General features: G+C 39.2%; 1 protein-coding gene across 4 annotated transcripts; it reads right to left on the bottom strand.

The window, feature by feature from the left end:
- Positions 1-44095: 44095 nt before the first annotated feature.
- Igsf1 (immunoglobulin superfamily member 1) lies at positions 44096-57045 on the bottom strand. Of its 4 annotated transcripts, none has more exons than XM_070039720.1 (19): positions 56934-57045; positions 56760-56786; positions 56102-56383; positions 55494-55781; positions 53417-53701; positions 52893-53186; positions 52157-52435; positions 51696-51816; positions 49763-49833; positions 49635-49667; positions 48912-49202; positions 48404-48682; positions 47534-47821; positions 46277-46564; positions 45791-46078; positions 45316-45603; positions 44915-45193; positions 44634-44757; positions 44096-44483 (listed from the first exon to the last, which is right to left on the bottom strand). In XM_070039720.1, exons 1-19 carry the CDS (start codon positions 56968-56970, stop codon positions 44348-44350), a joined length of 3978 nt encoding a protein of 1325 aa, XP_069895821.1. In that variant the 5' UTR covers positions 56971-57045; the 3' UTR covers positions 44096-44347. The 4 variants fall into 4 exon arrangements, with proteins under 4 accessions (XP_069895821.1, XP_069895824.1, XP_069895823.1 ...); XM_070039723.1 differs by having other exon boundaries at positions 56102-56386; positions 56934-56953; XM_070039722.1 differs by lacking the exon at positions 56760-56786 and having other exon boundaries at positions 56102-56386.
- Between the last annotated feature and the right edge of the window lie 15044 nt (positions 57046-72089).

Below are 72089 nucleotides of genomic sequence, written 5' to 3'. Positions count from 1 at the left end.
GCTATACCCTTATAAACTCTTTTAAAAAATGCATTAGAATACCATGCTTCCTTTTTTCCAGAATGATAAGCCTGCATCTGAGCCAGGAAGTAGGAGCAAAAGCTAGTTTCATTCTTTGTACTATGTACCCCTGGGGAACAAATGGGTGCATATTAGAGACTTTCCTATATATTTATTTCTTGGGGTAAAGGGAGGCAAATCAATGAGGAATCACACAGTAGAAAATATAGACCATCAAGTTCCCAGAGGTATTGACCACACAGAAGATTCAATTCACAAGAGACTGGGAAGGTGGAGAATGCATTCTGACTTTTTCTGGTGATGGAGAATTGCAAGATGAGGGTGGCAATGTGGACATCTGATAAGAAGTGTCTCACATCTCCTGTTCAAGTACAATGAGAAAGGAATTTCTCTGGAGTACAAGTATTGTTTTACAATAGTGTGCTTTGAAGTCAGAAGAACCCATCAGATCCCAACTTGGCCTCTAGTTAGATGTCCTTCTGCAAATTGAGTTCAAAGGATTTCAACTACCGCATCTGTGAAATTGGGACAATACTTAACCTCTGTAGGTTGTTTTATTATTTAAACACAAATGCTTTGGATGTAAAGTACATGCTAAAATATTCAATAAAAATTCTCTCTCCTGTCTTCTTCCATTTCTTTGGTGAGAAAAGTGGATAAGCACGGTAAGCTTCATTCATTGCACAGACAAGTAACTGGAATGCCAGAGCTATGCTGTGATTATGATTCAGCAACTTGTGAGAATGAAGGGTTTTTGGTCAAATGATGTGTAAAATTCAGAATTCATAGAAGTTTTATTAACCAGGCTATACATTTCTTGGGGACAAATAGCTGACCATAATTCACATGATTTGCTAAGTTGTTGAAAGATCAAAGTACACTAATCAAACTGAAGAGGATTTCACATATCCTGCTCTTAGCAGACTTATTTAATCAGTGCCAAGAAAAGAAAGTTTGAGAATTGTATGACTAGATCTCAGAATTTACTTGTATACTAAAAGAAATATTTAGGCTAGGCAATTATCAAGAACTGAAGAATGTTATTGGTATAGAGCTGTGATTGGTGTCTGGGTAGGCTAGTGTCATTATTTAAAGTAGTCTAATTTCCTGTTTGGTATTTTTTTATCACAGTTTATAGATAGAGTCTTGGATCACCAGTTTAATGAACCCACTTGTAGGAATATGAAGTAGACAGGAGGGTGGTTTTCATCAAAGTTTAAGTGGTAAGGACAAAGGAACAAGATCTGAGGTTGTCATAGGAACCTTTCCCCTTAAGGGCCATCAGCAGGATTAAATGATGCCCATAGTGCACACTGGAAAGACTAAAGCTGATACAGTAAGGTGAAGCATGGAAAAGAAAATATAGGCGAATAGGAGATGAGGAGAAAAAGAAAATGCAGGGGCGTGAATACCACCACTAGCACATTTTTTTCATACTTATGATTGATCAATCTTAGAATCTTCTGTATTTTCTTGTATCATTTGAGCATATTTTCTTCAGCCATGGTCCATTTGGGTGCTGGCATTTTCTAAGATGATGTCTGTACTCTGAAGAGTATTGTAGGTTATTACAAATAAGGGAAACCATGCAGCCCATGTTTCCTTAGGTCTGGCTTTTTTTAGTATAATTTTACCAAGTCTTTTCATTTCCTTACAAATGGGACAATGTCATTCATTCTGATGGAAGCATAGAATTCCATTGTGTATATACCACATTTTCTTGATCCATTCATACACTGAGGGGTATCTGGGTTGATTCCACATCTTAGTTATGGTCACCAATTCTGCAATGAAGATCGTCATGTTGGTGGCTTAAGTGTAGCCTTATGTGTAGTCATTTGGGTAAATGCCCAGATGTAGGATTGCTGGGTCATTGCAGAGTTCTATGTTTGTTTGTTTTTCCTTTTGTATTGTGAAAATACCGTATAGAGGGGTTACAAATACATGAGCAAGGTAATGAGTACATTTCTTATCAAGCATTGTTGCTTCCTCCTTTGTTTCCCCTTACCATCCCTGCCCTCCCATCTCCCCACCGCCCCTGCTTTCCAGAATGGTTGAACAAATTTGCATTCCCACCAACGGTGGAGTACTATTTCTTTTGATAGCAAAAGACAAATAATTACATCTGTATATGATCAATTAAACAGCAGTCTAAACATTCACACAGTAAGAACAATGGATGATATTTTTAGGAGAGGATCACAAGGGTTCAATCGCTATGTACATAAGATCATATAATAAACTTATGTTTATCAAAATGAATTCCAAGAAATGGAAGTAAGAGATTTATTATATTTTTTGCAGTTCTTTTTCTTTTCCTTTTTCTCTTTTCCTTTGATTTATTCCCTTCTGTCACTGTTTTTGATCTCTGTACTCTTTGTCTTGTATATAAGTTTATCTGATTTGGGGAGAGAAAGGGGAAACACAGAAATTGTAGGACAAAGGGTGAACCAATTCAACAGTGAAACCCAATAGACACAATGTTGGAAATTTACTATACAACTTTGGGGGGGGAAGGAATTTGGGAGGGGAAAACCTGAGAGAGAATGAGGGAGGGGTAACACTGTTCAAAATGAAATGTACTCAATACCTGACTCATGTAACTGTAACCCCTCTGTACATCATTTGCAGTAATTTTTTTTAAAGAAATGTTACGGTAGGTGATATAGATAGGATTAAAACATGGTTACAGTATAAAAGAGCATGGAGTCTGGCATGGGAATTAGTGATGTTATGTGAAGGTGGGATGAACAATTGGAACAGGAGGGTTTAAACAACGTAATAGAATTGGCAGCAAAAGTTTCCTGGGGGAAGATAGCATTTTAGATGTTCCTTGAAGGAAGGGGTCAAAGGATTTCAGTAGTTGTGAATGGGAGAGGACTTCAAGGAAGGGTGATGGATTGAGAAACTCAGAAGGGAAGGGTCAATATGGGTACATGATAGCAAACTTTTACTTATTTTAATCTTTAAGTGCTTATACAAAGGAGTTGCTATTTAACAAAGTAGTGTATGAATACAATGAATCTTGATCGATGTTGCCCATTTCATCTTCTTCTCCATCCCTCCATACCTTACCTCTTCTCCCAATTTTTGCAATTTGTAGAATATGGATTGAATTTTATAACTACATTTCTCTCCACCTGTTTTCATTTGTCTACTCCCCTCCCCTGGATCCCACCCTCACTTTTGAGTACCAGATTCCTAATTGCCTACAAAATGGGAGACGATCTTTGCCAGCTATACTTTAGACAGAGGTTTCATATCTAGAATATAGGGAGAGCTTAAGAAAGTAAACCTCAAAGAATCAACAGCCTGATTATAGGCAAAAAAACTAAATAGAGACTTCTCAGAGGGAGAAAAAAGTAAAAGTGGCCAACAGATATATGAAGAAATGCTCAACACCTCTGGCCATAAAGGAACCACAAATTAAAACACTGAGATTCCATGTCACCTTGGTTAGAATGTTCATCATCAAAGATACAACAATAACAGATAGGGGAAGATGAACACTAGTATACTGTTGGTGTTGTGGGTAAACTAGTAAAATCATTCTGGAAAGTATTATGGAGGTTCCTCAAAAACGTAAACATAGAACTATCCCATGACCCATGACCCTGCAATCCCACTCCTGGGCATTCCTCCGAAAGATTACAAAGAAGGATACAAGAAAGCCACCATCACAACCATGTTCATTGAAGCACTATTCACCATAGCCAAATTAGGAAATCAGGCCAGCCACCTTCAATGGATGATTGGATCAAGAAAATGTGTTGACTCATTCATTAGAAAGAATGATATAGTATCATTTGCAAAGAAATGGAAGGACCTTGAAAAGAATCATGTTAAGTGAAGTGAAGCTCAGAGGGACAAAGGACATATATTTCTCATATATAGAAACTAGAATTAATCTATATGCATATACATATACACTTCTGAGTGGCACCCAAGTGCATCCAAGTGTATTAACCAAAATACGGTAGATTCAGAAATAATGATGTAATTTCTTAGCAAAATTAACTCACAGTCCAATAAACTTATTTTCTGTTTTCTATGCACCAGATGTCATGTGATGCATTAAATTCTTATTATAGTTAGAGGCAAGATTCCACTTTTATGTCTATTTTATGCATGGGGAAACTGAGGCCATAAAGCTTATCTCAATTGTCCAATGACTAGGAAATACCAGAGTCCAGTTTCTAACTTGAGCATGAATCTGGAGTGCATGCATACAATTAAACAATCAATACATCATTTGCAAGTTATACTGTAGAATGAGTAAAAGCATTGCGTGGCATGAGAATGAGGCACAAGAGAAAGTGAACTGAGGGAGGGGATAAGAAAGGCAGCTGCAATCAAACTGTGAAGCATCTTTTCTGGCAGTCCAAAGGAGGAAAAACTGGGTCTAGTAAATAGTGGGAAACCATGGAAAGTTTTAAGTAGTGGACTGTCAGTCCAAGTGGTGCTTTAGGAAGATTAATCTGTCAGCAGTGCAGAGGATGGATGGGAGAGGGGAGCAACTGGAGGCAATTAAGAGGCTCTTTCAATACAATAGTCTGGGTATAGATAGTGTATTAAGCACTTGAAGTAAGAAAACCAAAGTAAAGAAGAGACATTGTGAAAGGAAAATGAAAAGAAAAAGAAGTTCCTGACTAGCTGTGGGGGTGGAGGTGATGAGGGATTTGGAGATGCAGGAATTAAATAAGGACACAAGAAGAATGATGATGCCAGTCATAACAATGAAGATCTGCTACCCTAGTCAGAAACTTAGTCTCAAGATTGAAACTGAGAGAAATCTCCAGAAAACAAAACTTGCAACTGTGACAATGCGTGAGACCAACTTGAAGAGACAGAATGGTTGAGCATAAAGGCTAGAAAGATATCTTCATTGAATTCACACCATGAGGGGTTATATAATTCATATAGGAATAGGGAAACAATAGTGAAAGAGAAAAGAGGAATAAATGGAAAATTATGCAAAAAAAGATTTCTAGAAAGTTGAATGATCAACATTAGAGGTCAGAGGTAAGAGAGAAAAGCAAATGAGAAAATAATACTGATTTTGGTAATTGGAAGCTCTTTAATGAGTACTTCCAAGACAAAAGCAATTTGAAGGGGATGAAGATGGAAGAGGGAGAGAGTAGGGATGACAAATGGGAGAAAGTGAAATGTAGTTCACGCCTAGGACAATTTTAATGATGAAGTTTTATGAAGGTGGGGTGACATCAGGGATAATAGTGGCTGGAACAAGATCTTGAGGAGAGAGAGAAGGGTTAAGGACCAAATTCTTGGTTCAGTGTTCATGTTGGCAGATGAATAGGTTGTATATTCCTTGGAAAATGAGGAGAGAGAAAAGATGTCAATTGAAGATATAGAAATATTGGTAAATGGATAGAAATTGTTAAACTAGGAACATTCTGAATTTGAAAAGAAGTCTTTGTTGGCTGGTCTTTGTGTTAGCATTAGATTTTCTGCAGGAGGGAGGGCAAATAGACAGGGATGGAAAACTTTGGGCGTATACCTTCCTAGCAAGTTGCATAGTATCTGGCATACAGAACAGACTCAACAAATATTTTTGGAATAAGTAAGTGAACAAGTGGACAAAACTGAAAACAGCCACAGTGAGCCATGAACTGTGATGTCACAGAAAGCCAAGGAAAGGACAATAGAACAGTGTCTACCACAATGGTGAGAAAGACATGAATCCAGAGTTGGGAAAGAACGTGGAACAACTGGACTGAACACATTGCTAGAAGGATAAGAAACTGGTAGAACTTGGAAAAACTTAGCAAGTCATGTGTACTAAAGCTGAACATATGTATGTTCCATGCTTCAGTACTTGTACCCCGATATAGATACTCAAGATAAATGAACATTACATCACCAAAAGACATAAACAAGAATTTACATAGCTGGGCTAGGATCAGAATTCAGGACTTTCTTGCTAGAAAGATTTGTTTCATTTGCTTGTAAATCAAGTGTCCAAAGGCTACTGAATTCTGTTTATGTGTCAAGCACTTTACATCTATTTTTTCTAATGCTTATAAGCTTGTAAAATATGTCACCACTTTTGTTTTACAGATTAATAAATTTAGGGCAGAAATTGTTTGCCTAAGGTTACTTGCCCTAAATGGTGGACATATTTTTTTTTCTTGAGAGCTGAGATATTAATCGAGTTTTATATGGCTCCCACATCTTTCTTTTGTATTAAAGAGTGGAGGCTTTTCTCAAATTTTGACAATTTTAAAATAGGAGGTGTTGTTGGATGATGTAGTTGGAAATACAAGAAGGGTTCAGTGAAAAGTGCTAACTTATCTGGCCTTCATTTTTCAAAAGCCAAAGACCAACGTCACCTCCAAGTAATATTCTCCCCTACTTTTCATCCATGAACCATTCACTTTATAATAAGGGCTTGGAAGCGAATCATAGCTCTAGGAATATTGGTGAAATCCTATTTTCCTTTCCCAAACCCCAAACGCACTGTGGGCACAAATATATACTATATGCATGCATGCATGTGTACGTACCTGTACATTCACAGATATCCTTAGCAATCTCAATTCATTAGGAAAGACCTGGAAGCCTGATTTTTGGTGAGGTGAAGCTAAATATGGGGCACATGATTCTTGACCAATTACTTTCATGCTGTCACTTTAAAGAGAGATGAAAAGGAAGGTGTGAATTGGAGGTGAAGGAGGCTTAGAATCCTCTATAGATGAAGTCCATTATCCTCCTCCACCTCCATATTCAATCTTCTCTTTTCCACCCTTACCACTACAGGGCCCTCCAGTTTGTTGGGAATTATTGAAAACAGTGAAATAATGTCCAAGGTAATGAATAGAGACTGGAGAAAAGGAAGAGGTTTCTTTAGGAAGTACTCTTGTCAGCCCACTGCAGACCAGAGGAAAAATTTCCTCATCAGGTAATCATAGGGAGGTGTGGTATTTGAGATAGCTTCTAAGCAGAGTGGCCACAAATTACCCTTGGTAACCATTCCATTTCCTCCTTGGCACTTAATATTGCTCTCTAAATGTTGGAAACCCTCACAAGCCACTTTCTAAGAGGTCCAATGCTTACTTTGAGGAACATATTTATTCACACCTGAAAGGTCTGAGATAATGCTACGTGAAGAGATTAGCGAATGGGAATTGGGGAAACCAAGATTCTAAAAATGATGGAAGAAAAACGACTTCAAAATGGGAGTGTGGAGTATGTCTGGTCCCAGACTAAATTTCCATGAAGTGTCAGCAGCCGTATCACAAGCTCAGTGAGGTTTTGATTTATGAACACCAGATGCAGAGTTGTGAACTTATCTTTTATTTTAGAGATAACAGCTGGCTCCCCATATTTTGTTCCTCTTCTAGGACATCATCTATTGTAGTGCTCAATGCTCCTCCTCATATCAAAACTCATGACAGATTCTTCTCCAAGATCAGGGCCAGGAAAAAGTTTATCTTTGTGAATGTGTTCATCCTCTTCTGCCAGACAACAAGAGTAATGAAAAGGCACACCCTTCCCCACCTCAGCCAGAGGTTGACATTAACTCTCCAGTTGTGTAACTGTGAATCTGCTTAGAGGAGTATTAGAAGTGATAGAAAGCCAAGTGGAGTTCTCAGAAGTTCCTGGAAATTGAGAGAGAAGGACAAGCTACAACTTCTGAAGGGAAGGACTACATCTGTATACTAAGACTCAATGGGAAATCTTGAGAATTCCCACGCAATGACAATAGCACTGACAAATTACAAACTGTGTTGAGGGGTTTTTCTAGTAGAAAATATGAGTTAAGCCTGGCTGCCAACATCAGAAAAGAGCCAGAATTATGTAAGAAACACATGTCAGACAGTTCTTCCTCTTGAATATTACTGATTAGAAGATCAAAACGCTCTAGGAACTGACTGGTGAGAATTGGGCAGAAAAAAGACATAATTATCCAGTGGACTGTCCAGAAGGACCTATGGGTCTGATAGTTCCACAGAAGTATGCTACAGGGTGTAGGAAATATTTTATTTTCTAAAGTCTGTAAATTCCTTGCTCTGTTCAATTGCATTTTCCTGCAACCCTTTTTAATTAACCATGAAGCAAATAGGTCACATCTGTCAGAAATTAGCATGAAAACCTGCACAAATGGTATTATCACCAGACAAATGTAAACATCATGTTTTGATTTTCACCCTGGTTGCTAGGAAACTCAGTTCTACATCATAGGCTTGCTAATACTGTAGAAGTAAAATAGGGTAAGGAAAGGTTCAGTATTTTATTTGTTGCTATTTTTCTTTTTCATTGCTTTTTGGGGCCAGTAGTGGGGTTTGAACTCAGAGGCTTGAGCTGTCACTTGGTTTATTATCTCAAGGCTGGTGCTCTAGCACTTAAGCCATACCTCCATTTTCTAGATTTGGTGGTTAAAATTGAAAGTAAACGAGAATGCCATGGACTTTTCTGCCAAGATAGGATTTAAACCTGGATCCTCAGATCTCAGACTCTTGAATAGCTAGGTTTACACATATAAGCTACCAGAGGCCAGCTGCTTTTATTTGTTAACAAATTTTACTCAAATTGTACCCCTTGGAAACCACTTTCATATCTCTATGTGAAAACAGGCAGTGAATATATAAGCATCTAGATGCATGATATTTTCTTTGTAAGTTTATCAAATTCCTCCCGTGCTCTTCATTGTGTCTAATCTGGTAAGGTGATTGATCTTGACTCAAGCTGGATTCACCTTTGTCCTTCAGATTTGTAGCTATTGGCCATAAGGGGATCTGGGCCAATGTATGTCCTGCTGGCAGTCACTGGAGTTTTTGCTACAAAGGAGAGAAAGTATGTCATTGTGTTTAGAGGCTTTTATTATCCCTGGAATTGCAATAACACTTTCCTCAGATTTCTTGCCTTGGGAACACCTAATGGCAAGATGCTTTTGATACTTCAGTAACTAAAGCTCCTTTAATGGGGTCCATGATGGACCTGCCTGTTTTATTCTATAGTGAAAAATGTTATAAGGAAAGTTGTAGTATATATTTTGTTGGTAACGATGCTTTAAGCTATTAAGGCCATTTGTTATTTTCTGAAAGCAAGGGAAGATAATGCTCACTAATAAAATTCACTGCACTGCGGGCCGCTCTAAGTTTCTTTCTTACAAAGTACTCCATAGCTCTCTTGAAATCTATGTTCCCCCCTTCATTTTTCCTATATATATATTTTTTTTGGACGGTCATGGGGTTTGAATTCTGGGCTTGGGTGCTGTCCCTGCACTCTTCATCTCAAGGCGAGCACTCTACCATTTGAGTCACAGAGCCACTTCCGGTTTTCGAGTGGTTTATTGGAGATAAGAGTCTCACAGACTTTCCTGCCTGGGCTGGTTTTGAACCCTGATCCTCAAATCTCAGCTCCTGATTAACTAGGATTACATGCGTGAGCCACTGGCGCCCGGCTCCTATATTCTTATAAATTGAGTAAGGGCTCTCTTCTTGCATGGCTGAAGAATTGAATTCTGAATCACTAATGTGTCATAAATAAGAGCTGGATTATTATCTCCTATTCTGTCCCTGGTTTCTTGTTTGCCTCTCCTGTCTTGAGAGTCAAGCATTCTTGGTTCTGGCACTTTGCTGAAGACCCTGCCCTTGACTCTATTCCTATTCCTTGCCCATGATTCAGACATTGAAGTTCTCTTAACCTAATTTCACCCTGAATTGAAAATGCAAATGTGCCTGCTTTATTGTCTGTATTAAGCTTCTACAAGAGGTTTTGTACTAGGCACAATGGTCTGTACAATGAAGCACCAAAAATTAGGGGTGATGGGAGCAGAATGGCCTCAGAACTGCCACTGCCAACAGTCAGAAGTTAGTGTTTCACACTATGCAGCTTGTGATTGGCATTAGGAAGGCAGAAGGGCTGGCTGGGGACACAGAAAGACTGTGGGTTTTCCATCATGAAATGAGTTGACAGTCATCTCAGGGGCAAGAAGCTGGGCTTTATAGATTGTCATGTCTAGGCCCTTCAGATTTACTTTCATAAGGACTGTACTTCTAGTGATGGTAGAAGAGTAAAGGAGGAGGTGGAAAACAAGAAAAGCTGTGGATTTCTCATTTCTTAGAATAAACCCAAGACATCAGAAAAAAAATATATTTCTTCACATACAATGCCATGTGATGTGATGTGCAGGGTCTTAAGATTAGTTCTATATGGCTAGGACTCTCTGGTAACTTTATGTGCTAATAATTTACCTACAATATTTATTTTTCTATTTTTCCTTTAAAAAACTCACTGAAAAGTTTCACAATGCAGGAGTTTCAACTTTGAGATCTAATGGATTAAGCCTACTTTAGAGGGCTAAATTTCTATAATCACCATCTGACTAGACGCAAGTGCATTAAAAACGGATTTTCATAGTAGCAGGCAAGAGATGGTGGTAGTATGCAATCTGTGGATCAACAACTGGCTTCTTTTAACAAAACATAAAAGCTATTTCCAGCTGAAATTCTCAGAAACACTATAGGAAAATTAGTATAACTGATTGATGTGATCTCATCTAGTAGAAATGGGAGTTGAAGCTTTATCCCTCCAGAACAGGTGATTAGAAGCAAATGAGGGGCAGGTTCCCATGGTAACCATTTGGATATCTCAGACCCAAAAGAGGCCTCTGAAAGAGAAGCTCTGAGAAAGAATATGAACTTCTAAAGAGACCACATGTCAGACCTTGCCTTCTAGGGACATGATGGAGTGCTAAAGGTTATGTGGGTGTATGCCTGGAATTGTTCTATCTTCGGATACATTATTCCAGATCCTTGAAACCAAGGGTTATTCCTCCACTTGGTTATTCCTCTCTCTCCAACCTTCCATTAATGGTGGGTGTGGCAGCCAGTTGGATCCAGTATTCCCAGACCTTTTCTTTCTTCTCATTTATATGCATTTTTTTCTCCTTGAACCTATAGCCAATCATTGTAGACTACAATGAGTGTGAGAATCTTTGGGTGGTAGTACTTATGCTCAGCAGATAGAAGAGAATGGAAGCCTCCTTGGGTAATGGTGGCATAAGGTGAAAGGATTCTGTGTACTCCCTTTTAGATGATTAAGGTTCTACTTCATGGCAACACACCAGGATATGAGGAAAAATCATGACACACTAATTTTTCAGAGGACATTGTCACCTTCCTCTGATTATTGTTGAACTACGATTTCTGATTGGCCAAGCTGTCTCTGCTCTTTTGTCTCTCTCTTCTCATAAGCCTCTCAAGGCCTCCAGTTCTTTTCTTCCTCCAGCTAGTTTTACTTTTCTGTGGCTCCAGTGCCTGTTCTCCTGTGCTCCCCCTCCTCCTGCGACCCATGCTCTGGAGCCTTGGGTGACATCAGAGATGTTAAATATAATAAAAATGTCTCCTTTTTCTGTCTCTGGAATCTCAGAGACCCTGAGGGATCCTTAATCTAGGCCAACAATACCAATGAAGGACAAGAATATGGGATAGGTTGTACATTTTCTAAATTCTTATTGTCTATTTTCACTTAATGTTGACCCATTAAATCTGCAAAATAATCCACTGCAGTAGACTTTCAATCATTCTCATTGTAAAAATGATGAGATTCACAAGATTCAAGTGACTTGCCCAAGAAGATTAAAACAAGCTGCACAATCAGGATTAGGATCTCACTCTCCTGGCTCTTAAACTGATGTTTCTTCCACTTCATTAGGAGACGGTGGTAACCTGAAGACTGCAAGTTTTCAAGATATTATTGTTGGATACTCCAGGCTGCTGAGGAGTGGGAGGAAATCTTTGAAGATTCATTCCATTTCACTTTTATAATTCCCATATTCTTGTTATATTTACCTTTGGGCATCTAATCAGTTTTTACTCAAGGTAATAGCAAGTAATTCTTTGTTTTGTATTAGAGAATGTCCCATTCCACCATAGGCCTTGGAGAACCCAAAGCAGTCTCTCTTCTTTCTATTTCTATTCATTGCTTCACTCCATCCATTTACTGATTCATTCATTCGTTCTTCATTTATTCAACCTAATTGAGCTTCTCTTACATATCAAGCACTATGCAAAGAGTTGAAGATCCATCGATAACAAAGCTATAGCCTCTACTTTGTAATGGCTAGTAGTCTTCCAAAGATTTAGAGACTTCAGAATGTCCATGGAATATGGTAAGCATATGCTAGAAGAATTGACTGATTTGCACTGTGGAAAGTATGGCCAGAGTAGACAATGAGGCCAATTGTTAGGGTTTGTATTTGTAGGAATCAACATTTTCTGACTTTCATTTGTGCCTCTCTCTAACCCCACTGTATCCTTCTATCCTTCCGCAGCTTCCTGAGTAACAATCATGCACTCGCTATTGATTTTAAAAATAGAGTTGTTGTTTAGGGTGGGAGATGGGAAGGTATATTCATCATATGAATCATCAATTGGACTCTTTGAAGAAAAATATAATGCTCAGATGCACTTTTCCATTGAAATTCTGGGAAATATTCTGTGAAATTAGCCTACTACTGACTAATCTGATTCCCTCTAAAAGAAAGTCTTATACAAACATGTTGAACGGATCTAGAGGACTGCCTTGAAACATAAAGGAGGTGGGATGTATTTTTTTCCTGATTAATCTGCTTTGTAAATAAATATCCCTGAATCAGAACACAATCTGTAAGTGATGTCCCCTACAAAGCTTTCTTCCTGTGTCCTTCTCTCTAGGGATAGGCACTCATGTGCATTACAGTGACCTTTCCTTCTCTTTAATCTCCCTCTTTGAAAGCTTGTTTTCTCTGGTTGTTTTTCTTGGAACAGACCTGATATAGAAATCGCTGTGTTGTGAATGGATGAAAACAACTAAGTGTGGTACCCTTTGCAAGGTATTTGCATTTTAATGGAGACCAGCAATGCAATTTGAAGTTCTTTTGAAATTTCTGTATCTACAATCAATTTTTCAGAAATTTGTACACAAACTTCCAAATACTGCATCTTGTAGACCTGACATTATGTGGGGGAAATTTCAGTCCAAAGTAAATTTTATCTCGAGAGGAACATTTTACAGTAGAAAATGCTCTTTTGACTTTCCTAACAAGTCCTAACTCTGCCATGGGTGCTTGAGGTGACACGTATAGTTTCTCTCTACTTCCAGAAGTACACTAACTCTTATTCCTTTTGAAATTAGACATTAAACACGTATAGTTCATGAAGAGTGGAGCTGAGAGCTGAAGAGATAGCATTATCATCTTTGGGAGTATGAAAATAGGTAACATATTATTATGATGCTTTGAGTGACAATGACTGGGCTCTGATTAATATTGTTCAGAAAACCATTGCATGTCTTCCTATGAATGAGCCCTGTGGACAGGCAAGTTCAAATATCAGCTCACATATGTGTGTGATGACATGCATTTGGAAGGTAAAGAGTTTTGGGGAAATTGCTGAAAGATGAATAATAACACAGGCTTAATCATGTTTCACACAGTGTGCTGAAAGAATTAGCCATCCTCAAACCTGCTATATCTATAAATATGTATATATAAATATATAAAATATATTATCATTATTCATAATGATAAAGAAACTGGAATCCCTTAAATAAGTGGCTTAAAGTGACACAGAAAATCTAAGGGGAATTTGAACCTGAGTTGATACAGAACCTGTGCTTTTGTTTTAACCTCAATACAGTACTTCGTTTGGGAATAGGTGGATGGATGGAGGACGGTACTCCAGCTAGAGACAAAAAGAAACAGGATTGAACAATGTCCTAAGGGTAAGACTGTACACAATATTCTGCAGGGTCACTAAACATCCCAGTCCAAGCAGAGGAAACATTTCCTGAAATACTGGTCTGGAATTATACTATTAAGAATCCAAATGTTGATCACCAAAATGTATCATTTATCCTTTATGTAAATTTTAACATATTAAAGAGCAACTTTGTAGAGCTAAGGAAGTTTGCAGAATGTAAAAGTAAAGATATTTTCAGAATCATGCAGAGGACTTTGGAGATAAATAAAACACAGAAGTCCGAACAGAAAGCTGTTTAATAAAAGCAATCATTCAGCACCATGAGACAATAGATAAGGTCTGTTGTGAATTGTTTTCTCCATACACATCACAGAGACAATATCCAATATTATGATTACCAAGGTAATTTGTCTTAAGGTTAATAGGTGGTTGGAGAAAATGATGTTTTGTTGTGTTCCATTCGACAGGGGCCAAAAAGGTTCTGTTTGTCCTATATAACATTTATAAAGGTGGTACTGATCTAATAATCCCCAACTGATGATCCCTGTAACATCAGAAAATGATTTCTATTGTCGGATGGAACCAGTAGTATTCTAGGTAATAGTGGAGGTGACTACCTATGTGTTACTCCCTGGCATGAAGGGACCAGGAACCTAGATTCCAATTCTAGTTCTGCCACTAATTAACTATGTGATCTTGAGACAGGCGCCCAGTTTTTCTTTTCCTTTTTTTTGCTGTTTTTAAATATTTTTATTTAATTTTATTTTTCATTGTGAAAATACCATACAGAGAAGGGTCACAATTACATGAGCAAGGTAATGAGTACATTACTTATCAAGCATTGTTGCCTCCTCCTTTGTTTCCCCTTACCATCCCTTCCCCTTCCCCCCACCACCACTCTCCCCCCCCACCCGCCCCCACCACGCCAAAGTTGTAAAGTTCGTTTTAGACATAACATCTTGTACATCTCATTGTTGCAGTGGGTCCACCTGTATCCTTATTTAAACAATTTGTTTTTTCCCTTCCCCTCCACAAATTATACCAACATCAAATACAGTGAAAACAGGGGTTATACTGTGGGGGAGGGACATATAAAGCAACAAAGAAATCATCTTATAAATACGTTAGAAACAATAGCAAGGATTGGGAGAAAATCTTCACTAGCCATACAACGGACAAGGGTCTCATATCTAAAATATACCTGAACTCAAAAAATTAAATCCCCCAACAACAAATCCTCAAAGAAACACCTGCCCGATAAATAAGTGGGCTAAAGACTTAAAGAGAAACTTCTCTGAAGAGGAAAGAAGGATGGCCAATAGACACATGAAGAAATGCTCAACTCCCTATACAGAAAAGAAATGCAAATCAAAACAAGATTGAGATACCACCTCACCCCAGTTAGAATGGCTATAATCAAGAATTCTAATCACCTGGTTTTTCTTGAGCTTATTTTTCTTACTTATAAAATGTCAGAGCCACAGTAGAGTCCCAGCCTGTCCTTCATGTCCCTTTTACCTTTTTATTCTGGAATTTTTTTCAATAAATTTAAAATTTTCTCAACTACATCTGGATCTTTTCCTACTGTAACACTGTTGAACAATATCAAAATCTCTTTTCAACTGTCTACTTCACAGCTCTTCCAAGGCAGAAATTATGTTTGCTGTGTAATTTTCCAGATGATTGTGATGTGTCTATAAACAAAGATGTGTATAATTTTGTGGATGGTTATTTTGAAAATAAATTATATAAACTGTATGCATTTTTCTGCAAGCTGAGTTTTCATTCAACAGTATGTCTTGGGGATGTTTTATTTTGACACATATAAATACATCTGATTCGTTTTAACTGTTCTGGTTAGTTAATTGAACTTGTTAACAAATCTGTTACAATTCTGCATGAACAACCTTGGGGTCTCCTTGTAGGCATGCACAAGTGTTTCTTTTATTTGGAATTGCTGAGTTTTAAGTTTTATAACATACTGTAAAATTGCTCTTTAAACTGCTAAGGCAGTTTTATTTCAACTTTATCAATACTTGATGATGTGGTCAGAGTTTTTCATGGTCATTCCTTAGGAGAAAAAGATCTCTGGCTACTTCTAAGTTTGAATATTTATTGCTATGCTTATTGTCCATTTGTTTTTCCTTTTTGTTGGTAAGTGCCTTGCTCATGTGCCCTGCCCATTGATTTTAATACCTTCTTGGTTCTGGTATGAAACATCACCTTTTGTATTCATATGTGTGTATGTATGTCTATAAATGTAAAATGATACCTAAACTGCAATTCTTATTGTAGAATGCAAATTTATTTGTTATCTTTGCTTACAGTGAATATTGTACGAAGAGAAAAAATTTTAAGTGTATATTTTTGTTGTAAGATATTGTACAGAGGGGTTATAGTTACATGAACAAGGTAATGAGTACATTTACAGTGACAACAGAAGTTATACTATGGGGGAAGGACATACAAAAAAAAAACAAAAAAAGTGACTAGTACATTATAAGTACATTAAAAAGAACAACAAGAAAGATAAAATCTCTTGTGTCCCTATCTTGGAGTTCATTTCGCTTAGCATCAGGTTATATGGTCATATGTACATAGCTTTTGACCTCTTCTGCTGGTCCTAGACATATACAAATTGTTGCAGACAAGGGAAACCATGGGACCTATGTTTCTTTGGGCCTGGCTTACTTCACTTACTATTTTTTCCATGTCTTTCATTTCCTAACAAATGAGGCAGAGTCATTCTTTTTGATTGAGGCATAGAATTCCATTGTATGTACATGTGAAAAATTCTTGATCCTATCAAGTTTTTATGGTTTTTATTGTAAAAAATAGTGTACAGAGATGTTACAGTTACATAAATAAGGTAATGAGTACCAAGCATTGTTATCTCCACCTTTGTTTTTCCCCTTCCCTCTCCACCTCTCCATCCTGCCAAGTTGTAAAGTTCATTTTCTACATAGTGTCTTGTACATCTCATTGTTACAATGGGTCATCTTGTATCCTTGTTTCAGCATTTTGTTATTTCCCTTTCACTCCCCAAATTATAAAAATGTATATGGAAGATGCAGAGCACCGACATCAAATACAGCGAAAACAGGGGTTATACCATGGGGGAAGAACACGCATGAGAAACAAAAATATCACATAGTACATTTTAGATACATTAAAAACAATATCAAGAAAGAAAAAAAACAAGTTGTGTCCCTATCTTGGGGTTCATTTCATTTAACATCATCTTATCTGGTCATACATTCATTGCTTTTGACCTTTTCTGCTTGTCCCAGACATATACTAGTCATTGCAAATAAGGGAAACCGTGGGACCTATGTTTCTTTGGGCCTGGCTTACTTTACTTAATATAATTTTTTCCAAGTGTTTCCATTTCCTAACAAATAGGGCAATGTCATTCTTTCTGATGGACGCATAGAGTTCCATGATCCTATCAAATTTATTCTATTTTGTCTTTTGAGTATTCCTTCAAAACCTTTCTCTACCCTTACACTTTTCCCACTTTATCTTCTAAGAAATAGTTTTGCTTTTTCTAAAACTGTTTAATCCATCAGAAATTTAGTTTTGTTTATATTGTGAGGTATGATATATGTGTCAGTCTCTGTGCATCTCTTTTTCTCTGTATGTTTTCATATTCATGTATATGTATGTGTATGTACATATGCATCTACACACACTTTTTTTCTAGCTGGCAAGTGCTCTAACAACATTGAGTAACAGTTCATCCTCTACCTGTTGATTTGAGATGCTCCATATACTGAACTCATATATTGAATTTCCTTTTTTTTAGATGAATCTAGTTTAGGACCTTATGTTCTGTTTCATTGACCTCTTTATTTTTGTTGCAATACTGTACACTAAATAACTGTAGGTTTTGAGCATGTTTTGATATCTTTATTCTTTACCTCAGAAGTGTCTTGGTTATTTCCATAGTTTCATTTTTGAAAGAATTTCAGAATCAGCTTCCAAATCTTACAAAAATCCAACTATAGTTTGATTGTAATTACCTTTACTTTATAGAATAATTTGAGCAGAAATGACATTTCTGTAATTGTAATTAATTCCATCAATATATACCACAAGTGTCTTGATTTATTCATCCTTCTTTAATAACTTCAGTAAAGTTTAGAATATCTTTGGATGAATCTTTAAATATGTCATAGAATTTTGAATATGTTTTATAATATTTCTTCCTAAGTATTTCATTATTTTTCCTATTGTGAGCGAAATCTCTCCCTTGTTACATTTTCTAGTGTGTTTCTTCATTTTACTAATTAAACAAATATTATTTGAGTTTTCACAATGTTCTAGATATTGTGTTTGATCCTCTGGATGAAATGGAATGAAGGGTTTTGCTCAATGAAAAAGTTTGTAGCATTTTTTCATGTTCCTAATATTTATATTGCTTATTTATTTTCTTTGTATCACAAGTTGTATTGGACTTCCAGTACACTGTTGAATAAAACCAAATGTAATGGTTATCCTTTTATGGAAATTTGTGTTCATCATTAAATGTGATGTTTGTGCCATATTTATGATTGATCACGAATTAAAGGATATTTCATTCCCTTTCACTTTTACTTAAATCTTTCATTACTAAAAGGAGTGTCAAATAGATGAATGAAAAAGGGTAAAAATCCTTACAATTGACACCAGATTCAAGTAGTCAATGGGGTAAAAACAACAAGAAGAGCATAACTTGAGAAATAATGCATTTCAACCCTGAGCTCAATCTATTAAGTGAAAAAGTAATCTTTTATTAAATCTAGGATAAGATCTGCTAGAATGGTGTGTGTCAAGTTGAGAATACCAAGTTTCACAAAGTAATTTGAGGGCTTTTATTGAGGTAATTATAAAATTTTTATTTTTTAATCTCTTAATGTATTGATATTAAGCCATATTTATTTCATGAGAAAAGCCTTATTGGTCATAATTTATAGTTTATTTTTCTTTTGATACATTGCTGGATTTGAATTGCTAATATTCTATTTAGTATTCTGTATCTATCTTGATAAGTAAGATTGGCTCTATAGTTTTCTTTTTTCTGCTGTATTATTCATTCAATTTCTGACATAGAAATTATGCAAAACCTATAAAATGAGTTGAGGATATTTTCTTCTTTCTCTATGCCTCAAAATATTTCATAGAGCATGAGAGTGATTTGTTCTTTGGTGATACGGTATAACTTCCTGTCTAAATTAGGCCTTGTGCCTTTGGGAAGGGGGTAGATCTATGACTACTTTCCTGATTTTTGGTAAGTTCAGGTGTTCTATCTCTGTCCTTGAGTCAATTTTAGCAATTAATTTCTTTCTGCAGAAGAATTCATCACTGATTTTCAAAATTGTATAATAAAAGTATGCATAACTACATTTCATACAACCTTAAACATTCATATATAGAGATATTTTAACCATTGATAGAAACACTATTTATACATTGTACTCACAACTTTGCCCTTGTCAGGCAAATGCTTTAATGTTTGAGCCATACCTCTAGTCCTGGTAATAATACTTTCTGATTTTCTTGCTCTAATTTCCACAAAGCTTTATTTTAGTACCTTTGCAAATAAATCATTCTAGGTTTTCTGGACAATGATTTAACCTTGCTAGTTCCCTAATGTTTTTGAGTTTTCTAATAAATTTATTTAGGTTATATTTTCTTTGCCATTTTGGCCATGTTCTATTTTGCTGTACAATGCGCTCACCCTTGCTTATTTCTAAATATTTTTCACTTTTTTTGCTTTTTCATATATTTAATTTTTCTTATATTTAAGTAGTTGTACAAAGGGGTTTCTAATAATTCAACATGAGTACAAGGCATCTTGATTAGTATCACCCCTTCCATCATTCTCCACATCTATCCCAATCCCATGCATCTGCTTCAGTTAACTGATAGCATTTTCACAGTTAAGTAATGACTGTATTTACTCACCATTTATCTCTCCATTTGCCCACCCCCAGTTTCAATTTTAGTGTGGATGTTTTCTTTGATCTAGATGTTGAGAACAAACTTTGAAAACAATTATGTTAAAATCCATTAACTATTTTTGGTTAATTATTATTGCTAATCTATAATTATAGTGATGTGTTCAGGTACATGGCCTTAAAGTTGCATGCTTTTCAGAATTTGCTGAGATTTTGTTGTTGTTCTGTAACCTTATAAACAATTACAGTCAAATTCTGGCCTCAGCTTATATGCCTGTTTATTGGATGGGCTCATGATTACACATCAAACTATTAAATCAAACTCATAATTGTGTTCTTTACATTCTCTTCCCCTTTATTCCTACTTTCTACTTGATGTGCTACTGAATTTTTGTGGTAAATTACCAAATTCTTCTTGTTTCATTTATTTCAAAGTGCTTTTTTGTTTTTTAACACAATTTTTGTATTATCAAGGTGATGTGCAGAGGGGTTACAGTTACATAAGGACATAACTACAGTTCTTGTCAAACTTGTTACCCCTTTACTCATTTTTTTCCTACTTAGATGTGTTGTTCTGAATAGCAAATGAATTACATACATTTCTACTGGATTATGATTATCCCAAGATGAAATATCCCTCTATTAAATTTTAATATTGTTATATTTTGTGATATTAATAGTTCTATATTTACATTCTTTTTATACATGCATTGCTCATATATTTTTCTCATTTCATTTAATTTCATGTGTGCCTCTTTTAAGTAGATTAAATTTTGTCTAATCTCAGATGACCTGTATTTAATTTAGGAAATTCAGTCCATCCTGAATTTATGTTTCTTAATTTTTGTGATGAACTCTGCTGTCTATTCTACCTTTTTGATTACCATGAGTCTCATCCTTTTTATCCTCCCAGAAATACCTGAGCATGGTTATGTTCTTTATTAATCAATTAATTAATTTATTAATACAGTATGGATTCAAAGTCATGAGCTTGCTATGCAAGCACTTTACCCCTTGAGATACATTACAACCTAAACTTTTTTATCTCCAGTAGTTTTTTAGAAGTTTTATAACCTTATAATCTAGTAGTTACCTAGATTTCTGAAATATATTTTAAAAATAATACATTTTCAGAAGTTATGATTACCTACTGTCATCCTCAGGAAAACCACAATCATAATATCTTGCCTTTCTCTTCTTTTTTTCTCCTACTTCCTTGGGATTTAGTTCCATTTTGTTATTTTTGCACTTATTCAGATTTAACTATAACGTTTACTTTTTTTGTCTGCTGCTATTTCTTTCACTCCAAATCCTGTTTTATTTTGTTATTTTTTAAGAAATAATACAAGACCAAAAAGGAATTTAAACTAAAACTAGTAATGAAAACGTAGTGTAAAATCTGAAGATATTTGATCAAAAATTTTTATTGTTATTAAGGTGATGTACATAGGGGTTACCATTTTATAAGTTAGGCAATAAGTACAATTCTTTTGGGGCAATGTCACCCCTTTTGCTCTCCCTTACCATTTTTTTTTTAAATCTTACTACAATACGATCCTCAATAATTCACTCAAAAATAAATTTCAGTTGGTGAAATTATTGTCTTTGCATGGCTGAAATATAGCCCCTGTTTACAACATTCCTCATCCCTCCAAATTAAATTTTAGTCATGTTCTTACCTCTATTATACTTTTCTCATAAATCCGAAGCAAATCTATTACCTCTTAACACAGTATTATCAATGAGCAGTGTAGGATTTGCATTCTTGGTAGGCAGCCTGCTTGTTGCTTTAGACATGTTCATAAAATGCGCTTTTTGTTTTAGTCATTTTTGGTGTAGTCTCACTTTTTTAAAGTGCCAACTAGAATACATAAATAATATGAGATATCATTGTGTTGATTCCATACATGAATAAAGTGTACTTTGAGGAGCTCGAATTCATAATCCCCATACCTATGCTTCTCATGTAGCTGAGATTACAGGCATGTACCATCATACCCAGAATGTTTATTGAGATGAAAGCTCTGAAGTTTTGCTGTAGTTAGCCTCAAACTGGGTTCTTTCCAAGCTCCACTTCATTACTAGCCGTGATTACAGGTATAAGCCACTATGCCTGGTCTTCTTTTTCTTCCTTTAAACTCATATTACTGTTTCTTTGGGCATTACTTGTGATTATTAAGTTTGGTGATTCCATTTAATGGTACTGGTTTTCTCTAAAGATTTGTACATTCGTAGTTATTGTTTACTTTGGATTCTCTGCTTGTTGGTGACATTTTAAATATGTTTATTGTAAAGATATTGTACAGAGGGGTTACAGTTACATGAGTAAAGTAATGAGTACATTTCCTATCGAGCATTGTTAACCCCTCCTTTGTTTCCCCCATGCCATCCTGGTGATATGTTTGTATCACTGCCTGCATACATTCCTCAAAAGTTTGAGAAAAACTAAGGCATGTGTCTCAGTGGAGTGTGAAGGTAGTTGTGTTATGGGTATTGAGGCTTCCTCTTCCTTTTGGAAGTGGCCAAACCACTGGGAGTCTGTGTCTTGCTTCTCTCACCAAAATATTTATAGTAATTGTTCTAGAATGGAGAAAAACACTTATGCTACCTACTACCTGACAGAGGTAGGTAAAAAGAATAATGGGATAAGGATATTCAACTGCTAAAGATAGAGTATTTCACACACAATTATTTTCCCCCATAGCTTCCAAGTTTGGAAATCATCCAGAGTCATGACTACCTTATTCAACCATCTTGACTACATATGCTTAGTTTTCTCCCTTGATCCTTTTTAGAGGTACTGAGGTTTGAAATCAGGGCCTCACTACTTTTAGGTCGGCACTCTACCACTTGGGCCACATCTCCAGCCTTTCATTGCTTCAGTAACTTTTTAAGATAAAGTCTCATGCTTTTTGCCTGAGCCAGCCTAGACTACGATTTCCTTTTTTATACTTTCTGTAATACGTGAAATAACAGGCATGTATTATCATGCCCAGCGTTTTCTGTTGAGATGAGAGTCTTGCAAGCTTTTTGCCTGGGTTGGCCTAGAGCATCCTAATTTCTGCCTCACAAGTAGCTGGGATTACGGCATGGGCCATAGGTACCTGACTTCTCAATTAATCTTATTCTCTGTCTAATTGTGAATAAACAGGATTCCTCAAAATGTATATCTAAATATATATCTTGTTTTCAATTTCTGGGTTGGAGTTATTAATCTCAAGTATATTTGCTGCCATTTAGGGGAATTTTTTGGCTGGAGGAGAAACCATGTATATGAACCTAAAGGCCCCTTTTTTTTTTTAAATTGTGAAATACCGTACAGAAGGGTTACAATTACACAAGCAAGGTAATGAGTACATTTCTTATCAAGTATTGTTGCCTCCTCCTTTGTTTCCCCTTACCATCCCTTCCCATCTCCCCCACCCAACCCCCCTCACTCCCCTCTTCCCCACCACCACCCCCTTCCCTGCCAAAGTTGTAAAGTTCGTTTTTCCACATCATGTCTTGTACATCTCATTGTTGCAATGGATCCACCTGTATCCCTATTTAAACAATTTGTTTTTTCCTTTCCCCTCCACAAATTATACCAACATCGAATACGGTGAAAACAGGGGTTATACCATGGGGGAGGGACATACAAAGCAACAAAGAAATCATCTTATAAATATGTTAGAAACAATAGCAAGAAAGAAAAACCATTTGAGTCCTTATCTTGGGGTTCATTTCCCTAACATCAACTTATCTGACCACTTCTGCTTGTTTCAGACATATAACTAGTAATTGCAAATAAGGGAAACCATGGGACCTATGTTTCTTTGGACCTGGCTTACTTCACTTAATATAATTTTTTCCAAGCCTTTCCATTTCCTAACAAATGGTGCTTTTAGTCACTTTCTATAGGAGTAGCTAGCTGTTGTTATACTTTCTTTCAAGAAGAGAAACACCTGCAGTACTGAAATGACTTTTTAAGAAAGGCTTCATGAAAACTGTGAACGTGTGAGCAAAATTTAACAAGTCATGAGCCTATTACTTATGAGGAATGTCCTGGGTTCAAAGGGAGTGCTACTAATATACCTAAAGAAAAACTAATTTGCAGTCGCTTTTAAGATTTGCTGATGTTGAACGACTAAACATAGATATGGCGAAGAATGTACCAGTCTTTTAGACAACTTTGTAAACTGATTATCTTAAGAAACCTGTATTTTAAGTTTCTATTTAAAAGAATATTTTTAAAAGGTAGGTTGAACATTAATACTCATAAACGTACAGGTCTTAAAATTTCGACCTTTTCTACAAATCTGAAATTCCGTATTCAAGATCAGACAGGACTTCAGCCTATATAGGCAAAGAATTTTTTAATGGAGTCAGATTGTATTGGAAGTGGTACTGGTCAGGGAGTTTGGTGAGATAGAGAACATATTTTTCAGTCTCAGGGAAGCCTCATTAAAAACAAAAGGTGAGGTGATTTGCAACTGAAATTTCAGATTCAGTATAAAATTAACATACGTGCCTGATGGGTTCTCATCTAATAAAACTGAGAGTAGATGCTTGGTATCCTGAAGGCAAAACAACTTAATAAAATGAATCTATAGTGCTCTGAGTGCTTAGGTGTTGCAAGACCTCACTGATGTATTTTTCATTAAGTGACTAGATAAATATAACTTTCTCTGATAGAAAGGATGAGTCCTTGCTCGAATTTATTGAAATTAGAAATAAAGAGCCAAATGACTCATCAATATTGAGAGACAAAGGGAGGGTATTAGTTTTATGGTCATCTCTGTGAGTGGATGAAGAGGAGCCATGTTAGTATCTACTGTTCTTTTCTTTTCTTTTCTTTTTTTTGTATTTACTGTTCTTGAACCAACAGAACTTTTCAAGACCCCTTTCATTCTTCCCACACATCTTTTACTGCACTTTGAGAAGCTAGACAAACTCCATACTGCTTAATTAACTTTTAAAATGTATGTTGAGATAGGAAAAGGGGAGCCAAGATGAAGTCCAACTTTTGTATTTCTGTATTGTCTTGCAGAGTAATTTCAGTGAAGAAAACAAAAGACCAAAATGCAGGTCAGCCGAGCTGGCCTGTACATGTTTGATGGATAGGAGAGGATTAATGAACAAGCACTTGCTTAGAGAAATGTGAAGACACGGCCAGGATAGAGGCCTTTAATCTCAAAGCATGAGTTTCATGGGTCTGTCCCTTTTACCAGAAATTTCCACCCTCAATTAGTCACTCAGTCCCTTGGAAAAGTTGCAAGTCTCATTTCAATATGTAAATATCCTGAGAATGTAGATTATTCTTGTTTATAAGTCCTCTCAAATTCCTAATCCAGACAGATCCATGTCCAGGTTGTCACTTGTCTTAAGCATGTTCTTAAACTATCCTAACCACAATGTGCCAATATGTCAAATGCAAATCTTTCCCTCATAGGTTGGTAGGTTAAAGTAGAAAAGGAACTGGGAAAATACCTTTCATGAAAGCCATGTGTTCTTGCCTTCTTTCACTTCACGTCAACTGAGAAGGAAGATAGCAAGGTGGGGTACAGAAATGGCCCCCAAATGGTATAGGGGAGTAAGACAGGGTCCAGGCAGGAGAGAGCAAGATATAGAAAGGGCAAATCTGATTTAAGAATATATCTAGGTCTGACATTTCTATAGAACCAAAGGCCTATAGAAAAAGGGCAATGACAGATCAAAAATTGTTAAACAAGCATGCAGTTCAAAAGAAGCCTGTGAGGCTTAAACTTGGCCTTCAACTTAATGAAATGGCACTCATTTATTAGTTATAGGATAATGAGCCTCAATTACTACTTCTTTCAAATTAAGAGTGTAATCATGCCTTCCTATGAGTTACTGTTAGATTTTCATGACTTACTGTTCCAGTGGGCACAAAGTAAGTGTTCAGAAAATGTAGCTTGTTCATCATCATTGTTTGCCATTAACATCATCATCATCATCATCATCATCATCATCATCATCATCATCATCATCATCATCATCATCATCATCATCTTCATCATCTAGAGCTGTTAAACTATTTGAATCTTCTAGTACTAGATATGAGATGAGTCTGAGGAAAGTTGAAGTTTTTTGTACTATTACTATAATATTTGCTTCATCATCTTTTTAGACCTAGTTGTATCCCCTATTCAAGGGTCCAAGGCCCTCTTTCCCTTTCTAGTCTTTCCTCTTTCCTCTTTGCTTTTTACTAATCGTTATTTTCTGAGGTTCTGTGTGGGAGAGCACAACACCAATTATGCTAAGATATGAAGGGGTATTACTTCAAATACGGCACCTTCCATATAATTTACACTTTTAATAAGGGCAGTCCCTTAATTTCAGAGTCCATTAGTTATTTCATTCCTTTCAACTCTAGGGATAAATTAGCAACAAATAAGTGACTCATGTACAGACTTTTATGGTCCATTTTTCATACAAAGTAGGAAATGAAAAACCCCTTGTGATGGAAGAAGCTTAGACCAAAGTGACCAGGCCATATGAAGAATGACCGGGGCCTAAAGAGAGAGATTCTAATAAACCAATGACAATGACTCTTAACCTCCATTGCTCATTGATATCAAGCCCCAAAGTGCTCGGGTCCAGGCACTGAGCATGCTAGCAGGTTTACCTGTCATACCAATTTAAGTCCTTATATTTTGTATTTCTTTTCAGCCAGGCAAAATGGGAATAGTGGGAGTTTAGCAATATGTATTTCATACTCCCCAAATCATTTGGGTATATCTTGTCCTCTTTTCCTCGCTAATGTCAGGTGAATGTTACGCCTGAGGTCAACAGAGGACGTGAATTGGACTCTATAATCCATTTATTAGGTTTCTTGTTTCTTTTATGTGTCACTATATAACCCGGGCTGTTCTCAATCTCATGATTCTCTTGTCTCAGCCTCCTGAGTGCTGTGATTACAAGTATGCACTGGCCGTATCTGACTAGCTGTTAGGCTCTTCAAAGAAAATTATAATATCCAAAGTCCCATTTGAGCTAAAATTCTCAGAAACACTTTAAAGAAATTACCCTTTAACTGACTCATGTGATCTTACCTAATTTAAACGGTCTTCTAGAACTATGTCAAATGAGCCTACAGCATTTAGATTGCTGAGGTTCTGGGAGAGGTGAGTGGGATGATGTATTTCGTGATTAAGCAGCTCAGCACATTAAAGCACCATTGTTTGAACACGAGTAGAAAATGACCTTCTCTCTGCACCCTTTTTGCTACCCTTTTTCCCAGCTGTCCCTCTCTTGCTTTCTGATAGCTTGTGCTTCTTTTTATCCTTCCTCTCAAGATCTTGTTTCCAAAGACATGTATGCTGTTGTTGGGTGTGTGTTTTACATTGAATCAGATGCCCAAAATGCATACTGTGATATGAATGAATTAAAAAACCTTGCTTGATAGAATATTTGCATTTTAATAAAAGGAACAAAAATCCTAAAGATAGAATTTCAAGCACTAATAATTATGGAGTAGGGGGCTTCTTAACCAGATGGAGATTTATTATTATGTCTCTTTTACTATGCTCCGGTAATATTTAATTAGCCTCTCGTCACATCTACCTGGTCTTTTCAATCATGCAGCTCAGATAAGAGGTTACAGGTACCAGACAGGAGCTGATGAGAACCAGTTCCTACTGGGTTAGCAAAACACTTGGTAAAATGTGGAATATATGTCTAAATATATATACATATATAAAAAAGCAGGCTTTGTTCGCCAACAGAGAAAGTAGAAATGGTTTCTGGAATTCATTCTACCTATGTCCGGCAAACAGTTTTATGTGTCAGGAACAGTGTAAAATGTTAGGTTGCAGCAACTGATAAGGTATTGGCTCATTTCTTGGAAGAACTCACTGACTAGTAGAAGAGACAAGTAAATGTTACAAAATACAAAGTAACTGGTTAACTCGCTGACAACTGGAAAAAAATTATCAATCCCTACAAAACCCGTTTACTCCAAAATAATTAACAACTGAAATGCTTTTAAAGGGAAAAGAAAACAGAGTACAAGATTCTAATCTTGCATTGAAAGTGATCTTTCTCACTAAGCAAACCAAGAGACAGATAACAAGCTAAGAAAGAATATATTACAATGGGCTACTGTAAAAAATGTTCCAGAAGAATTCACAATTCATAAGCAATTCATAAGCTGAAAAGACCATAGAAATTAAATAAAATTTTCAACAGAAAGATAAATATAAATGCCCAGTGAATATAAAATTCTTGCTCAAATTTACTTTAAGTTTAAACATTGCTTAAAGACAAATCAAAATATTAACAAGAGTTTCCTTTACCAGAATTAAAGTATGAGAAAGTTTTATGCAACACAATGTTCTAGAGAGCATAGGGATGCAGTAACTGGCAGGCAGAGTCAGAGGAAAATTGGGAAGTATAGTTTTTGGAGGACAATTTGACATATTTATCAAGATTGTAAAGGGTCATATCCTTCAGCACAATGATTCTAATTCCAAAAATTTATCCTAAGGGCATATTCATATAAACAAGTAAATATGCATATAAAAGAGGATGTTCATTGCAACATTTTTTCTAATAGTAAAGAAAAGAAAAGCAGGAAAGGCTGCAAGAAACCAAGATAACAGAAAAAAAATGACAGTCTCCTCAAAATGTAAGCAAATCCTTGATGCCCCTACTCTTCCTTTTATATCACATAACAGAATAGATGAATATATCTACAATATGTATGTATATGTATATATGTGATATAGAAAGGGCTTCAAGATATATGGAAGGACAAAAGCAAAGTGCTTTTGATTTTATATGTGTGAAAACAATATGTACATCCATTATTACATATGCATAAATAATTCTGGAAAAATATACCAGAAACTGTGAACAGTTACCTCTGGGGATTAACATTGCAGTGGGAGGGATATGGAAATATTATATTTTTTTACTTTGTAATCTTGTTCACTCTACATATTTTAGACATTTGCATGTATTGCTACTGATGCTATTCTTATTCAAAAGTATGATTTTATGTGTAAGAAAAACACCAAAATGCCACCTATAACTATGCATAATATATGCATCATTGTACAGATAGATAGAAAGCTACACAAGCAAACAGGCTCTTCTTACAGCACAAAGGATGGTCCTTTAAGCTAACTGTATAGTTATTAGTGGTGTGGGGTGAGGGCTGTGGTTGCTGGGAGAAGGTAGCATTGTACTGAACTTTGACCAACAATTAAGAATTCAATGGGAAAAATTGCTCCAGGTCTTATCTCAGGTAGAGAATGGTATTTACAGAACTGGCTTGAATTGGAATGGGGTAGGAATGTTAGGATGGCTAGTGAGAACACTCAAAATTAAACATGCAAATAGAGGCTGCAGATTATGAACTGCTTTGCCTGTAATGCTAACTATATCAGACTAAAGTCGCAGGAACTAGTTTTCTTGAAAATGATGAACGAAAAGATTCACACTGTGGTGTAAATGAATCAAAACAGGTATTTGCATTTTAATAAAGGACAGAATGTTCCAAAGGTCCAATTTTAAGCATTAGTAATTAGGGAGGAGGAATTTCCCTCATGTCTCTCAATTCACACATTTATGAGAAGATGGCACACCTGGTTGTCTGAGCACCAGACTGTTCTACTCAGTGGGGAACCCGCCACCCTACTGGAGGTGAAGGAGGATTCTATTTTCTAGAGCCCCCCTGGTCCAGGCGTGGTAATGAGTCTAGGGAGAGCCAAAGCTCCCATGGTAACCTGTCCATTGTGTCAAGAACCCTGTAGACATTTGTTGCTGAGGGACTGGGAGGCAAACAGGTGTCCTAACCAGCTAGCGCGGTTCCTTTTCCTCCATTGCCACCACATGGTACAGGATAAAGTACCCAGATTTTACAATAAGATTAACTGTGCTTTTCATATAGGCTTTGTCACTTGCTCACTCTTTCACTATGGGCAGTCACTTGCTTTTTCTATGTTTCAGGCTCCTTATAGGGATATATAGAACCTGTACATTAAGCATTTGGCACAATGTATGGCCTGTAAGAAATGATTAGTAACTATTAGCCTTTATAATCATGGTTATTCTCTCTTCCAATAAGCCTAGTAAGAATCTTACAACCTTGGATCTGTAAGTTATTCCTTCATTCTATGTAAAAAATGTTTTCTCTTTTAATTTTATTTCTTTGATTGTTTTGTTCATGTGGTCCTGGAGAATTGAACCCAGGGCCTCATGCATGCTAGACAAGCACCCTACCACTAAGCCACATTCCCAGGCCCATCATTCATTCTTATCTATAAGTCCTCCCTGAATTGTGTCCTCTTCCAGAAATTTACCAAATATCATTAGGATTATAATTCCTTCTTCCTTATGGACCCATCATGGATCACTTTGTCATTATTATTGTAGCAGGTACTCATTTTACTTCTTATGTGTCTGGAGCCCTAAGCACAGGGGCAAAGGGTGAACAAATGCAGCAGTGATACTCACTAGACACTATGTTGAAAATGAACTATACAACTTGTGGGGGAGGGGTGCTGGGAGGGAAAATGGAGAAAATGAGGGAAGAGGTAACACTGTTCACAAAAAAATGTGCTCATTATATGACATGTAACTGCAACCCATTTGTATATCATCTTTACAATAAAAAATACATAAATAAATACATTTTAAAGATACAACCTCATGCTATTTGTCCATCATGACTTCTCCAGGCCCTACCACTGGAGGGAGCAGCAGAGCTTACACACCTGTTCCTTCCAGTTCTGCCTTGCTTACTTCTATCAGGTGCAGATAAGAGACCAAAAAAGGACAAAATGAAAAGTTTTCCCATCTCTGCCATCCTTCCTTCCTGTACTCACCAAGCGCTCAGGGTGTTTATAGTCAGGGTACTGCCTCTTCTACTCCTTCTCTTCCTCGCTAGAGTGATCAAAGCAAGTTCAACCAGCACATACAAGCAAGTCAGTTCAAGTTTTCCCAGAAAGCAGAGGACCTGGGGGAAGGTCATAATACCCCTTCATTGTGTCTGTAGTCTCTGAACAACAGATCCAGAAATTCTGAGAAGGTGTGAACATGAGAGAACAGGAGTCACTTTTTCTTGCATACACCACGTGGAGCATTTCATTCTCACTGTACTATTAATTGAGCACTCCTACCACTCACTTCCTGCAGACAAGGATACTGAGGCTGGGAGAGATTAAGGGGTTTTTGCGAGGTCACAGGTTTGTCTGACTAGAACACAGGGCCTTTCATCTGTACCCTAGGCTTCAGTTTAAAGATAAAGAACAAAAATATATCCTTGAAGTTGAGCAGCCCTAGGCAGAGAGAGCTCAAGGTTATTTCTATTCATACTTCAGTGGTTATCTCAGGTTGTGATCTTTATAATTTTTCTTCTGTGTTTTCCCTCTAAATTTGTTGTGACTTTGTAGTGCTTATTGTTTTGTTTGCAGTCTGTTTCTTTTGAACCTCATGAGTTATTTTCTCTGGGACTTCATGAGTTATTTTCTCTGGGGTTTATAAAACAAAAGTTGATCAAACATAATTAAAGCTATCATTTATTGATTGCATACTAGGTGCTTTACATCTATCTGAGCTTTCAATTATACCAACCTACTGGATTGAACACTGTCATTATTCTTTTCACTTTTGCATGAAAAACAATTTGAGTTTTAATGAATTTTAATGATTTATCCAGGAATTTAAAATTGGTAAGGGGCAAATTGGATGATTTGGGGGGGTCCAATCATGGGGCCTGAATTCTGGGCCTGGGCGCTGTCCCTCAGCTCTTCAGCACAAGGCTATTGCTCTACCACTTGAGCCACAGTACCACTTCCAGCTTTTTTCTTTTTTGCTTATGTGGTGCTGAGGAATCAAACCTAGGGCCTCAGGCATGCAAGGCAAGCGCTCTACCACTGAGTCACCTTCCCAGACCATGGATGATTTTGATCTGGAGCTTCAAGTCTCCTTCTCACCAAAGTCATACTCTTCACAATACCATAAAACTGAGTCTTTCTGTGCCATGTTAGCACAAGTGTTGGTGGCTTGCTTTTTGTCAGACAACAAAAAAGAAAAAGATCGTTATGTGTTAGCCTTTGGGAAGAGGATGCGTAGGGGCAATTTAACAGCGAGCTCAGAAAAATGCTGAAAGTCCAGGGAAGAGAGAGGGGAATTGTAAGCAATTGGCAGGCTAAGAAATATCCTAACCGGTTTGTATCAACAAGTCCCTCTCTCCCACAACTTAGTGTTTTAGTAAGGTGACCCTTGAAACACTAAGTCATTCAAGGATTTTTAAGGAGATTTGCTTATTTACTTTCCACATGTATTGCTCATGCTTTCTTGAATTTTTAACTGATCTATAAAAAACATAAAATTTGTACACATTAATACAATATTTCAATACCTTTATACATTGTACAATATTAAATATATCTTTTCATTTTTAAAGGACATATCTATGTCCTTAATTACCATTTATTCACAATGAAAGTGCTCCATGTTCTTTCTTTTAGCTTTTTTTTTTTTGCTGGACATGAGGCTTAAACTCAGGATCTGGACACTAACTCTGAGCCTCTTTGTGGTCAAGGCTTGCTCTCTACCACTTGAGTCACAGCACCACTTCTGCCTTTTTCTGAGTAAGAATCTCACAGACTTTCCTACCTGGGCTGGCTTCAAACCACAATCCTCAGGTTCTCAGCCTCCTGGGTAGCAAAGATTATAGGTATGAGATACTGGATCTCTTAGCTTTTTAAGATACAGAATACATATTTGTTAAGCCAAGCATCAGTGGCTCATGCCTATAATCCTATCTACTGAGTGAGATCTGAGGATGTAGGTGCAAAGTCAGCCTGAGAAGAAAAGTTCATGAGACTCTTATCTGCAATTAACCACCAAAAAGCCAGTATAGCTCAAGGGAAAGAGGACCAGCTTTGAGCTTAAAAGCTAAAGGCTAGTGCCTGCCCCTGAGTTCAAGTGGCCCCAAAACAAAATTGTTATGTGCACGATGATATCCACCTATTGGGATGATTGAATGAACTAGTTTTGGAAGAATTATGTAGGTTTTCATAGGGCAAGGAGGGGGGCTAAGCTGGGGTTCAGAGGAGGGAAAGGTACATGAAATCTCATTTCACCTTTGTCTTCATGAAGTTCTCCAGAAAGGGATGAGTCACTATCAAATCCTCTCATGCGCCTCTGTTGAAAAGTCTTTAGGAACCACAAATTTGCCCTAGCAGATCTTCCTCTTTAAATCCTTATGTATGTATGTGTATGACCAGAGTGTAGAGGGTAGGCAGTTCATGAAAGTTGACTCTGTTGTGCTGTGGAGCCGTCAGTAGTACAATCATGGTGACTGGATTACTAGGTCTCAAAATGATTCTTTTCTCTGCTGTCCCAACTGGTTGTCAGGTCTGGTGCCAGCAAGAACTGCTGCTGAGGCGGAATCTTGCCTAGAACTTTTTTTGGGAACTGCCACCATGCAGTCTGCTCTTTGTTCCTCTTTGAGCTTGGCCTCATTTGGCTGTTCTCCCTCTGGTATGCCCCTAGCTGGGGTGCCAGCCAACTTGTTGCCCTTCACACACCCCACCCGCACACCGATATGCTGCCTCCCTTTGCTTAGCTGCCAGGGAGGATTTCTATCAAGATTGCTCAACCAACAAATGCTGAGCTCCATACAATTTCAACCCTTGCTGTTGATCACTGTCTCTTTCATTTTTACCCGGGTGTCAGGCAGTCTTCATAGAAGGGTCGACTTTTGAATGATTTGTCTTTGAGTGTTAAATTTCACATTCGGTGTCTCAAATTCTTTGGGTTGATTTGACTAGTTGGCCTCAGCTTTCATTATAATACTGATAAACACAGAGTTTGCCTGACAAGATATTATGTACATTCACACCAATCAAAAGAGATTCGTAGCCCGGTGCTGGTGGCTCAATCCTGTAATCCTAGCTACTGAGGAGACTGAGATCTGAGGATCGCGGTTCAAAGCCACCCCAGGCAGGAAAGTCCGTAATAAACCACCAGAAAACCGGAAGTGGCGCTGTGGCTCAAACGATAGAGCTCTCGCCTTGAGCTGAAGAGCGCAGGATCAGCGCCCAAGCCCCATGACCGACCCCCCCGCCCCCGCAAAAGAGATGTGTACTATGAGTACTAGATACACTATAGCTAATTATACTATTGCTGGGGTGGTCTAAGATGAACTGCAACCTGGCTATTTCTTTTTTCTCAACTGTAATTTTTTTCATTTTAATTTTATTGTCAAGGTGACCTACAGAGGGCTTACAGTTACATAAATAAGGTAGTGATTACATTTCTTGTCAAACTTGTTACCCTCTCCCTCATTTTTTCCTCCTACTTTCGGTCCCCTTCAACACCCCCCACACACAGTTGTGAGTATCACTGTTGCATTGGTTCCCTCTTTGTCCTTTGTCTTACCATTTTGTTCTTCTCCTTCCCTTCCCTAATTAGGGTACCAAAATCAAATACAGTGATAACAGAGAACAAACCATAGGGAGGAAAACACAAAAGAAAAAAGAAATCTCGCAGTACATTGAGAACAACAAAGACAAACCTCTTGTGTCCATGTCTTGGAGTTCATTTTGCTTAGCATCATCTTATATGGTACATGGCTATTGAGCTATTCTTCTCATCTGCTAAGATTATCCTAGATGTATACTAATTATTACAAATAAGGGACACGATTTCTATAGCATTTTCTAAATTATTTACAAGGATGATGCAATTAAAGTGACTCATTGGATTTTTTATTGCTACAAAAGTATTTCTAACTTACCTCTCATACTTGTCAGTGTTCTGGCCTTACAATTATTCTAGTAGATAAAAGTAGCAAAAGCAAAAGTAACCCTAAAACTCACGAACATTGAAATATAGTCTCTTAAGCCTTCTAAGACTTCCAGAATGCTTAATCAACAATATTTTACCAAGAGGAGTGAGTATTGCATAGACCTGTAGTAGATAGGTGAAAACTTATCTTTCAGCACTTATATGAACCAAGGAATGGCTTTTGAGCTATCATGAAGAGAAAATAGTACAAAAGCTACAATGCTTTAGATGAGTACTCTCAAGTATACTGGGCATGGGGATAACCTGAAGTGTACCACTAACACAGAAGCCTTGGGTCCCAACTCTTGATACTGTAATTTATTTAATCTGGAGGAGAGATGCAGTCTGACATGTATTTTTTAAAAAAATTTCTTCAGGGATTACTAGTGCATAGCTAAGGTTCTGAAACTTTGTTCCAGATTGATACATTTCCCTCCAAATGAAATAATTTCATTCTTCCATTATATGTGTATAAGTATATATATATATATATATATATATATATATATATATATATATATATATATTTCTGTAACTATATGTGTGTGAACTAATTCTGTAATGCAGCCTTATTGCAAATTGTGTTGCAGTGAACATGAGTGTGCAGATACCTTTATTATATCTTGACATGCAATCATTTGGATAAATGCCCAAGTAATCCAGGTTCAGAAAGATAAATGACATTTGTTGTCTCTCATATGAGGATCTTAGACTCAAATACAACCTCCCATGTAAGTACAGATAGGAGCAAATGTATATACGCATAATTGAGTTGACTGAAGTATAGAAGGAATGAAATTTCATATACTGAATCCTTTGAATAATTAACTGATAGTATAGCAGGATGAATATCAGGAAGCTAAAACATAGCTTTGATGAAGGAAGTAGTGGGAGGGGAAAGAGGAGAGAAAAAAGAAATGATGGATGAATGCTGTTATTCAGTGTACTTATGTGAAAAGGGAAGTGGGAAATTTGGTGTGATAGACTAGAGAAGGAGTAGGTGACATGGGGGAGAATGATGGATGAGGTGAGTCTGACTATAACACACTATACAGATAAGTGTGCATGTTAAACTTAACCCCCTTTTACAGCCATTCGAAGATTATAATTAATTAATTAATTGATTGATTAAAATTTGTTCCACAAAGTATTGCTTGTATACTAATAGCACAGATATTACTTGGGAGCTTATAAGAAATAGAAATTTTGGGCTCTGTCCCAGAGCTATTGAATGTCTGCATTGTAATGGAGTCCCTTGCTGATTTACGTGTACATCAAAGATCAACCCTTTCTTTGCAAAGGTTTTTTTTTTTTCATAGTAAACCATCTTGCCCAATTGTCATTCTGGGTTTTTATAAAACTGGCACATATACTCTATGACTTCAATTGCAGGGGTGAATTTCTACATCCATCTAATATAGATTATTTCTTTCACCTCAGAAAAAGGAGAAAAAGAGAAGTAGATAGCTTATCAGCTAACACTGTTTCTTTCTGGCTTGCCTTGTAAGCTTGGATAGAGTAATTGGTAGTCTTCAAGAGTTGTAGATAAGAAGAAAGGTGCCAAAAGATTAAATAAAGCAATACCTTTTCCCAATAAAGCAAGAGCAGTCTGCGAATGCTACCCTGGTGAGTTTGACGTAGGTCTCCAGCAAACTTCTAGGCTGGATATTAAGAAGATGATTTCTGAGTCCTTAGAAAGACATTCACTAATCACTAGGAAGCAGCATGGGTTCATTAAGAAGAAGTCATGCCAGACTAAGCTCATTTCCTTTTGGATTGGCTGACAAGAGGAAGGTGCAAAAATCATTTACCTGGGCGTCAGAGATCTTGACAAACACCTTCTGTGATGACAAGATAGAGAAATGGGAGCTAGCTTATAGTACAGATATATGAATTTTTAACTTATAAACTGATCATATACAGAATATATGAACTTAATGAATTATTGTTATCCCAGGAAGACACTTTGATGTGGATGTGATATTAACCCAATTTGGAAGTATGGAAGTATATTTGTGTACATTGTACAACAGAAACCAATAGCATATATTATTATCACCATCACATTTTATACATGACACTTTTCTAATAATGAAGCATCTTTTTAAAATTTAATTTTATTGTCAAGTGGATGGACAGAGGGGTTACGGTTACATATGTAAGGTAGTGAGTACATTTCTTGTTGAATTTGTTACCCTCTCCCTCATTTTTCTCCCACTTTCCTTGCCACACAATTCCCCTCCCAAATTGTATAGTTCATTTCCAACACATTGTTTCATGAGTATCCCTGATGCATTGGTTTGCCCTTTGTCCTTTGTCTCACCATTTTGTTATTCCCCTTCCCTAACTCAGATAAATGTATATACAATATCCAGGGTACCAGAATCAAATACAGTGACAACAGGGGGTAAACGATAGGAAATAAAACACAAAAGAAAAAAGAAGTCATGTAGTAAATAAAAAACTACAACATCAAAGAAAAATCTCTTGTTTCCATGTCTTAGAGTTCATTTTGTTTAGCATCATCTTATATGGTCATATGTACATAGACTTGGAAAAATCATATTAAGTGAAGTAAGCCAGGCGCAAAGAAACATAAATCCCATTGTTTCCCTCATTTGTAATAATTAGTATATATCTAGGATAGTCCTAGCAGATGAGCAGAATAGCAGATTATGAAGCATCTTCACATTTTATTTGATCCTCACAACTTACAAAACTAAAATCTATCTATTTTACACAAACTGAGATTAGAAGATTCAGAACTTTTCCACAGGTCAAATAGTTCATGAAACTGAACTAAAAAATATAAAAACTACAAAATATAATTCTTATATGAATATAATTGATACAAATTAGAAATTGTATACCATTGCTGAAATTAATGGCATAAACTCAGAATGAAGCCATGATGTAGCAAATCCTCTCAGAAAGGGATGGAGTTATCAGTTAGCCTAAAAGCCAGTATAAATTCACTTAATATGAATGTAATGTGGTAGCCAAATATGCTATTGAGACCACAGCTATATTAAGGGAATTAAAATGTCCATCATATTGGAGTACCTCTAAAATGTTGTTTTATTCTGGTGACTAAATTTGAAGAAATTAAGACTTTTTACTTGGAAAATTAGAGCCAAAGAAGAATTTTGTGTTACATATTTTCTGTGGGCCAATAGGTAAGAAAGCTGGAAGAAGGAAGAAGTTTGCTCTCAAGACATTTAGAGATTTTCTCCACCATTATAGGCACCTGATAGTCAAAGGGGAAATCCATTCCTTACAGATAGTAAGCTCCCCTACAACTGACAGAACAGTTCAAATAGAGATTCCCCAGCCACTTCTACAGTGTGTTGTAGAACATTTATGTATTGTATCTAAGTCTACGATTCCTTCACTCTGTCTAGATGAATATGGTCAAATCCAACTTGGGGGTCCAAATGGAACATGTAATCCTGCAAATTAAAGAGACATTGTCTAGTTTAGACAAGTTGCCTGCCACCCACCACTCGTTATGAGATTTGTTTCAGGCTCAAAATTAATCCTGGCTCCTGCTGAACATTCTCCTAATCTATCATTTCACGTAGATTGTTCTTGGACCGTTTGCATATGGTGCTGAAAATGGCCTTCTGAAATTACAAGGGATGTTACCACAAAGGTTATCCATGATAGGCCAATAACACATGTTGTGGCTTGAGTTTCTCCACAAATCCTTACCACAACCAGTTGAAAACATGACTCAAGCCAGAATCCCATAGAGCTAATTTGCCACATGAAATGATAGTCTGGCGAAAGGCCCATTGTTGGGAGTTGGGAGGGGCTTCAGGGAGCATCTTTTTTTCTTCTCATTCTAAGCCTATTGCTACCACTCACAGAGTTTCCTTTCCAGGGGCTGCTTCAGAATGAGGGGTCTACCTTTTCACAGCTTTTTCCTCAGCTATGTAATCCTTTTATCTCCCTGGAGAAGGGACTTGAATTTGATTTACAGCAGAGAAGAATGGTATGCACTCCTCGGATGGAAAAACAAAGTCAAAAGTGAGTTTGAGATCACACATAAGTACTTTTTTTTAATTAACTTTAAGCTTCTGTAGATAAGGAAAGGAAATGGGAAGAATGAGTAAACTGGACTGCATTCCTACAGGAGGGCTAGAGGGTTAGCATTGGCAGCTGGACAGTGAATTCAGCCCAGGCCCCTCCTTCCCTTGAGAGAGCAAGGTCAGGATCTCACAGAAACCTGAGATGGCATAGCTTAGTGGTTACAAACACAAACTCTGGAGCCAGACTGCCTGGGTCCAAACCCTGTCCCTAACACTTGCTAGCCATATGACCTACTAGCTTGCTTAACTTCTGTGTCTTCATTTCCTCTATTGTAACAAATGTGAGTGGTATTAGTACCAATCTCATAGATTTGTTGTAAGGATTAAAGTTTTAAGTAAATGAAAAGTACTAGAATAGAGCTTACATATGAGTGTTAAAAAAAAAAAAACAAAGAACAGGGGCTGGGAAGGTGACTCAGTGGTAGAGCACTTGCCTTGCATGCCTGAGGCCCTGGGTTCGATTCCTCAGCACCACATAAGCAAAAAGAAAAAAGCCGGAAGTGGCGCTGTGGCTCAAGTGGTAGAGCGCTAGCCTTGAGCTGAAGAGCTGGGGGACATGACAAAAAGTGGCCAGTTTTGCATTTAAATAGGACACATTTAACCATGTCCTAGGTACTGTATTGCCTGAAGTTAAGTGGCAGAGTCTGGCTTTGGAAGCAGAAAGATTCGAATTCTACTTCTACCTCTGTCCTCAGCTATGAGCTCAAAGCCTCTGTCTTCTCATGTGTAAAATAGGAATAATAGTAAGCAGGTTGTTAAAGGGTTGCTGTTAGGAAGAAATGATAATAGAGTCTATAGGTGTGACATATCAAAGGGGACCTACTAAATGGAAATACAGATTTTTAAAAGGAAGGACTTATAAAACAGGAACAAGTGTTGAGTCTTAAATGTTAGTATATTGCACTAATGAGTAAGGGACAAGATAGAATTGAATTGGCAAGAACTTATATGCAAAACAGCTGTGGGTTTTAGTTGACCATAAGTTGACTGTGAGTCAACAGTGTGATCTTCTTGCCTGAGGACTAATGAAATTTTGGATGACAGAAATAGAAATGCTGAGCTGTATGTCCTACAAAATGAAGAAGAGTGAGGGAAGAGGTGGGTTGGGAGGGATAAGTGAAAATATTGAAAGAGTGACATTAAGATATATTCAGAAACTGCTTTGTTAAAAGGGAACTCCTTCATACAACCACTTAAAATGATTTTAACGTAAAAATTAAAAAAAAACAGAAATAATTATGAGACCCTAAACAAATAATTTAAAAAAAACTGTGGTGGATATAGCATGTAATTTTCCAAAACCTTAAAAGAAATGCTGAGCTGAGATTTGAGGACGTAATTGTTTCATCATCTTCTGGACTCTGGGCATGTCAGATCACTGCAAATTTACAGGCCTAGATTCCTCCTAACAGTGTTTGTAGATGGACAATGACTAGCTCACTGGCAAACTATGCAACAGTGGTAACCTAGACATTGGGAGGCATTGGTAAACTCTTTCTTGAGAATGAAGTGAAAATAGTCCAAGGAGGCAAATACCAAGGCAACATTTAAAACAGTTCTATCTTCTAATGGAAATGGTGAGAAGACACACCCTACACTCAATCTGTCAGCAAGTCCTGTTGAATCTTTTCTCAAATTATATCAATAACCATTTCGCATTGCCTCTTCTGCTACTGTCCTGGCCTTAGCCAACTTTTCTTTCTGGGATCATTGCAACAGCTTCCTTGTAGATCTGTTTCCACCCTGGCACCCTCCACGAAGCAGGCTGGATGACTTTATTTAAATCTATCTTCAGTGGCTTCCTATTTCATTCAGAGTGTAAGTCAAAGTCCTTACAAAGATCGACAAGGTCTTTCGTGGCTCTTTTCCCATTGCCTGTCATACTTCATCTCCTTCTGCTCTCTTCCTTGCTTACTCTGTTCAACCACACTAGTCTCCATTCTCACAGCTCTAGAAGCCAGTTAGTCATTCTCCTGTCACAGGGCTTTTGCACCTGCTGCTACTTCTGACAAGGACCCATATTACCTAAATATTCACATGGGCTCTTCCATCAGGTCCCTTAAATTATAACTCAAATGTCATCTCAAAGAAATCGTTTCAGTCATCCATCCTTTTAAAATTATCTGTCTATAAAATACACATCTCTAATGTTTTCTCTGCTTTATTTTTCATTATGGCATTTATCAGCACATAATATTCCATATACTTTATTATTCATTAATATGATAGAAACTTTCTTAAAAAACTATGTGTTGTTTAATAATAATTCATCACTGATTAATATACAATTCATATCTGTTCCCTATATTAGAAAGGCAGCGATTGCTTCATCCACTCCTGTATCCAGGGCCCATGTCTGTCACATTCAAGGCAGCCAATAAATATAAAATAAATAGATATATAAGATGTATAAGAATATTGTTGTGCTGTGGGGGGGAGAGGGGGTATAATTGGGTGGGGGGAGGGGGGAGGCTGGGAAGGGAGGTGAAGGGTAAACAAAGGAGGAGGCTGCAATGCTTGGTAAGAAATGTATGCATTATCCTGCCCATGTAATTGTAGCCCCTCTGTACAGTATGTTCTCAAATAAAATTAAAAAAAAAAAGAATATTGTTGTGGTTGAATCTGGCAATGAGTGAGGTAGGCATAAACTCCATGATCTTAGGAACCTAGATAATTGATCATTAACGGCATGAATATATTTGTAAATGAACATTGGCTGAACTCTCATGGTGCCACTGAGTGAGATTTAGTGGAATCAAGAAGGATAAACCCCATTTCTAAATTTTGTAGGGCTCTCATGTGTAAGGAGTGGATTTAGTCTGGGTTGCAACTTGAGCCCACATTAGAACCAATGAATATAATGAGAATACACACAGGCAGATACAAGATGAATAGACCACTTTCCAATGTGAGATTCTCAAGTTGTTTCAATGAAATGGTAAGCTCTGTATCCTTTGACATGTACAAGAAGAGGCTGTGTGTCTGTCAGTCAGTTTGGCTATAGAGGAAATCCTGTACTAGATGGGGAATTGTACCATACTACCATGAGAATCTTTGTAGCTCTGAGACAGTAGAGCCAAAGATGTATAAATCTAAACTCAGAGGCAATTTGCATTTCTGAAACTTGGGAGAGGTCTTTGACTTTTTCTTTTCAGAATCTCAGACACAAATTCCTTTGTCAAAGGTTCATTCCACCCAAATTGCGATTCCATTTCCCAGAAATTACCTGATGCTGGGCCGATGATTAGAGGCCAGCCAGGGGTAAAGGGACTGATTCCCATGGCAACCAGGTTGAAAAAAACCTGCCATGTGGAGAATTGTCAGCAACAGGCTACGTTTGCATTATAAATAGATATTTAATTCATTGAGATAGTTTGTGACGACTTTTGCATTATAAATAGATATTTAATTCATTGACATAAGTCTGACAGTGAGTAGGAAAGTTAAATCCCAAAGCAATTCTTTGTCTTTAAAGTATTTCATTGTTAATTGACAACTATTTTCTTCCTTTTAATACATGGAGAACTTGGTTCTCTAAGTGCAAAAAAATGGTATATGTGTTTTTAGAAAGCCAAGTAACAGTCCAGTGTCACAATATTTCTTACCATTTGTTTCTCACAAATAGTCTCACAAAAAGTCCATTTATGAGACTTTTCTCTGAGTACAGATGAGTGTCAGTTTGAACCATTTTGATACAGAAGAATCCAGGTTCAACATTAGCATTTCACAAGTCTGTTTCTGTTGTGTTTGTCTTTTCTTTATTAATGTTTTTTATTGTAAAAATACTGTAAAAATACAGAGGGGTTATAGTTATATGAGTAAGGTAAAGAATCCATTTCCTATCCAGCATTGTTACATCCTCCTTTGTTTTTCCCCTACCATCCCTTTCCTCTCCACCTCCCCGACTCCTCCCTCCACCCCTCCCCCGAAGTTCTAAAGTTCGTTTTCAATATAGTGTCTTCTACATCTCATTGTTGCAATGGGTCAACCCGTATCCTTATTTCAGCATTTTGTGTTTGTCTTTTCTTCATTCTGCTTTTCTAACTTTCATGCTTTTCTAAATTCAGTTTTTGGCTCTGGGATCTGCCCATTTCTCTTCTATTTGATAAAGAGCTAAAGCAATAAAGTGATCACTTGCTAATTTACAGGGCTCTATCATTAGCATTGACAATAAACACTCTGAAACATCTAAAGATCAGAAAACAAAATCCAACCTGATTCTAAAACCAAGGACTAAGGATGCGCCTCCTTCCAGTGTTCAAAATGCACAGCTTGATGGCTAGTTAGGGATCCAGAGTTTGGAGGGAGAGTGGTGTTCACCACAAAGCAACAATTAGTTTTGGCTAGATTCAAATGTAAAAGCACTTTTGAAATGCAATTTTTAGAAATGGTATAAGAAATTAGTATAAGCGACTAATAAAATCTCATCAAATGGAAATCAAAGTGGAACTTTGTACTTCTACATTCCAAAGAGCTTAATACAATTTAGCCCATAATACCCAGAGTGTTTCATTTTGTAAGGATAAAGGGAAATGGGATGCATTTTTGTTTCCCATTAACTTGCTGGGTAAATAAGCTTCCTAATGCAAGAATATAAGGAGTTGCTTTTGAAATTTTATTGAAGCCAGGGATAGATGAATCATTGTTGCTGAACTCTTACATATTGTCCTATAGATGTGCTTGCTTAGAATTAAACAGTTCTAAGAAGAGAGAAACTTTAGAATCATGAGTGAAGGGACCATGACTTCCTCTAGGACCCACAGACCAATTCTTATGAGGTCTTGCACAAAGTTCAATGAGGTAGGTAAGCCTCCCTACCCAATCCAACATCCTTAATAAGTGCGGAATCCTCACACATGGTGCCAAAGTGCATTTGGGCTGATAATAAGAGCCAACTTCTGTTTGGGATCCTGGGAAAGAACACTAGGGGGTTCCATGCTCCCAATCACATTGGCTTACTCACTCCATTATTTCATCATTTGAGGCCCATAACTTTGGGAAAATGAGACTATCTTTAAGGAAAGCCCAAACAATCAGCTTTTATCAACCACTTATACTTAGCAATGAATTAATTTATATACCGTGATGGCCGAGGATCAAAAACATACTTTGCATGTTTCGAAGTTCTGCAGAGGGTCAATCTTACCGTTTGAAAGCAAGTGTGCTATGAACCTAAAAGTGACTTGGTGAAGGAAAACAAAATGCAACTTCAGCATTTGTCCTCTTCACACTCAACTTGAACAGAAAATTAGCAATATTCATTCATGGGCTCAATAATGAGATGGAAGGATAAAAAGACCTCTGTTCAGTGACCTTATCTAAAGCCAAATTGCAAAGGGCTGTTATGGAGTCTTCCTTCCTCCTTCACCCCATCCTTGAACTTGGTCTCTATACTAGTAGTCCTGTGTCCTCATCATCTTTTACCATGGAGGTTAGCTCCAAAACACCAGTATTGTTAAGTGGTAAGTGGGCAACAGACTAATAGAAGAGTGCTGCCATATTTTTGCAGTTAAATAGTGAATCGTCTCTTTATTCAGAAGAATTCATTTTAATAGAATTTCATGCACCAGTCAATCAGCACAGTAAGGAGTTATAGGGGTGAGGAACCTCTCTCCAGGAAATATCTAGACCTAGTAGAGCATGTAACTCTCAGAATCCCATTGACATAACTCAGGTGATTAGAAGCCAAGAAGCAGTAGATAGAGCTAATTCTCAGGGTTAGCAGTCAGAACCGCAGGTCTCTGAGGGACAAGATAGAAGAGGAAAGCTTTTGTAAAGTAGATTATTACACTGGGACTGACAGCTCCATGGCAATTCCCTGAGAGGTTGACGAGGGAGAATTGGTGGTGGTGCCCATTTCTCCTTCTTGGTTACACTCTTCAAGGACGATCGTCTGGTCTCTTCCATCCGTCTCAGAACCCCTGTGTAAAGAAAAAACGTATGAGTGAGGGAGAAACCAGGTTCATCCACATGAAAATACATTGCACGCAGCAGCTCAGAGACTAGAGGAGGATTTGCTCCACTTGTTCCCCAAAGCACTTGATTTTCAGGAGTGTGAGATGAGCATTTACCTGGTTCGAAGTCGAGGCCACTTCTTCCATTCTATGGCTAGCACCACCCCCAAGGCTACCACAACCACCACAATCAGGCTACTTCGGACAATGTTGCCCACAGTGCACTCTTGAGCAGTAGGCCCTGTGGTAAATGAAAGAGCAGAATCAACGGTCAGTGTGTCAATGTTCCCCGTGATCTCATCCCTGTCACTCTGGCATCCACAGGGTCATATGGGAACCATCGGTGGGGTCCCAGGTATATTATGCCAGCACCCTTCATGGAGGTGTTATCCACTTACCTGCTGCCCCTACCAGCTCCAGGGTATCACTGGGTTCTGACCAAATATCAGGGTAGGCCTGGAGACGGTAGCTGCAGCTATAGTTTCCAATGCCTTTTCCTTCTACATTGTTGATGACAAAATCCCCATCCTCTGAGAACTGCTGAGGAGCTTCTTCTCCCTCATGTTCTAATACAAATTCCACACCAGGAAGAGGTCCTCGGCACTGAAGGGTGATGTCCTTCCCAAGTTTGAACATGGTGCTGGGCCAAGCTGACAGAGAGGGTTTGGGAGGCTTGTCTGTAAACAGTAAGAAACACAGTTAAACCAAATGCCTTTACACCTAGCCCTCTACCTCCTTACTCCTAACTGCTAAGAAGCCACAAAGATCTAAATGCTCATTGAAGTTCCCAGGATCTTACCAGTCACCCAAATCTCCAAGGTGTCACTGTGATTAGAAGCTGCAAAGGGAGCAGAGTCCAAATAATAAACACAGCTGTAGATGCCAGAATCTTCACTTTTCACCACTGGCATCCAGAAGTCAGCCCTGTACCCGTTAGGCCTCTGGTGCTCAATGGGCTGGTGAGTCCCCTGCTTCAATAGGACAAATGTTGAGTCTGGCAGTTCCCCTTGACATTGAAGAGTTATATTTTCTCCAGGGGCCACCATGGGAGCAGGCTGGGCTAATAGGCTGGGTTTCGGGAGTAAGCCTGGAAGAAATTAACTCCTGGTTAGAGAGAAGAGGGCAATTTCCAGCACAGCACCCATGGTGCCTCTGATCCAAAGAAGAAAGAGCTTGCCCCTCTGTGAGCTATTTGAAAACCATGTCTCACAAACCCATCTTTCCCCTCCTTTCTCCACTCCCATGGTGGCCAGTTCAGAGTATCATTCCCTTACCTGTAACGATGAGTTCCAATGTGTTGCTGGGCTGAATCTTGACAGGGCTGGTCCAGTCAGGGTGGTAGCAGCAGCTATAACGCCCTAAGCTAGCACCAGATATATTGGTGATGGGGAATGCTCCCTCAGTACTGGTGGAGCCCCAGAGCTGCATTGAAGTATTTTCTTCTTGCTTGTATAAAATGTACCCGACGCCATGGACTGGCCCTTGGCACCAGAGAGTAACATTCTGCCCCATTTGGACCACAGAACTGGGCTCAGCAAACAGCCATGGTTTGGGGAATGTATCTAGAAAGAGAACAAATATGGACAATGGTGAGTATGGAAACTTGTCATTTTCCAAATTAACTCTTTTACGTAGACATAACGATTCTCCTCCATGGTTTAGCTTAACCTTCTAAGAGTGATTACTCCCCCCACCCCTCCACAACCCGCTTAGCTCTTGCTCTATGTCCATTCCCAGTCTCGTGACTTGATTGTCCTTACCAGTCACCCAGATCATTAGGGGCATACTGGGAGATGAGCCCCTGTTTGACATGGTTGTCTCGTAGTAGATACAACTGTAATTTCCAGAGTTCTCTGCTTCAACTGAGTAGAGGAAGAAGTCAACTGCCTCTTCAGAGGCACTCTGGAGCTGTAAGGGCACCTGGGTTCCTTCTCGTAGCAGAGCAAACCTCATGCCCTGGAAAAGCCCTTGACAGCTCAGGGTCACATTCTTTCCAGGAAGCACCACAGGACCTGGCTGCACCATGAGAGTGGGCTTGGGGTAGTATTCTGAAATTATAAGAGATCACAACGTAAGAGAAGACACTCCCACAACATTCTGCAAATAGCTTTCCTAATAATTGCTTTTCCATATAATGATTATAAGAAACAGGTTATTTTTGCCAGTTGTGGGGCCTGAATTCTGGGCCTGGGCACTATCCCTCAGCTTTCAGCTCAAGGCTAGCACTCTACCACTTGAGCCACAGCACCACTTCCGGCTTTTTCTGCTTATGTGGTGCTGAAGAATCAAACCCAGGGCCTCATGCATGCAAGGCAAGCGCTCTACCACTGAGCCACCTTCCTAGCCCAAGAAACAGTATATTTTACTGTAGAAAGTTAGAAAATATAGTTTAAATATCCCCAAGAAAACACAATGGCACCAACCCAAAGAAAACTCTTTTTATATATTTATGTTCTGCCTGTATTTTATTCTTGCTTGTCCTTCTAGCTATAACTATTTATGTAGTTCAGACCTCACTGTGCTCACTGTTGGGTAGTCTAATATATTTCTCTTAACTTTATATTATAAACACTTTCCTATGACGTTAAATAGCCTCTGAAAAACTGTCATTTGTAATGGCTGCATAACATGTAGCTGGCGTTTCAAGGTTTTCTACTGTTCTCTGAGGGCCATCCAACCCACCAATCTCTGACAGTCTGGCTAAAGAAAGAGTGGACATTGAACCTAAAGCTCAAGGCCAAGCTTGAAAGATTTCAGAAATAGGGCAACTCGAACTTGACTCTTGGATTGGACACCCCCATCTGCCTCACTTCTTTCCTGTGAGTGAATTGCTTCCCTTCCCCACCTCCTTGTCTCCTGTTTCTGTAATAATATGAGCAGCTGTCCCACGTGGGCTGCTCACCATGTGCCAGGCACTGTCCTAAGCACTTTCTTAGTGTCCTTTAGAAAGAATGTTCTTCCTGCCCCAGCCCTTTCAGGATCCATACCATCTCCACCAGGATGCCCCCCTTCCTAACCTGTCACCACAAGCTCCACAGCATCGCTGGGCTGAGACCAGGTATCAAAGCCATAATAACGGCAGCTGTAGTTTCCTCCATCAGCAAAGCCCACGGAAAGGATCAGAAAGTGAATTGCACTCGCGCCTGGATTTGTCCAAGACCCATCACTGGATGCTATTTCACTGCCATCTTTGTACAGAATAAAGCTCATGTGCTGCTGGGGGGTGGAGCAATTGAAAGTCACCCGGGCACCAGGGGTGACCACAGGGCTGGCTTGTGTCTTGAAGAAGGGCTTGGGGTACATTTCTAGAAAGAGAGAAAACAATAGGACAAAACCAAGTTCAGAAAATAAAGCAAGCAAATACTGCCAATGTTTGGTTCTAGGACAGTGCTTAGCCCTCTTAGGCATTTTCATTCAGTAACAGGCACTTTTAGAAACCTGGCAGGTGACCTCTCACCCTCTCCTCCCTCACTGCCCCGGGGGAGAATTTGTCACTGGGACACAAAGGGAATGCAATGAAAGGGTAAACTGTCACTAGCGCTCTGTCTGCTGATCCTCTGAGCCTGTTTGCCCATTTGGATCGGAGCAGGAAGTGGTACCTGCTCCACCTCCCTTGAAGATCGGCTCTCTAGTCAAGTGAGATAATTGATGAGAAAATAATTAGAAAAATTAAATCACCCTCTCCAAACGCAAGCTATTAATAACGATTACGGCTATTAATATCATGCAGCCAGAGGCCCTGCCTGACACTCCCAGCGCCACGCCTGCTTAGCTCTAAGATTGGACACAGGCTCCTAGGACCAGCAGCAAAGTTTGTGGACAGGAGAAGAGTGTTTGACAGGGGCCTTGCTTTCCCCTCCTCCCACACATCCTCTTTCAAGCTCTACCTTTTATGACCAGCTCCAGGGGCTTACTGGGTTCAGACCACTTGAAGGGGATCTTTCCAGTGTGCGTGCGGCAGCTGTAATTGCCTTGGTCTTTATCCTCCATTCTTTGGATAGTAAAGAAGGCTTCTCTCCCAACCGCACCAAGTTGCTGGACAGGTTCCTGCTCTCCCTCCTTATACAGAGCGAACTCCATGCCCGCCAGCCATCCTTTGCACCGGATTTGCAGTTCCTGACCCCGCACTGGTGGGGGAGCCGAAATAACAGGTTTGGGGAGGATGTCTGAAAAATGAAATGAATGAGGTTGCAAAGGAATTAAAAGTTTAGTCGTGCCCAGATGGGACACTCGAAGTGACTTGTCAGGAAAAAAAAAAAAACGCTATCTTGGCTTGTAAAGTCTTCTCTCACTGCCTCCCCTCCCCCAGCCCTGTGCCCCTGTCGCCTCCCAGCATTTTGGAGTCACAGAGGACCAGCAGATCACCCCGGGGGAAGATCCTCTGGCGTTTCTTACCTTTCCCCACTAGCTCAAGGGCTTCACTGGGCTCAGACACAGCCATCTCCTCCCATGAATGGCAGTGGTAACTCCCGGTGTGGCTCTGGGTCAGGGAGCCAAGGGGGAAGGCAGCTCGGACCTGCTCAGAGGCAGGACGAGTTGCGATCCAACCGGTCCCGTCCTTCAGCAACACAAACTCCTTAGTGGAGCCAGAAGGGCTTCTGCACCACAGGGTTAAGTTCTTCCACGGGGCCAGAGGGAAGTTCGTCTCTGCCCACAGCTCAGGCTTGGGGGTTGGCGTGATTATTTCTAGAAACAGCAGGGTTAATGAAGCCATTCTCTCTTCTTCCAGCTCTCCCTCCTTTCCTTGCCCTTGACACACTCCCACCACCAAAACACCGCCCCCCCACAATCAACACACCACATTGTCCCCTTTGAACTCAAACCTGAATCCCTCCTTTCCTCCTTCCTGGCTTCCTTTTCTTAGGTATTGGGGAAAGGGGGAAGCAGATGCCTCAGCTGAGACTGAGTGCCAAAGCTTTTTTTTTTTGGGGGGGGAGGTGAGGTTGCAGGCAGAAAGGCAGAGTTGGAAGCTGAATTTTGCCAGCAGTTTTAGCAAGTGCCCCTTCCTGGCTGTCCTTTCCTCCCAACCAGTGGCTCTGTGCACACTGACACTGTCACTCTCTAGTTATTTCAGATCTCCAGAAAGGAATGTCCCAGTCTGGAACAAGAAAAACTCACCAGTCTCTTCTGTCAAGACACCATTGCACAGTCCTGCAAAAGAAACTGCTGCCAGGGCTCTGCCCCCTCCTCCACAGGCCTTTACCCCGGCCTTCTGCCCAGGCCCCTTCTCCACCTCTTGTACTCACCACAGCAGAGAATGGCCGTGACTATGAAGAGCATGGTGACCCCTTGAGCTGCTCCCAGCAACCAGGCTTCTCTAGGGAGACCAGAAAAGAGATGAGAGGAGTTGCTGGGATTAAGGGGAGGGCGGAGAGAAGGGGGCGGCAATTTATGTCATTGGCTTGCTCACTACCCAATCAGGATTGGGTATAGCCAGGATAATGGGACCTAATCTTTTGTGACATCGTTGACTTTTCCTTTTGAAGGCCTAGCCACCTAAAAACTTCTTGTTCTTTCATGACCCCTCCCCTCTCCCCAGCCTATATCGTATATCAGTTCCCCATTGCCCCTGATTAGGCTGGTGCTGGAGGTGAGATGTCAGATGGGAAAATGCTTTTATATCTCTAGCTCTCAGAACTCTTGGAACTCAGTGTGATCAGCAGCTCTGAGTGGTGGGTGTGAGGGTGGACTATTTCTCCATCATCGAGTTTAAGTTTGGAATCAGTTGTTCTTATGGCAGTGTTGGTCCTTAGACCGACCTGCCTCACCTTGTTATGGAGGGGTTGCCAAGGCAGCCGTGATGAATTACCAGAAGACTGTCAATGCTAAGCTAAGCTTGTCGGAGTGGGATTTCCCCTCCCCTGACCCAGATTATGACTACAAATGTGCAGCAGCTCTAGGGTATGGTTCCTACGGAATTAGCTGCTAATAAGCCAAAATCCACATCATAATTTTCAGTTAGGAAACACTGATCTCCCTCCACTGCCCCCTCCCTGCTACTTGTCAGGAAAACATGCTTTTTAAATTGCTTTCTCCCAAACCTGGCTTCCTTTCTCTCTATCTGACTTGCTCTCACTTTCTCTCTCTGAACACAGGCCCTGGGCTGACTGGGCCATTATAATACTTTTTCAAAACCTGCCTTGGAGGTTAACTTAATATGTATAGGACACGGGACAAAATCTGAAACAAACTGAATTTTGATCACATGGAAACTTTTTGAAACAAATCAAGTGGTGTTTTTTTTTAGAAGCCTTAGGCGCCCCTCCCCCCAAGCATTCTGTCCCTCAGACCCCAGTGGAAAACACAGACACACATCATCATAGTCATCATCCATTGTGTATTGAATATTCTGAGACACACAAAGGTGGCAGAAGAGCATAGCCAGAAGCAGGGGGTGGAGGAAAAGTAGGCAAAGCATTCAGGAGGTGAGGCTTCCACCAGGTTAGGAACTGTCATTTTTCTTGTCCTTCCTAAATGGAATAGACAAACCAGGAGGATCAGGGACAAAATTGGATAGCCCAGAGGACACCAAAGGCTCAGAGGAAATTGCAGGAGGGTCTGTCTGGTTTGTCCTTTTCTTAGTCAGAGGAATACGTCTGATTCTTGGCTCCATCCATTGCCTCATCAGGTTAAGACTCTATTCCCAGGATGGTCTGCACAGGTGGTTGGAGGCCAGTGTGGCAGGGAGACAGGTTTTTAAAGCAACTAGGATGAACCACAAGGCTCTCTAGCCCTTCATCTGGAGGTAAGGGCAAAAAGTTGGAGTTGTATAAAGACCTTAGATACAGCATAGCACAGCTTCTTACAAGAGTTAGTAAGGGGAGACAGCAATCATGTCTGAGGGACAGGATGGTATCCAGGAAAGGGGAAAGGTGTTAGCACTCCAGGAGGGGTGGGGCTCCTGGAGGGGTGGGGTCAGCCAACGTGCTTCTGATTACTTCTGTAGCCTCTGAGATTTATGCATCTCTCCACCCTCTGGCTTGGGTGATGACCCTTCTGTGAGGCGAAAGAGAAAGACCTGGGTTGAGAAAGTTTTGTCTTGTAAGCCTGGAGGGGTGAAGGGAATACATAGGGTTTGCCCACTAGAGCCTGTCTCAACCAAAGAGTGACCCATTCCTAAAACTTAAAAGTATAGACTCAGTTAGCTGGAGAAAGAGGGAGCTGGGATGGGACAGTTACCTGATTCTGAGTCTCCTACACTTCCACCTTATCCACAGCACTATCACCAGCAAGGAAACAAACTGCATGATTAAGGACATCCGGATAGCTTCATTCAGAACATAATTCCAGGTGAGAATTCCTGTGACCAGAGAAGACCAGAAACAGGGGCCTTGATGGGGACAGGGCAGGTGAGTACATTCATGGGCTAAGAAGCTAGTTGCTGAGATGACTTCTATTGGGAAGTGGGGATGGGAGTGGCCTTCCTTTTCCTGGAACAGGGGACCCTTGACAGTATTGTGCTTACAATTTTGGGGTGATTGTCAGATCACTCCAGGGGGACGGCTCCCCAAACCAAGGGTCCTGGTTTCCCAGCTCCTCAATCCCCTTCCTGTATCTTTCTGGGCACTGCTTTGGGATCTCCAGAGCATGGGGATAAGCATTTCACATTCACATTCCTGTGGGGGGGGTTATCATCTTACCTGTTGGCCCCATCAGCTTCAGAGGCTCACTGCGATGTGACCAGATATTAGGGTGTGCCTCGACACGGTAGCTGCAACTGTAGGTCCCCGTGCCTTTCCCTTCAGCATTAGTGATGATGAAGTCTCCATCCACTGAGAACTTCTGGAATGTTCCACGTTCTTCCCATTCCAGAGAAAATTCAAGTACTGGATGAGCAACTCGGCATTGTAGAGTGATGGTCCTTCCTAGCTTGAACACAGTGCTGGGCCAAGCTGACAGGGAAGGTTTGGGGGGTTTATCTGAAACCAATTCAGAGATCAGACTGAGAAATGACTTTGAACACAGTACACTTTCCCCCACCAAATGATTCTGAGCTCTCCATTTGGTCTTAACTTGCTTTTTCCTCCAAGGTTGGCTGTGCATTACATTCCTTTGCTCTCTCCATGGTGCTCTTCAGATTTCTGTTTCCTAACTTCAACTGGGAGACCACACATTCATAAGCTCCCTGGCTAGAAGAAGAAGAACTTTCCCACAAGACAGAGTTGGGCTGAGCCATGCTTAGTGGTAGGGCTTGAGGAACAATCCCGAGAAACAAGATCTCCAAAGGATTTAGAGAAAATTCTATACCACCCTCCTAGTGCTTTGTCCTTGACTCCTAGCTCTAAGAGAGTGCTAAGGGTTGCTAGCTTCTTCTTAGACTACTGTAATGATGGAAAAATAAACAGGATTATGATAAGAATAATTTTTAGTACTTGCCTACAACCACAAGATCCACAGTGTTGTGTGTTGCCATCTTAATGGACGTCTTCCAGGTGAGGAAATAGTGGCAGCTATAGATGCCAGCATCACTGTAGGTCACATTATTGAGGAAGAATGATTTGTTGTCACTGATACTGGAGGCATCCAAAAATTGAAGTGGTTTGTCTTCTCCTTTCTTGTAGAGAGCTAGTCCCACTCCATCCACTGGTCCTCGGCATCGCAGGCTCACATTCTGACCCATTTGGACCACAGGACTAGGCTGAGCAAGTAGCCAGGTCTTGGGGAAAGTATCTAGGATGAAACCCAAAATACGGTCTGACTTCCCCCTCTGACTATTTAGTGTTCTCTCCCTCCTCCTCCAGCCTACTTTTGGTGAATCCCTCCCTAAGCCCAGCTATACAAAGTCTGTACCTTTCTCCATTGTTAGCTCTAGCTGCATGATAACATTCTCCAGGGAGACCCAAAGGGAGTTTTATATCCTTCCCCTCTAGCATATATTCCATGTCATTCCCTTCTCTTACCAGTTACCCAGATTTTCAGGACATCACTAAGGAGTGAGCCTCTGTATGAGCCATCATAGTAAAAACAGAGGTAATGTCCAGTATCACTGATCTTCAGAGACTGGAAGAAGAAAAATGCCTCATTTTTTATTGATTTCTTGTGATAAAAAGAACTCTCCAAATCTTCAACTCTCATTAAAGCAAAAGTCATTCCATATATTGGCCCTTGGCACCTGAGACTCAGGCTTTCTCCAGGTGCCATGATGGGCCCAGGATAGGCTGTCAGAGTTGGTTTGGGGTAGAGTCCTAGAAAGGGAAAAAATCCTGAAGTTAGAGGTAAGATGATTGCTCTCTGTTCTTTTTTATATTTTTCTTTGTTCTTTGGACAAAGAGTAGTAGTATGAAAAACTACCCTTTCCTCCCTCGCTCTTCTTTGTATCTCTGCCTCCTCTAGCAAGTAATCATTTATGTCACTTCCCTCTCACTGCACTGTCAGCTCCACTGAGATCTAGTTCTGTGTAGGTGTGTGTTCAAGTGGAATATCTAACCTTATAATTTCCAGTAACTTCAGGATGGACAGATGTTTTTTTTTTTGACCTGAGAAACCAAACCTCTATGAAACAGTTTGATTCCATCTTGCAAGCATTGTAGTATTAAAGGAGAGCATGTGAATGCATTCAGCTCATCTAAAATCCTATTTCTAACATGAACTTGGAGGCCAACAAGCAGGGTTTAGCTAACAAGTCAGTAGCCCAGTGAAATCTCTGTTAAAACTGTCCGACATTCATTTCTCTTGATTGTTCATCTAAGATGATTATACTATAAAAATGAGGTCAACCTCACCCCCATACCATTCCTTCTCACCCCTATTACAATCCTAGGAATAGCCACCCAATCCATTGTGGAACATTTAGGATACATCAGACATCACATAGGTCTAGGTGTAAAGGGTAAAGAAGACAGTCCCTACTAATAGAAACTTATGAAATAGAGGAGAATGCCGAAGAACAGGTAACTACAGAAGTGTGTGTTGGTGAAACCTATGCTTGAAGAGTATGTGTGCAATAAGCATCCATACACGCAGGTCCAACGGGCAGTCCTTTTTTCTTTAATCCTCCACAAAAAGCTACACTAACAAATTAGTATCTGTCATTTATCGAGAACTTATATGCCAGGCACTGTACATATATTAAACTTAGAAAAATCCTCACAACAACCCTGTGAGGTAGGCATTATTCTTAGACCAATTTTGCACATCAGGAAACTGAGGCACAGAGACACATGATACAATAGGTTGGATAGATATTGTTATTGTGTGTTAGAGAGGAGGAACCCAAAATGTAGAAAAGTAAAGTACTTGCTCAAGCTCATACAGAGAGGCAGTGTCAGAGGTGGAACTAAAAACGGGTTATTTTTTTGTAGCACTACAGTTTTTCTTAGTTTGATGTAGGGAGTATTATAAATCTAGATAATGCCATTTAGAAACATCCAGGCCATGGGGTAGGAGAGTTGGGGTTGGAGTGTGTGTCTGGAATTTGAATATTTGGGGGGGGGGGGACGTTTTCTGTGTTTACAGCTTGGTGCTGCCTTTGCTGGTTTTACCCAAGTACTTTATCAAATCATTTGAAAGCTATGACCTGTTACTTTCTTTGTCCTTTGTTTTGTGTGTGTGTGTGGTAGTTGTTTTTGTTTTTCATCCCCAGCTCTAGCAAATTGTTCTGTTTCCCACACCTCAAAATAATCATCGTGAGTCAAATACATTTTTAAAAAATTAAAAATCAGTTTTGAAGATTGCAGTGGCAGTGCCTGGCACATATTAGGTGCTCAATAAATATTTATTGAACAAATGAATGAGTGATATCCAACAACTTAAGAACAACAAAGTTACAATGAGATAAAGCTGCCAGACAGTTGCCTGGGCTTACTCACTAACCAAATGTTTAGCTCCCATATATTTGCCTTGAAGCATGTGTGATTCTAATTTACATCTCAGGGCCTAAGACCTGGCTGAGGAAAGCAAAACCCCAGACCCAAGCTCAACGAGTCATGATCCCTGGGATAACAATTGTCAGATGCCAGCAGCCATGGCCACACCCACCTGCTACAACCAGCTTCAGTGGGTTGCTGGGCTCTGACCACAGGGTGGGGAGCATCTGGATGTGAGTGCGGCAGATATAAACCCCTTCATTCTCAGGTGTCATGTTGTCAATGGAGAATATAGCCATTGTTCCAGTTGGAACTTGGTAATCCACTGGCTCTGAATATCCCTCCTTAAACAGCATGAACACCAAATCTTGCAACCAGCCATGGCAAAGGATGTTAACACTACATCCAGGAAGAGGAGGGGTTTCAGCCTGGATCCAGAAGATAGGCTTGGGCAGCTGGCCTGGAAGGAAAAGATGAACTGGTATTAGATTGAATTCGAACAATGCTGCCCAGATGGCAACAGAGAAGAGCTCTGCTTGAAACAGCTCCCCTGTATGATTCTCATTAGTCATCCTACTTCTCGTGCTCTGTTCCAGAGTCTATATCCTCACTGTGCAATCCTAATACCCAAAGAACACTTATTTTTTTAAGGGCCCAATATATACATGCATAAGTGAATGAATGAATGAATGAATGAATGAAACAAGCCCTGCCTTGGGAAGGCAAATCTGAATCAAGAACTGGGGCATATTCTCAAGCCATCTATCTCTCTCTTCTTACCTGGTGCCTCTAATTCTAGAACTTTACTCGGCTTTGACCAGGTTGTCTCCTTCCAATAGCAGCATCTGTAAAGACCTGTATTGGACTCTGTGAGGGCACCTAAGAAGAATGACACTTGGAAGGTCTTGTGGAAAGGACGGATCCAGGTCATCTGTGTGGTATCCTTCAGCAGCAGGAACTTGCTTGATGTCCGAGAGGGGCTTCTGCACCAAAGGGTGATGTTCTCCCAAGGGGCCTGGGGATAGTTCGACTCGATCCACAGCTCCGGTTGGGATTCCATCGCTGCTATTCCCAAAGATCACAAAGATATGAGCATGCCAACCCTCTCCCTCCCACAGTGTACCCCCACAAGGTACTTTAAATCAGCCCTCAGGCAGGGCTTTCCTTTTGACCTCCCTAGGGCAAAGGAGTGTCTGCTCATGTGGGGTGTAGGAGAGGGACCCCAGAATATTGGTTTGGGAATCTAAATGACAAATGAGCTGGAAACTAAAAGTGCAAATAAATCTCACCACTCTTCCTGGAAAACCAAGTCGTTAAGGGAGGGGCACCCCAGTCTCTGTTTGGGATCTCAAGGTGGTGATGGTCAAGGTCATATAGGCAGAGCAGTGTTTTGGATCCTTCAGGAAGGAAGGTATGTGAAGGGGTGGAATTTGCTTACCTGTGTAGGTCATACCCATACTCAGCCCTGAAAAGAGAGACTATGGTGAAAGGAGCCCCTCTCTTTGCTACCTTGCCCTCCAACCTTAAATACCCTTCCCTTCCTCCCAAGGAGTCCACTGTGAGGGGTAACTGTGATAGAGTCACTTAACTGTCACCTCTTCCTTATACTCACGAATGCAAAAGAGCAGGAGAATGAATTTCCGAAGCATGGTAGTCACCTCCCCGGCTCTGTCCAGGGTCACAGGGCCTCTAGAACTGGATGTGTACTTGGAGTCTTGAAGTGTTTTGCTCCTCAGCAGGTGGTGGGATCTAAAAGCAGAACTGTACTTACTCAGGGACTTGTTCTGCTCCTTAAAGTTCAGTTGACATCACTAAACTGCACTTGACAAGCCTAAATTCTATTTTCGCATAGGCACACATAGCCTTACAAAGCCACCTGCTACTTCCTCTTTGGGCCCCAGATACTTATTCCCTATTTCCCCACTGAAGATTGTTGCTGGCTGTTATTTAAGATGTCATTTCTCTTGTCCCTAGGATCATGAAGGTTCAGAAGGTGACCTAATCCAAGTCTGCAGAAGTGGGAAATACAGGAGTCATTTTTTCCAATCCCCTACACCACACACACACACACACACACACACACACACACACACACACACACACACACACACACACACACACACACACACACACCACACATTTCCTCTAACAACTTAGCAAAGGAAACATTTACATCCCATGTTGTTGATGAGGAAAATGAAGTGTGGAGAGAAGATGTAATAAAAAAAGATATTATTTAAAGCAAAATTCAAATCTATGTTTAAGGCCTATATGCTAAAATTTATTCAACTTCTACCTGTGTCCACCTTCATTCTCCCTCGGCCTTCCTAAGAATACATGAAGATCTGACCTTCTATGAGGTGCTTCAGATCTGAATTACAATTTTAACTCCAGAAGCTCAATACTCCCTTCTTAAGTAGGTATTGGAGAATCAAGCTGTTTATATTTAATTAATATAAATTATACGTGGTTCATTGACTGTCCATCACATTGAACTAGCTTTGTTCACTGCCCCTAAGGATATTGGATTTAAGGAATATAGAAAAATATTTGAAATCAGAGAGGGTTCTGGTTTTCCAGAAAGTCACTATGAACATATGAACATATGTAAGGTGGGTTCCTGAGCATTTATGCCTCCCTCCTCACACCCCCCTCCCCAGAGTAACCTGTTGCTAAGGGAAAGTGTGTCTTTCCCACATAAATCCAGGCTAAGTGTCCTCCACTAAACTCTGTTCAGGATGTGAAGTCCTGGCTGACCCCAGGTATATGACCTTATTTCCATAAAGAGGGGAAGGGACAGCACCCAGAACAGAGAAAGGGGCTAGGTGATTTTGCTTCCCCAGATGGATGCTAACACCCCAGGGCTAATAGTTACCCTGATGGAGGAGCAAAAGGGAATGAAGATTCGTTTTCAAAACCTCTGGGCTATGGTGGTGGACAGCGAGATATCCAAGAAGAGCAGAACTCCATTTTGCATTTCTTACTTTGCATTGAAGAATACTTAATATTTCTTTTTGCCCTCTCCAAACTTTACTTATCTGTTAAATGAAGGAGCAACATGGACCCAGCACTGCTGTGTTGGATTAGAGAAAATATATGTACAGCCACAGGAATTTAGGGAACATTTCATGTAAAAAGGTGATGTTTTTTCTCCCTTTTTTACAAAAGGGGCATTCAAGTGGCCTAGGATCCTAACGACAGTCTTCCCATCTCAGTTCCTTCTCTACTCCTCTCAGTGCCTGGCCAAGGCTTGGATGCCACCCTGTTGCTTTGTTCCCCTGAGGCACTGGGCCAAACTCTATTGGGGGAAGCTGCGATTTCTGCCAAGGGGAAGGTTCAACCTGGGATTCCAATCAGGAAATGCCATCTGAGGTTCCAGTCTTACCACATGGACCCCCAAAGCAGAATCTTTCACTAAGGCAAGTCATGAAAACTAGCTTTCTCAGTACAGATGACCATACCTCAGTCACTAAGGAAATTATCCTATTCATATTTGGCCCAAATGATGAAGCTTATGTCCTGGGCATGTGGGAATAGCTCTAAGGTTCAGGTTACTTGGTCACGCCCACCCCCACTCTCAACTTGGACTGTCGAGCCATTTTGCTCCCCCCACTGCTTCCTCCCTCCCCCCCTCCGATCTACTTCATCCCAAGCACTTTCCCCACCCTTAGGCAGCGCGCCGCAGTGCTTTTGAGGGTGACATACCCGAAATGTCTAATGTCTCGCCCCCTGCATAGCTTTGAGGGCTCTTGGAATCAAAGGGGTTGGGCTGGGCAGGGGGTATCGGGTATATACTCCGCTGAGGGTTTGGAGGGAAGACTGAGAAGGGAAAGGGAAGGTTGTCAGGAGAGGCAGGACTGGGATCCGGGGAGGGAAGAAGAAGGCAAGGATGGAGGGGGTAGGAGGACAGATTGGGCAGCAGTTTGATTTACAGCAATTAATGACAACAGGGAGACTCTTTTAGGGTTTTGCTTAGGGTCTGGTGGCCAGTAATTAATCTTCAGCTACTGGACTTATGCGCTCATTTGCAGGTACTTACGGTAGTTGAAGGCCCGCTCCGCTGTTGGAGATTCTCCAGTGAGCTCCTCCAGATGCAGCAAACTGCCCCGGCATGAGAAGAGCTGTCTAAGGCCAGCCTCTCAGGCTCCAAGCCCCGCCTCCCTCTCTCCCCCGCCCGTCCGCTGGCCCGCCCCAACCTCCTCCCCTCCCTCACTGGGCTCCGGAGCCCACCTACATCAACTCTGCCTAGCACCTGCAGTCCTCTGACGAGCAGGGTTTCTATGCCCCTCCCAGCGCCCCGCCTCTCTCCTGGCGCCCGGCAGATAGTCAGCCAAACTCAGTCCCCTGCCCCCTGCCTGTAGCTCAGTTTCATTGGGTCTCTGTATCCTGGAGGGCCAGCTCTTAAGACAGCCAAAGCTGTAGATCTTCCTCTCCCAATGCCTTTAAAGGGATCTCAGTTCTTCCTCTGCTCATTCTTTGCCCAATGTATTCCGAAACATTGCCACATCATAGTTTAAATGCCTACTATGTGACTCCGGCTCTGAGCATGTATTATTTCTAGTCTTCACAGTAATCCTGAAAGAGCACTGGTTCTTCTGCCACTTTTTTGCAGATGAGGAAACTGAAGCTAACACAGAGTTAAATAACTTGGTCAGTCTTCAAAATTCAGCATGACATATAGCCTAGGCTTTCTCCCAAAAGATTTTTCCTAATTGAGATTTGAGTTCAGGCTCCACATTCAATAGCTGTGTGACCTTAATCAGGTGACTTCAATTCTCTGAGCCACATTTTCTCCTATCTTTAAAATAAAGAAAACAGCAGAACTTAGACCACAGGACTTTAATGGGTTAATTCAAGGAGAAGTCAAAACACAGTAGAGTTGGCACACAGTAGGTGGTCAGTAAATGGTAGCTGCTGCTACTGTTTCTACAAGTATTATTAACCTATAAAGCCTTCCTCAGCCACCTAACATCATCATGATTTTGACAATGTACAATGTGGTGCAGTTTTTGTTGACCATAGTAGACATTTTTCTGTTTTGTTTTTCCAGTCCTGGCACTTGAACTTGGGGTCTGGGCTCTGACCCTGAGCTTCTTTTGCTCAAGGTTAGCACTCTACCACTTGAGCCACAGTGCCACTTACAGATTTTTCTGTTTATATGTCATTGAGGAACCCAGGGCTTCATGCATGCAAGCACTCTATCACTAAGACACTTTCCTAGCCCTTTTTGCTTGTTAATTTTAACTCACTGTCTTACTATGCAGCTTTGATTGATCTCAAATTTGTGATCCACCTGTCTCAGCCCCCAGGGTGCTGGAATTAATAATGTGCACCACCACAGAGCTACTTTTTAAAATAATATTTTATGAGTGAGACAATAACCAAGGCTCTTGACTTATAAAATGTGATGGGATTAAAGACAAAATATGTATAGTCAATTCTTTCATTTGTATTTTTTCTTTTCATAAGTGAACATGTTATCTAATAAAAACAGGTGAATTTAAGAAGAAACTAAGTAAAATAAATTATCAAAGTGTTTTTGTTGTTGTTGTTATTGCTGTTGTTGCTGTGTGTGTTGGTGCTAAGGCTTGAACTCTTGGTTTCTTGCTTTCAGCTGACACTCTGCAACTCGAGCTATGCCCCCAATCTAGCTTTATTTGCCAGTCAGTTGGAGAAAGAATCTCATGCTCAAGCTGGCTTTGAATCTCAGTCCTCAGATCTCAGCCTCCTGAGTAGCTAGGATTACAGGCAATGGAAGCTGTGTGGGTGAGAATCTCACTTGCTCCAGCCTTCTGCTCTGGTTCATTACAGAGTCTTGAAGGAAATTGTTATTCAGGCTTCAAAAGCACTGGTACAAGTCAGTGCTTCTTAATAGGCCAATTGAATATCATATCTTCATGTATCAAGTATTATCATTTGTGGCTGCCTCTCACTCTCAGCTGGCTTGTACACGGCATTTTAAATCCCAGATTGTTACATAATGATTAAAATAGCCTCATAAATATAAATGATTGTTTTTTAGACAAGTCATTTAACCTCTTGAACCATAATTTTCCTATTTGTAGAATGGTGATTAATAATTTCACTTATTAAGGGGTGGCATTGCCCAAAAAGTCATTATCTGACTTATGAAATGGCAACCCCTCTGTACATGACATTAATAATAACAATTAAAAATAATTGCACTTATTACCCTGCAGGGTTTGGGGTAAGACTGGGAAAAAAACCCTCATGTGTAAACCACTAGATAGGGGCTGACATACAGCAAGGAGCCTTTAACACATTAGTTGAGGACTTCATTGTTCTGTTTGCTGACGATTCAGAGAGGATGACGTTTCTCCTCTTAAAGATTCTGTAGTGTGAGGATGACTCGTGACAGAGAATGAGTAGGAGGCAGCCAGAGCAGCAGCCCTGAGAGTCAGAGGACTACAATAGAAAAGACCAGCAAGAAAGCTCTGGCAGTCTGTGTTCAGAAAACAACAAACAGTTGGCCTTTGCTGTGTGCCTCATCTAGGGCAGTGGTAGCAAAGGAAAGGAAAACAATGTTTAAAAAGCTATTGAGGAAGTAGAATTGATCAAACATGATGTTTGTTTGGAATATGGTAATGATACCTAATGTCTGTTAGAGTGGGAACAACCATGTCATTGTTTTTTTTTAACATTCATAGAAAAATCATTGGGATCATGGGTGGCAATAAGTGCTTTATGGCTCTTCACTCATTTAATCTCCATAGCAACATAATGGAGAAGCTATCACTATCAGCTCCATTCTACAGAAGGAAAAACTGAAACACCTAGCCATTAAACAAACTGCTCAAGGTTAACTCTGGGGCAGCAAGTGACAGAGCAAGGATTCAAATCTTGACACTGTTTATAAAACTCTATATTCTGAGCATGTGCTGCCTTTGCAATGGGATATTTAAGATGAACAAAAACTAAACTGAAAAAATGAAAGTACCCCCTCCACAGATGTGAAAATGCTTCTGGAATTAGAAATACAACAATAGAACACACTGATAATAATGTGGAAGGAAGTCAACAAGATATCCCTCAATACTTTGAAAGTTGTTGAGCAAAAACTTGGTGCTTTTGGACTAGCATCCTGAATCTAGGGCTCATATCTCTCTCATTTGGCTGTGGAAGGCTTGACAAGGTCCTGGGGCTGTGTGGGTGAGAATATGACTTACTCTAGCCTTTTGCTCTAAGACATTACAGAGTCTTCAAGGAACTTGTTATTCAGGCTTCAAAGAAACCTGTCATTCAAACTCTGGCTGGCAATTGAAATACCAGAAGCTCTATCTTTAGGCTACTTTGGTTGGTTTTGAACCATACATCCCACAGAAAGTGAAACATTCTCTGACCAGGAGCCCTAAAGAAGCCTTAAGTGCTACAAAGTATTACAAAGCTAGCAGAGGCCATTGAATTTGCTCACATCTTGCTCCATCAGCAATCCAGAAGGCCTGTGGCTCTGTAACTTGGAATCTCTTTCTCCCTCTCTCTCTTTCTTTCTCTTTCTCTCTTTCTCTCTCTCTCTCTCTCATACACACACACACACACACACACACACACACACACACACACACACACACACACCTCAAGAAGCAAGAAGCTTGGGCTTCTCTTCTGGTTTATTACTCTAGAGTTGGCTGATATTAAACAACCTGTTTTAAGGGAATACTTTGATCATGACAAATCTTGCTCATGATGGTCAGTCATCCTCTCATTTCATTCTCTGCACTATCTTGATCTGGTGGGCTGGTATGGGGACTCTCATTTTCAGTCTTCTTCTAAAGTGATGAGACCAGAAAATATTTCCGAGTCAAAGATTCCCTACTTCTTAGACCTTGAGAACTGGGGCTGGAAGAGGGTTCCTTCTGCAAAAGCTTCACAGTTGCCTCTTACAGAGTGTGAGGCAAATGGTAATCCCTAGCTTTAATTGAGTGCCTACTATATCTTTTGAAGTAGGGAATGTAGAGTATAGAGGCGAGACAAAACTGATTTGTAAGGTAGGATTTGCTGAGCTCCAGGGGCAGCTCAGCAAGAGCTGCTATTTTACATAGCAGGACTGGAGAGCAGAGGAGCTTTGGCAGAGCTTTAAGAAGGGGAAAAAATATGGAGGGCCAGGGGCTTGTCTTCAGAGCCTTTCTCCATACATAATCAAGCATAGCATAAGAAGATGAGGTTGATTTTTTTTCTAACATCAATCTATCTTTCCCTATTCTCAATAAGAGAAGCACAGGGTAGAATATCTCTTCCCAGCCATTCTAAAAAGCAGCATGTGTGCATCTTACCTCCACTAAGCATTTAGTGACTTGATAGTAGTAGATTGAAATTGCTCAGGGCCAGAGGATTCTTAACACTTAAGAAGTAAATGCTACTAATCAGTCCTTCCATCCACTGTTCCCACAAAAATGATTTAAAATATTGACTAGCACATCATTTTTCTTCCATTTTTATGTTTTAGGTTATTGAATTTCACTGCTAAACAGGAACTTTTCCAAACTACTCAAAGAATCTTGATCGTTATTACACACTCTCCAGGGAGTTATGGGCACTGTGTCTTCCAGCTCCTACCTCACTGTGGTGGCCAGCCAGCTGATGAACATGTCAATACTCTGGGAATATTCCTTGTATTCAAAGGTTGATAACTTATTTTACTATCCTTTTTAGCTCTCCATTCAAACATGGTTGCCATCCTTTTCTGCTAATGCTATGCTAAAATAATGAGGACATAGTATCATTTAGGGTGGGATCCAACAGTGATAAAGGAGATGGGGAGTTAGATGATGAAGATAGCTAGAAAAAGAATCCCACAGATCCTGAGTTTCAACTGAACTTTTGTGAAATGCTTCAATTATTAAGGGTAAAATTTGGGCACTAAGTCACTGGCAAAAGTTATGTGAAGATATTTGCACTACTGTGCAGAAAGCCTTCTAGAATAAAATCAAATACAATTGACGAGTGAGAACTGAAATGTATTTAATCAAAACACTCATTATGAGCTGTAAGACATTAGAAGCCTACATGATCAGGATGCTGGGTGCCAGTCACAAAGCAAATGCATAGTGTTATCACTTAGGTGAGTTTAACTTAAGGCTAATCGGTGCAAGGAGAGAATGAGGTTTGGTTGGGTTCCAATCTAGCAGGGCCATAAGGTTCTGTTCAATATATGTACTATTTAACAAGAAGGTAAACTACTGATCCACCAGACCCAAATGACAATCCTCAGGGCATCACAAAATGTCTTTTTCTTCTATGAGTATCTATACTTCAGAGTGTATATTGGGCAGGGGATTGGGGATCCTCACAAAGGCCAACAAAATCAGGAGGATTCTCTTTGTTGTTTGTTGGTAGTGGGGCTTGACCTGGAGGCCTGGGCACTGTCCGTAAGCTCTTCTGCTCAAAGATTCACTCTACCACTTTGAACCACAGCACCATTTCTGCAAAATCAAGAGGATTATGAAGGTTGAGTAGGTGCTTTTCCTGTGCTGGATAAAGTTGGTGGATCCAGAAAGAAAGCAAATAAGCTCAGCTCTACTGCTTAGGCTAGGCAGTTAGAGGGTTCTAGGAACAATTTAGATATGACTCAAGCAGGATGCATGGAAATGTCAGTGTCTTTCTGCTTTATTCTGCCTTTCCTCGATTGTGTCAAAAATGCAGGCATTTTACTGGGGTTGGGAGGAAACAGGAATGGAATGGCACTCAGGAATGCCCAACTGGGCTTTTCTATTTATTTTTAATCATTCCTCCAAAGTATAGAAGTCAACAGTTAAGTTCTTTTATCCCATTTATTATATGATTAACCAATTCTGTAATGAAATTTAGACATGTCTAAATTACAAAAGCAACACAAATTAAAAATTTCAAAACACAGTTACTGTAACACAACCCACTGTTTACAATCTGTTTATAAAAATATCACTTTACAGGCTATTATTTCAATGTGCATGTACCTCTTGGAATTCTTCTGGTTTTGCATCTTGGAATATGGTCAAATTTTCTAAAGGATCCATGTGCCCTTGACAGAGGCTAGAGAAGGACGCTCTGTAAAGAAATCTCATAGGTTAATATGCTTGTTTGACAATAAAGTTATTTATATTCTTATTTAATCTATGCTTCATTGTTTCTGTGTAACTTGTTTTGACTTTATTTTCAGTATTTATATCATTGTTCTCATCATCTTTCCAACCTTCACCATTATCTTTAAAACTTTTTCTCATCTTCCTTTCCCACAAAGTACTTGTGTATGTGTGTTTGAAGGTATGCATATTTTCACATGTCTCTGGGCTACGTATATGTGTTTGTGTGTAAATATAAGTACATATGCATAATGGTAATTACAAATCAGGGCACTGTTATATTTTTATTTTCTTTTCTCCTAATCCTCTGGCAAAAATGTAATTTGTCTTAAAAACAAGATCTACCATATATTAAGAAACTTGGCTTTGTAAGTGAAATTAGTCACTTATCTCCAGAGCACCTCCTGTTTGGGCTGCAGCTGTATTCAGTAAAGCCAATAGCTTGTGACTTATATAGACAAGAGCCTTAATGTGATCTTGACTGTCAAAGACTTTTCTCTCAACTTTAAATTGGAAAGTTGTCTTAGCTGGATGATTCACTTTGGATTTCAGAACCAGGAAATTCATCTGCAGAATGCTTTTCCAACTCAGTCTCATCTCCATTGTTACTATTACATAGTCATCTGTCAGCTCTACATTTATCTTGTTAATGATTTTTCTTTCATGTTTAAGAACTGTATACTTATGTTCCTGAGATTTTTTTGGTGGGGGGGGGCATGCTGTAAATTCTCTCTGTGTATAAGTTGAACTCTGTGTTTAGCTTTGGGAAGTTTGTTTTCTGCTCATTTTTCTAATAATAGTTTCAAGGCTATTTTTATTTTCTATACCTTTCGGGATGCAAGCTACATGGTGATATTCCAGATACATTTTGAACATCCATTACTTTTCCTTGTACCATGAAATGCTATTTGTTTAAAAATTTTTCCTTTTGAAACTGAAGCTTGGTTTTGTCCTCCTTTGTACTCATTCTCTTTTCCATGGTATTTGTTTGGCCATTTCCTGCTCTCAGGTTTACTTTCAGTCCCTTGACCTCCTCTCTTCAGTGCCTTGTAGACTTTGATGTGCTTTGCCTGTATGCTTTTGAAAATGCCCACTGGTTCTGCATCACTTTTATGATGGTAAATACCAGCTCCCTCATGTTGGCTCTTCTTCTGGGTTCTGACTGCTACTCCTTGAGCCAGCCATAGCTCTTGAACTTTGTGAACTCCCTTGTTCCCTCTTGGCACCACGGTATTTCTTGCTTGCTACTAAGCTTGTTTTCATCATTTTCTTTTAAGCTTAGGTAGTTTGAGTTTTCTTTTTTTCTCTTTCTTGTTTTTGTAGGTGAGGATTCAGTTGGCTTGGAAATGTTTCTGAAGCTTAACAATTGAGTTTGCACATAGCTGCTCTCTTTCTCTCTGTCCTCTCTCCTAGAAACTCAAGAGCTCAGGGTTTTTAATTAAAATGCAAGACCCATTTTAAGCTGAAATCCTCAAAAATCCTTTAGGAAATTAAGATATAATCAACTGGTGCACTCTCTCTAATAGCATCAGAGGTAAGAGTTTCATAATCACATGTACTAAATAAAAGAAAAAAGAGCTAAGAGCATGAGTTGAAAAGAAAATGCACATGCAAATATATAAGTATACTAAATACCTGAATGTACCAATATAAAAACATAAAATGATATAAATATATAGATACATACACATAGAAACAAATATGTACCTAAAATAAGCCTCATGTGTTTGGAATATTGAACTTCTGAATATTTCTTCAAAATATTTAGAAGTTACACACAGTGTTTCTGATGAGACAACTAGGTATATTAAAATTAAAAAGCAGAGTGTGAGAAGAGATCACACAAAAGTTTGTATATAGGGATTTGACTTTTTCTCAGAGGGCTTAAATTTCAGTCCTGAGAGTACCACTTAATATCTATATAACCATGTAACATTTGGGGAGCTACTTAATGTTATTTGAGTCTCCATCTCCTCACCAGTCAAATGAGTATTCAAAAACTGTGAGCAAACTCTGAATATAGAACTCTTACTTGTAACAATCTAATCTTATTTTTATATATCTCTTTACAGCAGATTAGGTTAGTGAAACTTCCTCTCGGGCTGGCTTTGAACCAAAATCTTCAGATACTAGCCTCCTCAGTGGTTAGGATTACAAGCATGAGGCAATGATGCTGTACTTTTTTTTTTTTTTTACCAGTCCTTGGGCTTGAACTCTGGGCCTGGGCACTGTCCCTGAGCTCATTTTGCCCAAGGCTAGTGCTCCACCATTTGAGGCACAGCACCACTTCTGGCTTTTTCTGTGATTAATGGGAGATAAGAGTCTCACAGACTTCCCTGCTTGGGCTTGCTTCAAACCACTATCCTCAGATCTCAGTCTCCTGAGTATTTAGGATTATGGGCATGAGCCACTAGTGACTGTCTGCCTTAAAAAAAAATTGAACAATTAAAAATAAGCCTTCAGCTTGGTAATACTTAAGCATTATAGAAACAAAGTTCAGAAAACACACTCAGCCCTCAGGGTTATGATCTGGGTGGCATGTTGTGTGGTCAACATGTGTAAAGCTCTGTGTTCGACTCTCCACTGCCACCAAAAGAGAAACAAAATGATTGAGATCCAGTGAAATACATACACATGTTTACAGCTATGGATAATATTACAGAGATCCTGGCAAAGTCTGGAAGGTAGAGCATCACACAAAGCATACTGGGAGCATAAAGGGAAAATGTTTAATTCCGATTTATGGCACTTAAGAGTTCCTCATTCAAGTACGTAAGCTGAAGAATTCCTGAACCATTGAGTGTGAGAAAATACCTATAAGGACTCATCTCTAAAATTTCTTCCTTATTCACTTGATGTTTTACTGGCATTGCATCCTGTGATTCACTGTTTGGGGAATACAAGTCAAAGAAAGTCAAAGTATATGGTGAGAGTGACTGAAAATGAGATCAGTAGACAAAGACAGAAACCAAGATGTGAAATTTTCATATTTGTGTTAAGTTTAACTAAGGCTTCTAAGCCACAAGAAGTTGACCTTCTCTAGTTCCTAATGCTCTCCCTGGTGTTACTTATGATATCCTGGGCATAGGACTCAGAGGCCGCGTTCTGAGCTGACTGACAGTTCACCTGTTCCTCTAATTCAGGGTTCTACTAGTTCAGGTTTCTGTTTCAAAAGAAAACAAAAACTAGAGATAGGAAAGTTTACAATTGCAGTCACACATGATTAAAGACCCATGTAGGAAAATGTAGGCCTTTTCCAGAGGTCTAATAATTCTTAGACTAGTCTACACAAGCAGGTAACTTTAAAGGGAGTTTAGAAGAGTACAGTGTAGGGAGGAAGACAGTGTGAAGGGAAAAGGCAAACAAAATTAGTTCTGGTAAATTCAAATGCAAAAGGTGATTTCATCAAATTCTTATGTGAATTCTCAGAAATACTCAGAGTTGTTGTGGAAAATTAATATAAGCACCTGATGGGATTTGCCTAATAAAATTTGAACAGGTGTTTGGTACCTCTACTTTCAAAACAGTTAAAAATAGTCTTTGGTACTTAGAGTGTTTGGGTATTATGAGATCTTAGATAAATAGAACTTTTTCATTTAGTTATTTATTTAAAAATACTATCACAAACTTTGCTTTTAGCTTGGGGAATAAATCAGTAAACAAAGCAGAAAAAATCCCAACATATTATACCAGTAATGTTTTTAGCAACGTTGTTGGGTAGATACAATTCTATTACTAAAGAGAGATAATTTTGTACAAACTATGGTAATTTAATTTTTGGATATTAGTAATACTGGGGATTGATTGGGATGTAGATGACTCTGAAGAGATGTTTGGATGACACAATTATATTTTCCTTTACTTGAACTCCTTTCTTTGCAATCCAGTGAGTAAATAGGGAGGGAAGGGTCATAGTATAGGAGAAAGTTTTTTGAATGTCATCTACATATTCAAAAAGGACAAGAGGGAAAGGTTTGGTAAAGATATTAAAATGCTTTACCTTTACCTACAGAAGTTTACTTCTTAGTATTTTTTAACAACATCTCCAAAACTTAGGATAGCATAGTCCAGTAGGGGAATTTGTACTGCTAAGGAAATCTATGCTACAATTGCAGTTCAGCTCTATGATGTTAAAAATATATTAACTAATGGAAATAGTGCTGGACACTAATTAAAGTACCCAAATGACTTGCCATTATTAATAACCCTGGATTTCAACAAGGAGCATTTGCTGTGTAAGTTCTGTGACTATCCTGGGCACAGCATGACAATATTTTAAAAATATGTACACCCATGAAAGAATCCCACTTGAAATAGCTGTAAGATGGCGCCAAAAAGTTACCAAGTAGCACTTAGCACAGACTTAAAATGAACTGGGAAGTTATTCTCATGACTTCTAATTAATAAGTTTAAATTTTACTTAAAAATATATGAAAGTCTTAGTAATACATTCTTTGTTGAATTTCAGCAAGGACCTCTGAAATGTTTAGTGCACAAAGATGAGTAAAAAATAGAAAAAGCAGGACGCAGGTGGCTCACACTTGTAATCTTAGCTACTCAGGAGGCCGAGATCTGAGGATCATGGTTCAAAGCCAGGTAGGAAAGCCCATGAGACACTTATCTCCAATTAACTACCAGAAAACAGGAAGTGATGCTGTGGCTCAAGTGGTAGAGCACTCACTTTGGGCTGAAGAGTTCAGGGACAGCGCCCAAGGCCAGAGTTCAAGACCCACAACAGACAAAAAAAAAAGAAAGAAAGAAAGAAAGAAAGAAAGAAAGAAAGAAAGAAAGAAAGAAAGAAAGAAAGAAAGAAAGAGAAAAAGAAAGAAAGAAAAAGAATAGAAGAAAGGACAAATGAATGCAAAACTCTCCATAAATATATTAACAAGGAAATGATTGCCAGCTTACTGTACTACAATTCTAGAAATGAATAAAGACACATTGACAAAATAATTAAAAAGTCTAATACTCTAAAGTTGATATAAATGATATAAAATTTATATAAATGAAGAATAACATGCTCATGGAAGTTTAGTAAAGAATATTTTTTTCAGCTGAGAGGATCATTGAGAACACTGTAGTTAAGGTCACTTATGAACTCAAGACTGAAGTACGATTGGATTAATCAAGCAGCTGTAAACACTGCTTGGTGAATTCTCCAAGAATACAGAGGGTGACCTATTTATTGATGTATTCCCTGGGCCTAATACAGAAATGATGCTAAATATAACATTATTAAATGTTTACCTTTTTTCCCTTCGGTCATGGGGCTTGAACTCTGGGCCTGAGTACTGTCCCTGAGCTCTTCAGATCTGGTGGTTAATTGGAGATAAGAGTGTCACAGTCTTTCCCTGCCCTGGACTGGCTTTGAACCATATATTTCCTCAGATCTCAGCCTCCTGAGTAGCTAGGATTACATTCATGAGCCACTGGTGCCCGACTATGTTTACCATTTTCCAAACACCACGTAAGCATTTTTACATATTGTGGTACTCACATTTACAGCAATTTCGTACAGTGCTTATAACAAAAGCAATAGCAACAATGTTTGAACAAATGCTGAGAGTCAAGCATGGCTTAAAAATGTTTAATCACATCCCTTTCTTACAAATGAGAATATTGAGGCTCAGGATGGTTAAGCATCTTGCCTAGCAACATGGAAGTTATTCAGAGGGAGACCTACAATTTTCCCCCCTCCCCAATCATCTGATACCCAAACATGGCATTATTGTTCAATATTGGTTATTTCAAAAAAGGATTTAAAAATGGAAGGAGGAAGAACTATTTTATAAAACCAGAAGCCATCAAATCTACAAACTGTCCAGGGGAGAGCAAGGTTGAGATGAGAGCAAGAGAAAGAAGGGTGTGGAATGTCAGAGGGCAAAATTGTGATTGTATTTTATTTCTTTTACAATTTTATTGTAAAGGTGATGTACAGAGAGGTCACAGTTACATAAGCCAGGTAATGAGTACATTTCTTTTTGAACAGTGTCACCTCTTCCCTTGATGTGACTGTATTTGAAATGGAATAACTCTACTTTTCCATCAGAAAGAATGATATTATACCATTCATAGGGAAATGGAAAGACTTAAGAAAAATTACATTAAGTAAGCTAGACCCAAAGAAACACAAGTCGTATAGTTTCCTTCATTTGCCATAACTAGAATATGCTTATAAAAATATACACGCAAACACACTGGGTGGTAAAAATATATAATGGGACATAATAAATTATACAGGTCTGTAGACATTCACACAGTGAGACCAAAGGAGAATATACTTAGGACAGGATCACAAAGGCTTAATGACTACAGGCATATGATCATAGAATATGGTATTTATTGAAATGAACTACAAGAAATGGAAACAGATTTTTTCTCATTGTTGCTGTTTTATTTTCTGTACTTTTTGTTGTGTTTGTAAGTTTATTTTGGGATGAGTAAGAGCAAAGCAGGGAAATGGTGGGACAAAAGGTGAACAAATTCAGCAGTGAAAATGAACTATATAACTTGTGGGGGATGGGAGGGAAACTGGGAGAAAGTGAGGGAAGGAGTGACACTGTTCAAAATGAAATGTACTCACTACTGCATTATGTAACTGTAACCCCTCTGTACATAACTGTTACAATAACAATAAAATAAAATAAAGAAGTATAAAGATTTTTCTTCTGTAAAAATGAGCTATCATG

Source organism: Dipodomys merriami, unplaced genomic scaffold (genome assembly GCF_024711535.1).
Source record: "Dipodomys merriami isolate MVZ:Mamm:240054 unplaced genomic scaffold, mDipMer1.0.p SCAF_3, whole genome shotgun sequence".
NCBI lineage: Eukaryota > Metazoa > Chordata > Mammalia > Rodentia > Heteromyidae > Dipodomys > Dipodomys merriami.
The sequence above is the reverse complement of the archived record's forward strand: the minus strand, read 5'-3'. Positions and strand labels throughout refer to the sequence as shown.

Coding starts and splice junctions, on each gene's coding strand:
- Igsf1 (XM_070039720.1), bottom strand. CDS start 56,970: ATGCTTCGGAAATTCATTCTCCTGCTCTTTTGCATTC. Junction 53,702..55,493: donor ACTGAAGCTGGTTGTAGCAG/GTGGGTGTGGCC, acceptor TTCCCTTTCTAG/GACTCTACCCCAAACCAACT. Junction 47,822..48,403: donor CCTGGAGCTGGTCATAAAAG/GTAGAGCTTGAA, acceptor CTCTCTTTCTAG/AAATGTACCCCAAGCCCTTC.